This window comes from Ornithorhynchus anatinus, chromosome 1, assembly GCF_004115215.2.
Source record: "Ornithorhynchus anatinus isolate Pmale09 chromosome 1, mOrnAna1.pri.v4, whole genome shotgun sequence".
NCBI lineage: Eukaryota > Metazoa > Chordata > Mammalia > Monotremata > Ornithorhynchidae > Ornithorhynchus > Ornithorhynchus anatinus.
Window position 1 is genome coordinate 88,261,760 of NC_041728.1, and position 72,089 is coordinate 88,333,848.

General features: G+C 42.8%; 1 protein-coding gene across 1 annotated transcript; it reads left to right on the forward strand.

The window, feature by feature from the left end:
• The first annotated feature begins 24,884 nt into the window (after positions 1-24,884).
• TRIB2 (tribbles pseudokinase 2) lies at positions 24,885-58,904 on the forward strand. The gene is made up of 4 exons (XM_001511163.5): positions 24,885-24,979; positions 26,625-27,759; positions 32,588-32,880; positions 56,436-58,904. The coding sequence occupies exons 2-4, from the start codon at positions 27,490-27,492 to the stop codon at positions 56,902-56,904; spliced, it is 1,032 nt and encodes a 343-aa protein (XP_001511213.1). The 5' UTR covers positions 24,885-24,979; positions 26,625-27,489; the 3' UTR covers positions 56,905-58,904.
• The last annotated feature ends 13,185 nt before the right edge of the window (positions 58,905-72,089 follow it).

Genomic DNA, 72,089 nt, shown 5'->3' on the forward strand with positions numbered 1-72,089 from the left:
ATTACATTTTAAGGGCAAGATTCATAATCATATAGTATGAGCCACAGGAATTTATATTGAGCTTAGAGTGACTCCCAATTGGCATTCAAAATAAATTAAAAAAACTCCAGAGTATAAGCTTTTGGCATCTCCACCAATTGTCCCCTATTACTTAATTTGCCCACATCCACTAATTCTCTCTGGCCCATATTCAACATGGAGGAATTTAGCATTTCCCTTTCTTCAAACCAAAATTGTATTTCACATCCAAGTCACATCAGTTTCTACTAAATATGATTCATATATGATAAAACAGCATGTTTGCCCTGCTATATTTTTGCATTAGTCATTGTCTCTCTAGGGTTTAATTATAAACATTTCTGACAAATTTTTTCAAAGAAACTTGTAACGGGAAATGTTAAAAGAAAACTCCCTTCAATCCAACCTTATGGCTCAGTTCTAGGACAGGCTTCAAAATCTTTATGACAAAATAGTTCTTAGGGGAACAAATGATCAAAAAGGTTAGGAAGGATGAAATGAGGGCAATTTTGTAAGTCTGCATACTGTAGGTCCAAGATTATTCAGTACTCGTACTTTCAGGGTATGCAAGGTCAACCTGGTCTGGATCCAAGAGAAGCAGCTTGACCTAGTGAAAATGAGCACAGGACTGTGAGTCAAAGGACCTGGGTTCTAATCCCTGCTGTGCCACATTCCTGCTGCGTGACCTTGGGCTAGCCACTTAATTTCTCTGTGTCTTAGTTTCCTTATTGGCAAAGTGGAATTCAATAGGGATTCTCCTTCCTATTTAACCTCTGAATCCCATGTGAGACTTGATTACCTTGTATCTATCCCAGCGCTTGATACAGTGATGACGTACAGCAAGTACTTAGCAAAACCCACTATTGTTATGATAATAATACTAATAAGCCTACAAATCAACCCATAAGGCTAATATATTATTCTTTCTATAATCGAAACTTGGAATGGGTGGGATTTTACCACATTGTATAAATACTCATCTTGTGAAAGAAATATGGTGTGTAAGGTTTCTAGGAAAGCTTAAGTGTTATCATTCCCTGCAAGCAGTAAGAAATAACCTTTATCCCTTAGGCACCTTTCTATATGGAAATCAAACTATTTCTAAAGCTAATATGTGAGAAATACTACTGAGCCTTTATTGACCAAGTGATCAATAGCTGCTCTACTATTAATACCATTTATATTATGCAGCCACCAGACCTGAGCTTAGTATTCAGAACCTAATGAAATTTAAACCACAACCTTAATGCACTCATTTTACCATCTTCAGCTGCAGTATGAGGAATATGAAAGCATTATCTTTTAGTTTTGAAACTTCTGATCTATAACAAATTTGCAGGAATTATTTTGTTAGATATGCTAACTGAAAATGTCAATAGGCTATAATTCAGAAAGATGAGAATCAGACCAATACATATATTAGATATTCTACTATAAGTTAGGAGTTGACATACCTGCAAAGGATATAATAATCAAGAAATGACTGATGGGTAAGTGGCAATGTGTACTTGTAGATTTCAGAGAAGAGGTGAGGCCTTGATGTTTTCTGCAGGTGCAAAATTAGATTTTGTAGGCTTCTATATCTCCCAATCAATCCCAAATCTACTGTATTCTCCAAAGTGCTCTGTACAGTGCTCTTCACACAGTAAGCATTCAATAAATCACCACCATCATCAATGGTATTTATTGAGCTCTTACTTTCATTCATTCATTCAATCATATTTATTGACCTCTTACTATGTACAGAGCACTATACCAAGCACTTGTGAAAGTACAGTACACTATAATGCAGAGCACCATACTAATTGCTTGGGAGAGTACAGTACCATAGAGTTAATAATAATAATAATGTTGGTATTTGTTAAGCACTTACTATGTGCAGAGCACTGTTCTAAGCACTGGGGTAGACATAGGGGAATCAGGTTGTGCCACATGGGGCTCACAGTCTTAATCCTCATTTTACAGATGAGGTAAATGAGACCCAGAGAAGTTGTGACTTGCCCACAGTCACACAGCTGACAAGTGGCAGAGCAGGGATTAGAACTCATGACCTCTGACTCCAAAGCCCGTGCTTTTTCCACTGAGCCACGCTGCTTCTCTTGGTTGGCAAGCCCGCAACAAGCTTGTAATCTAGAGTGGGAGATATCCTAATATTGATTGATTACTTCTAATTTACCTATCCATCGCACATATTTATTCTACAGTCGATTAATATGAGGGCTGTTACTCTTGTACTCAAGTACTGTTGTTACTTGTACTCTTTTGTAATGAGACCTATCAGATGTGTACAATTAAATGTATTCCTCCTTTCAATTCTTACAAAAAGTATTTGACATGATTGTCTTCCCCTGACCTAAAGAATCCCACTGAAATTTGTGGTATCTGCTGAAGTGTTTTATTCTTAAGGTAAAATATCCTCCCAGACCAAGAGGCATGTGAGAGGAATTCACAGATGTTTGACCCATTTAAAAATATTCACCTTTATCAGTTGAGCTCACTGTGGGAGGGATTGTCACTGTTCAATGTCGTATTGTACTTTCCCAAGCACTTAGTACAGTGGTCTGCACATAGTATGCACTTAATAAATATGATTGAATGAATGAATCAGTTTCCCACTCATACTAACAATGAGCATTTGATCATGGATAACTCATAATGGGGTTTGAAGTACCCACCTAAATATGAAAATACCATCAATAACTAATAATAATAATAGCAATGGTGTTTATTTATTATTAATAATTAATATTCATTAATAATAATGGCAAGCACTGTTCTAAGCACTAGGGTAGATACAAGTTAATCAGGCTGTCCCACGTGGGGCTCACAGTCTTAATCCCCAATTTTACAGATGAAGTAACTGAGGCACAGAGAAGTTAAGTGATTTGCCCAAAGTCACACAGCTGACAAGTCAACCTCTGACTCCTGAGCTGATGCTCTTTCCACTAATCCATGCTGCTTCTCATAATAAAATCCAAAGAAACATCTGTCATCGGCTGCCGTGGTTTTAACTGAAGATCTGTGGCAGCTATTCCTTTGGTCTATTTCAGAAACTTCTAGATTAAATAAAGCTTCTTTTCTTATAAAATGTTTGCTGGTTGTGCTACTAAGACCATAAAATGGCTGGATAAATCCTAAAATCAGTGGATTACCTCTGGTGTATATTTAGACTGCTGAATTTTTCATCAGAACAATTCCGTAAAATGAGTTTTCATTGGTATTTTTAGAACACGGTTACCGAAAACTTCCTGGGGAGATACTGTGTGGTCTTTGTACTGTCCTTTTATCCCTGCAAGGGATAAGTACAATCTATTCTTTTGGATTAATTTACTCAGTGTGGATCTCACTTTCCAAGATGTTGATAGCTGTTTCATCAGTAACCCACAGGGCCGCTAATATGAATGAACTGAGTCATTCGAGCTGGGTTTCATTAATTTCCAGGCAAGATATTTTTTCTTTATCATGAGTTTCAGTCATCTAGAGTTTCCCAGCTGGAACTGCACTTGCCCACACACACATTCACTTTAAAGATTTCATCTGCGTCTCAATTTGTAGCTCTGCCCACTCTTCACCTATTTTTGAGAGCTACTGATCTAGTTATGTGATGAATGCAAGTTTATGCCATATGTACTTGCCATACGCACTTTGCCCAAGAGCTTAATTTAATTATCAGGATGCAGCTATATTGCTAACATACTTCTGCTATGGACATCGAGTGTTCAGACTGTCATACCGAATAATAGGCTCCAAACTAATCTCCCACGTAAGCTTCATTAAAGCATATGGTGATTATTCTCATGGAATAATATTTTGTAATCTGACAAACAAGAACTGAGTCATGTCTTAACCATCTTGCTCAAATATTGTTTTATATACCAACACCAATATATATGTTTTTGCAAAGAGCTTCCTGCTGCAACTACTGTCAACCAAAAAAGAGACTTCAGCTAGCGTGTCAAAACTGAATAGGAACAACAGTAGCCCAGTCTCACTGGATAAAGTCAGAATCTCATTAAGTGATATTGAGGTTTTATCATTTGTTTCTTGTGTACATGTGTCTTGACGCGTGAAGTCACTTTCTCTAGGATCTAGGTAAATCCCTGGAAGTAAGGGATAAAGCTCTCCATTTCCCAACAAACATCTTTCTGGTTTTCCATAGTATGCTTCACCTAAAGCATAGCAGGTCAGTTTCATTATGACTGCATTTCAGTTAATAGCATTTCTAAGTAATTTGGCCTTAAAATACTCTCTAGCCATAAAGTCCTGGACAATCATACCAAAAAATCAAAATTCACCTGAAATATACATATCACTGGGCAAATCACATTGTTCAGGGCTACCACAATGAACCCATTTGGTCCCTCCACTGGGGTGAAATGATTTGTGGAAGACATATTGAGAAGCAGAGTTTCGAGAAATGGAAAGGAGATAAGTTGGTGGTTCAACACAGGGTATGAACCTGTAAAGAACTATCATAATGAAAGACAGGAAGAAGAGAGTAGCACTGGGAAACTTTTCAAAGTTTCATTGAATCCAACTCAAATCCTAGGATGAGTGGTGGTATCTCTCTTCTCACGCCCGGCTTCCTTCACTCTCCAATGTTCTTTTCCAGGGCAAGGAAGTCCTTCTGCTTCATTTCAACTGACATAAATCTTGCTGCTAGGATACTGTTTTGCTAACAGATATAATTTAAACCTCTGGTCCCTGGGCAATATTATGCCTATTTTAATGTTTCTGATATTTTTCTTTATCTATTAGGCTGCATAAACAACACTTAGTACAATGATCTGCCTACAGTAAGCTCTCAATAAATACCATCGAAAGATTGAAAAAAAGGGGTTTTGACACACTCCTAGACCTCATCTGAGGGTTCGGATTAATTTTCCATAATCACCTCTTCCTTTAAATGAACTTTACAGAGGAAAAGCAGTGGTAAAAAAAAGGAAAGCAAAAGAGAAAAATTAATTATGAAAAATGAAGGAAGGGTTGGAAAAATAAGCCTGGTTTCAAAACTCCCTTTCCCTCTATTCAAAAGCACCTTCAGGGTGCTAAACCACCTTTCAATTATCATACTTAATTTTATTAAAAGAATATTCTGATTTAAAAAAAAAAACAGATTTGTCTCAAGTATGGTTTAAAATATTTCTGCTTCACTAAACCTATCTTATAGTTCCTGCACCAGAAGATTCCTTTTTCAGCTTCCTGCTGCCCTGAATATTAGTTCTTAATTAGTTCTAAGAAAACCTTTCTCTACTCTTTCTTCCTGTTCTGGTTTACTAGTTTTTGCTTGGCCCCAGTCCTTATATTATTGGCAGGAAAAATTTAACTTTAATGCGGGTCAGAAGTAGAACGTCAAACCTCTTGAACTTGGCCAACTTCTCCGGTTAGATCTCATCTGCCGCATACGGCTATAAAGCTTAACAATTCAATGAACAAGGTGGAGTAAGGAGCAGACACTGCTATCACCTCCTTGCTGCACCAAAGCCTTGCGGAAACATCAGGAAAACAATGGAATGAACAAGTGAATTTTGTATAGTGCAGATAGGAATAATAATAATGGTGGTATTGTAGAACTAAGCACTGTTCTACACACTGGGGTAGATACAAGGAGATCAGGTTGTTCCACGTAGGTCTCACAGATGCAAGGCAGATGCTTCAGTGGAGAACCTAATGTATCATTTCCATTTAAGAAGCGGTGGGTTTATATTCTACGTAATGATAATAGTGGTATTTGTTAAGCACTTACTATATGCCAAATAATGTACTAATTTCTGGGCTAGAAACAAGATCATCAGGACCCACATGGGGCTCACAGTCTAAATAGGATGGAGAACTACCATTGCATCCCCATTTCCCAGATGAGAGAACTGAGGGACTCATTTGTATATATTTTTATTATCCTCTTTATTTTGTTAATGAGGTATACATCCCCTTGATTCTATTCATTGTGATTATGTTGTCTTGTTTTTGTCCATCTGTCTCCCCCAATTAGACTGTAAGCCCGTCACTGAGCAGGGATTGTCTCTATCTGTTGCCAAATTGTATGTTCCGAGCACTTAGTACAGTGCTCTGCACATAGTAAGCACTCAATAAATACCATTGAATGAATGAATGAAAGTTAAGTTGCCCAAAATGGTGGAGATGTTTTAGAATCCTGGTCCTCTGACACCTGTGCCCAGCCTCTTACCGCTAGGCCATGCTGCTTCCAATATGTTCAGAGTCTAAAATTCCTGAATTATGAATCATAAAAACTAAGATTTGGGTGGGGGGACCTCAGGGCTCAGTTGCAGACCGATGTCTGTAGAAAGATGAATGTCAGCCCTCCCCGATAGCCATTTTCTGATATTTTCTTACAAAGGGGTAGAACTCCCACAACCTATCTGTAACTCTTCAGATATTTTACCTCCCTGAAAGCTAAGAATTCCTTGCTATATTTAACTCCAATATATAATTTAAGGTATCCCTTAAGCTCTTTTCCTCTGGTTCATTTCTTAATTAGACATGGAGAACCACTAATACCCAACTTGCCTCCTCTAGACTCTAAGCTTCTTATGGGCAGGGAATGTGATGACCAACTCTTCTATTGCACCTAGTACAGTATTCTGCATACAGTAAGCATTCAATAAATATGATTGATTGATTGATTGATTGATTGATAATCAGGATTCTCAACATACTCTGCTTTACTCTGCCCCCATAAAGACCATTTGTCAGAAAAAAGGTCGAATTGTCAAGTCTCATAATAGTCAGTAGTGTTTATTGAGCACTTATTGTGTACATCACACTGTACTAAGCACTTGGGAGAGTACAATACAACAGAATTGGTAGACAAGTTCCCTGGCCACAATGAGCTTAGACAAAAATTGGGTTTTCTTCATTTGGTTGCTTGGGTCAGTGGAAAGAGCTCGGATTTGGGAGTGAGAGGTCATGGGTTCTAATCCCACCTCTGTCACTTGTCAGCTATGTGACCTTGAGCAAGTCACTTAACTTCTCTGTGCCTCAGTTACCTCATCTGTGAAATGGGGATGAAGACTGTAAACTCTACGTGGGACAAGCTGATTACCTTGTATCTACCTCAGCACTTGGAACAGTGCTTGGCACATAGTAAGCACTTACAAATACCAACATCATTATTATTATTATTTTGGATTGTACTTAGAATATCAAAATCAATTGTCCATTTTCTACTGAGTTTTTCATTGCACTTTATTGTTCAAAAGAAACAAAGAATAGGGCTTGGGGACAGATCTTCGTGCTAATACTTTATGGTTGATTATCATCATGTATCTTTGTTAAACTGTCATCTGTATTTAGACATACATACATGGCCATTTATTTGACAAGGTAGCCACCCATTTACCAGAGGGCAGGATATGAACAAAACATTGTAAAATAATAATATCTCCATGTTGTCTTTCTGTTTGGATGGGTTTAAATGTCTTTCAATTATCATTGTTGCCATAATTTATTCATCTAATTGAATCACACTAAAAATGACTTGTAAATCAAACTTGACATGATTCTTGAAAATATTTCTCTCTCATAGAAAGTAGAATTCTCTTATATCCTCAGGAGAGCACAATAGAGTAATTAGATTTTTTTTTTCAGTTTGAATTTTCCTTATAGCAAGAACATTTCCTAGAATGTACATAGTCTCAAATTTTCTGTACTATAGTTGTTTTTTTAAAAAAAATTATGAACAACAAGAGAGATCCCCCATTTTATATAGCTCACAAATCATCTCTACTAGGTCACATCATCATGAAAATATTTTCTTTAATATTTGATATCACTTAAGAAACTCTTGGCAAATCATTTCCTCTAAAAAGAGGCAGAGGTTTTTTAAAATACCATCTTAAACCCCTTTTTTCTTATCCAGAAGGCTTTTTTTTTCAAATCTGAGATGATGGTCAAAGAACAATGTAGATCTTAAAAATCATTTTTTTAATATGAAAGAAAATAAACACTTGCAAAGGGAGTAATAAGTAATAAGTAATAAGACATAAATTTCATACTGAGTCTATCTCATTAAATTTGCAGTGAATCCATCTTTCCCCCTATTTATCTCCACTCTCCTTTCATTATACCCCAAAATAACATCATTATTATTATACCCCACATGCTTCACTCCTACCTAACCAGTCTACTCACTGTGCCTAGTTCTCCTTTGTTTTTATGGTGTTTGTTAAGCTCTTACTGTGCAGCAGGCACTGTTCTCAGTGCTGAGGTGGATACAAGGTAATTGAGTTTGACATAGTCCCGACACACAGTCTTAATCCCCATTTTACAGATGAGGTAACTGAGGCACAGAGAAGTTAAGTGATTTGCCCAAGGTCCCACAGAAGACAGTAATAATAATAACTGTGGTATTTTTAAGCACTTACAGTGCCAAGCACTGTTCTAAGTGCTGGGATAGATACTAGGTAATGAGGTTATCCTACGTGGGGCTCACAGTCTTCATCCCCATTTTACAGATGAGGTAACTGAGGCACAGAGAAGTTAAATGGCTTGCCCAAGGTCACAGAGCAGACAAGTGGCAGAGCCAGGTTTAGGACCCAGGTCATTCTGATTCCCAGGCCCGTGCTCTATTCATTAGGCCACACTGCTTCTCCTCTGTCTCACTGCCCATCTCTTGCTCACACTCACCCTTTTCTCTGGAACTCCCTCCTTCTTCACATCCAGTAGACCACTGCTCTCCAGTCTTTCAGGCCTTTATGAAATCACATGTCTTTCAGAAGGTCATCACTGTTTAATCTCTCACTTCCTCATTCTATTTACACCCTTCCTGCCACTTGAGCACTTCTAGGTCATCTACTCCCAAATCCATTTAAATGTCTGACTTCCCCTACAGGCAGCCCTATCTGCTCCTTGAAGGCAGGCATCACATTTTACCAACTCTATTGCATGGTACTTTCCCAAACACTTGATACAACTGCTCTACACACTAAAAGCACTCAGTAAATAGCACTGACTGATACTCACACCCACTCTTATTGCACTTATGTACCTTTCTTTATACTCTCCTTTCCCTGTACTTGTAATTTATACTAGTGTCTGTCTCCCAGGTAGATTATAAACTCCTTGTGGGGATGGATCTTGTTTCCTACCTCTTTTGTTCTCACCAAGCACTTAGTAATGATAATAATAATAATGATGATGGCATTTGTTAAGCACTTACTATGTGCAAAGCACTGTTCTAAGCGCTGGGGTGATTAGGTTGTCCCATGTGGGGCTCACGGTCTTCATCTCCATTTTACAGATGAGGTAACTGAGGCACAGAGAAGTTAAGGGACTTGTCCAAAGTCACAGAGCTGACAAGCAGCAGAGCTGGGATTTGAACCCATGACGTCTGACTCTCAAGCCCCTGCTCTTTCCACTGAGTCACATTGCTTCTCACAGTACACTGCTCTGCTCGGAGTAGGTGCTCAGTAAGTACTACTGATTGATGGACTAATTCATCTCATATTAAATTTTACAGATAGTCTTTTTTCTCCCTTAAACAGTTACTTCCCTGGTTCAAGTATTCATCAATGCCCAGCTTGACTGCTGTACTAGCCTTCTGTCTGGTCTCCCTGACTCTGTTTTCTCACTTCTCCAGTCTACACTTGACTCTCTTGGTCAGATCACTATTCTAAAACATCATTCTGCACTTGTCTCTCCATTCCTTTAAAACCTCCATTGGTTTCCCAATCATCTTCACATCAAAATAAATTTCTGATTATTTTAAGGCAGGCCACTGATTCTTTTCTCTTCCTCCTTGACAGTCCCTGTTCCAACTCGCCTCATTCTTTTGCCTTCTTCTTAGGGTATGAGCCTTTTTTCCTGCCTGGAACTTTCTCCTCTTCCAAATCTTCCAGCCCACCCCTCTCCTCATTTTCAAAGTCCTTCTTAATTCCTACCTCCTCCAAGAAGCTTTTCTCCATTGTTTTCTTCTTTTTCCCAGGTCACCTCTCCCCACTATTTTCTCAGCACTTTTTCTTCTGTGGATCTATTCTTTTTCCACTTTAACCTCATATGAACCTGGCACCATTTCCTCCCTAACTACACTCTCCTGCTCCCAATATCTTCTATTAAATAATCTAACTTTACCACATTCTTTTCATTTAGGCAATTTTTGAGAATATCTGTCATACCACAGCTTCTCTTTTCATTTTCTTGTCATAAGCGGCATTTATAGTAGATTTAAAGCAACTAAGGCATTTAGCTGTTCCATATTTAAATAGTACTCTTGTCACATTCACAGCTTGTACCTGTTTTTTAATTCCTACCTGAGAGCATGTTGCATATCATCACTTGTAATCGACTCAGTCCTCACAAACCGCAAGACTGTAAGTTCCTTAAGAGTAGGGATAATGTCTTCAAACAATTTGTACTCCGCCAAGTGCTTAGTACAGTGTTCCTCATACAACAGGGAGTCATTAAGCAGTATTGATGATGGCACAACTAATTATTTGTACATAACACCATTTATAAATGAGCAAGGAAGACTCTTTCACACCCTATGGTGCTGGTGCTTCAAAAACTTTCTCTATTCCTCTAGAATTTTCCCTCTTAAAAGCATACTGTCTTACAGATATTTGCTACCATTTACCAAACTTTTCCTATGAATTAGTTCAGAGCTTGTAAGAGGGTCCTATTTTGCACCAAGGTTAAGTGGACTCAAGTAGCCATTTTACTGCACAATTTATTTTTCTAACTTTATCTTTATGGAAAGAAAAAAATGCATATAACCCTTTATGTACCCCTTTGTTTTTCACAACCAAACCAGAAAGAACTCTATCAGTCTATTACTAGATGTGTCCTGAGAGTTACATTTAGTGCACTAGCTTTAAAACCTCACTTACCAACAGAAGGGGATTTTTGCTGTGGGAAGGAATAAGGACAAGACAAAAGAAAGGAGGTGTTGGGAATATTGGCCGAAATCTGGGATGGTATCCTAAAAAAGAGTTAAGATCAGTTACATGCCAGCCATTTTAGTAAACAAATCATAATTATTATTATTTTGGTATTTTTTTAGTGCTTTCCACTGGCCAAGCACTGGGGTAGCTCCAGTATAAGCAGATTAGGAAGAATTCTTATTCCACATGGGGCTCCCACTATGAGTAGGAGGAAACACAGGTAACTATTCCCATTTTATCGATCAGGAAATTGAAATACAGAGAAGTTAAGGTCACACAGCAGGCAAGTGACAGGGCTGGGATTAGAATAATAATAATAATGTTGTTATTTGTTAAGCACTTACTATGTGTCGAGCACTGTTCTAAGGACTGGGATAGATACAAGCTAATCAGGTTGTCCCACGTGAGGCTCACAGTCTTAATCCCCATTTTACAGATGAGGCTGCTGAGGAATCAAGAAATTAAGTGGCATGCCCAAAGTCACACAGCTGACAGGTGGCAGAGCAGGGATTAGAACCCACAACCTCTGACTCCTAAGCCCGTGCTCTTAACCCTGGTCTCCTGACTCCCACGCCACAGTTTTTTCACCCTCCAGTTTTGTCTTCAAACCACTTACTGTGCACAGAGCAATGTAATAAGCACTTAGGAGAGTACATTTCAACAGAGTTGATAGACCAGTTCCCTGCCCACAGTGAAATTACAGTCTACAAGGGGAACTCTGTTCTCCTCCATCCTCATCCCAGAGATCCCTAAAGTTCCAAATCATGACTCCCCTCACCACTGTCCTTCCAAAGCCTGCTCCAGCAATGACCTCTACTGCCCAGGAACGTCCTGACACCACGGACCTTGCCACCTTGGGGCAGAGCCACTGAGTCACAGGCTCAAGGCCAACCTTGCTCCTCCAGGTCCGCTGATCTCACTCACACTGGCCTGAGCAGGAGCTGTAGTGGTGGAGGAGGAAGTAGGAGAAGAGACCCTACTGTCCTCCTTCTGGTAATAACAGTAGCAATAGTATTTATCAAGTGCTGATTGTGTGCAGAACACTGCACTGAATGCTGGGAAAGAGTACACAGGTGGGAATTAGACACGGACCCTGTCACTTTAAGGGTTCACAATCTATGAATATTGGTGGGGGGAAGGGACTGGAGTCAGACACATCAGGAACAATGAAACAATAAAACAGCATAAAAGACAAGAACAAATAAACAATAAAAATTAATGTGAAAGTTAATAAGGAGCTGTGGTTAGAGGAATGGAATTTCAGTCTCCTTGTGATTTAGAGTCCACCGTATACCTGTAGCCACAGCAAGGTCTATTGTAGTCACTAGCCTTTGAAGGTATAAGAGGCCTCCTGCTGAAGGTGCTGTTCTTTTAGACAGCATGCTAGGGGCAGAGGGTTCACTCGGCCATGATGGGGGCTTCAAGAGCACATAGGGAGACAAAGCTGTAGCTACCGGATGCTTCATTCAGCTGCGGAGAAGAGGGGCCGAGAAGGTTCAGCAGTGGCTGGGAAAGCACAGTAGGGTGACATTTAAGCTACGGCATGTTTCGCTCAACCAAGGTGAAGAGGGGCAGTGACTTTTTTCCCTGGCCCTGAAGGCACAGAGCAAGCCAGAGGAAGGAAGTACAGAGGGAGCAGATAACTGAAGAGGTTGCAATTACCAGATGTGTCATTCATGTCCAGAAGCCTGCAGAACCAAGGATGACTGAATGAGGATAGATGGGGCAAAAGTACTTTTCTGGCAAATTAGAACTAGCAGACATTTTTAAAATGGTGGGGATTAGAAAAGAAGTGACTTTCAGCTTGGGTGCTAAATCTCAAGGATCAGAGTCCCCTTTAAATAGTTCCTGACTGGACTCTTTTCACTTCAACATCATCCTGAGCGCCACCATTTCCATGAATCTTCTCTTCCCCTAGAGAGGAATGAAACTAATAATCAGAAAAGGGAATTCCCTGGAGCTGAGGTAGGCTTTCTTACATAACAGTTTCTTTTCTTTCCCTTCCTGCATTGCTCCATGTAACTCTGCTGCTTTATAAAAGGAAAATCTGGATGATCTCTCAAAAGGGATTTCCCTTAGATGAGCTGGATTATTCAGCCTGTCCTCCAGCTATAGGTCAGGTTGTCTTAAAGGGCCAAGTTTCCACTCTACCATGTGCATGTTATCTTGGATAGGATGACAAGGGAGAGTTGATTCTCTCAGTAAAGTCATGGAACCCTTGTGCTGTGCAAAGTTCTTTGAATCTCATCCCAAACGATGGAACTGCTGGAGAATTTTCATAGTGGACAGAGGTTTACCAAGGTTTAGGCCTTTTCAGATGGCAAATGAACTAATCTTAAACAGATAGTCATGAAATATCTCCACAGAATAATAATAATGATTATGATATTTGTTAAGAGCTATGTGCCAGGCACTGTTCTAAGCAGTAGGGACTGGGGTGGGGGTGGGGGGATACAAGGCAATCAGGTTGTCCCACGTGGGGCTCACAGTTTTTAATTCCCATTTTACAAATGAGGTAACTGAGGCATAGAGAAATTAAGTGACTTGCCCAAAGTCACAAAGTGGGCAAGTGGAGGAACTGAGATTAGAACCCATGACCTCTGACTCTCAAACCCATGCTTTTTCCCCTGAGCCATGCTGCTTCTCTAGACAAACTTTTCATATGAATCAGTTCAGAGCTTGTAAGAAGGTCCTATTTTGCACCATGATTAAGTGGACTCAAGTGGCCATTTTACTGAAAGATTTATTTTTCTAACTTTATCTTAATAGAAAGAAAAAAATGTGTATAACCCTTATGTTCCCCCTTTTTTTTCCACAACCAAACCAAAAAGAACTTACTATTTTAACCTTTGTGCTCCTTAGCATCCTGTTCCTTTCTACTCAATTAATGAATTGTACAAACTGAGCCCTTACAGTGTGCAGAGCATTATACTAAGTGCTTAGGAGATTACAATGATAACAGAGTTCGAAGACATGTTCCCTGCCCACAAAGATCTTACTCTTATAGAAATTTAAAATGCCACAGCCACACTGCTTTCCATTTCCATTGCCCCTCCTCAATTCCTTTCACTGGTTTACACATATCCTTCAAATTAAGCTCTCGATTCCTTTTTCAAACCCCAGACCACTCTGGCTAATTTCTTCTCTCGCATCTTCCTATTTCCTTGCAGCTATTGGGATTCGGCCCAGCCTGACGTTAGGGTGCTTAAGTGAACACGGAATGACTCATGCTTATAGATCTAGCCTAGGGAAACACTGCAGCTGCTCATCTAAGTAGAATCACTCCCTCCTTCAACAATAGGGATTGCTTTAATACTTTGATGTAATTCAGGGATTTCTCATAATGAATAATTCCCATAGGCTCTATGGTCAGAAGAAGCAACGAGCAACTTTGGAAATCCCAGAGAAAATGTTTGGCTTATTACTGACCTACTATTCTTTTTCTCTGTTCTAGTCAAGAGCAACTTCCTATTGCGCTGTCATTCCATATCTTACTGCTGTGTTATTACTTTTTTCCTGAGACCCTCATTAAGAATGCTACAATCTTCTACAACTTAGTAGGCTTTCTTCACATTCTTTCCTGCAAGGCCCACTCTCCTCATCACTCTCAGGTTGGATTTTTAAAAAATGATTTTTTTAAATTGAAAACTTTAAAAAAATATAAATTAGGTTTTTGTATTTCTCTACTATATATAGCAAAGATTTCTTTAAAAAAAATGAGCTCTATAAAATAGCTTTCATTTAAAATATGCTAAAACTTTGAAAAATTCACCCTGGAACAAAGCATGGTAGTTTTTTTTGGTTTTGCTTTGTTTTATGCTTTTTTTCTATTTGCTTCCATTTGGAAATTTGTTTGAAAGCATTTTATGGGAACTTCAGGGTCCTCCTAAGGCACAGAGGTTGCCCAGAGTCAGCTACTGAGCTTTATTCATTCATTCATTTAATCATATTTACTGAGCACTTACTGTATGCAGAGCACTGTACTAAGCACTTGGGAGAGGACAATAAGCAGACACTTTCCCTGCCCACAAGGAGCTTAGAGTCTGGGGGTGGGGGGCACACAGACATAAATACAAATAAATAAAATTAGAGATATGTAAATAAAGTGCTGGGCGACTTGCGGGGTGATGGGGAGAGCAAAGGGGACAAGTCAGGGTGACGCAGAAGGGAGTGGAAGATGGAAAGTTGGGGCTTAGTCTGGGAAGGCCTCTTGGTGGAGATGTGTTTTCAATAAGGCTTTGAATGGGGGGAGAATAATTGTCTGGAGGATTTGAGGAAGGAGGGCATTCCAGGCCAGGAGCAGGAGTTGGGCTAGGGGTCATCTTTGACTTTTAATTTACTCTCCCATGTCCCTAGAACAGTGTGCTGCACAAAGTGGGCACATATTAAAGTTATTACACAGCAATGATAAATGGGTCTAAAAACAATCCTTTAGCACAACAAGCCAATAGGATGAAATGTGAATCAATAAAAAGAACAGAACAACCTCCTATCCCCACCACTACTGAACTTAGAAAACTGCTGATAAGGCTTCTCTTAAGGAAAAATCACTAACCATCAGGAGAATCAATTCATTCATTCATTCATTCATTCATTCATTCATTCGTATTTATTGAGTGTTTACTGTGTGCAGAGCACCATAATAATAATGATGGTATTTGTTAAGTGCTTACTATGTGAAAAGCACTGTTCTAAGCCCTGGGGGTGGGGGGGATACAAAGTGATTGGGTTGTCCCACGTGGGGCTCACTGTCTTTATCCCCATTTTACAGATGAGGGAACCGAGACACCGAGAAGTTGAGTGACTTGCCCAAAGTCCCACAGCTGACAAGTAGCGGAACTGGGATTAGCACCCAAGACCTCCGATTCCCAAGCCTGTGCTCTTTCCACTGAGCCATGCTGCTTCTAAGCACTTGAGAAAGTACAATGCAACAATAAACAGTGACATTCTCTGTCCACAAGAAGCTTACATAAAGTTGACCAGATAATTACTCCTCTTGTACTGGGTGGCTTAAGCAAAATTAAATTGATAGAAATAACTAATTTGTGGATTCAGAAGTGAACTTCTTACTCAAAATGTTTATAGTGATAAAATAACAATCTGGAACAAATCAAAATTAATGCTTCAGGGTAATTAGTGGAAAGAGTCCGGGCTTGGGAGTCAGAGATCATGGGTTCTAATCCTGGTTCCACTACTTGTCAGCTGTGGGACTTTGGGCAAGTCACTTTATTTCTCTGTGCCTCAGTTACCTCATCTATAAAATGGGGATTAAGACTATGAGCCCCTCTTGGGACAACCTGATCAACTTGCATCCCCCCCCAAGTGCTTAGAACAGTGCTTTGCACATAGTAAGCACTTACCAAATACCATCATTATTATTTATTATTAATTAAAGTTAATTTTATTGACATTTGCAACAAGAGAATATTAGGTATAATGAAAGGGTATTACCATTTAAAGCTTTGTTTGAAATCTGTAGTCCAGCGAGAACTGGGCAGATGCTGTTATGACAATGACTCTATTAGGAGTGTTGAACAGGTGTTGAATGAAGAAATGAAAATATTTGGGTACTGAAAAGTTCAGCATAGGTACATAAGGCGTTAGTGCAAGTTGCTTCATGAAAATTATAAATTTGAATTATAAAGGCCTGATTTCATGAAATCTGAAAACAAAACCTCAAAGGATAACGCGGCAAATTCAGGATAGTTTGATCACATATTTGTCTACCATGGCTAACGATATTGATTTTGGTCAGGATTTACTCATGTTGTAACAGAAATAATATGTCCGAAGGTTGGAAACGGTGACAAAATCTCAGAGAAGTGAAAAACAGATCACTATCAATTTAAGTAACTTCAGTGGCTAATCTTTATAGAACATTCAATGAACAAATTACTGTAGGTGTTTCAAACAGCAAAGCCTCTATCGATAGATCAATGGTATTTATTGAACATTTGCTGTGTGCAGAGAGCTGTACTCTATCAAATCAATGGCAATTCTTATAAAGCAGGGAATACTTCTGAGTGCTCATTACTCTATGGTTCTGTTTATGACAGGAAATCCAATAATACTGTGTATGGCCTCATAATAAAATATGAGGATGAATATCATATCCTAGAGTTCTGGTGCCAAGTGTGTGGATGGGTCAGTAAAACTACAAACAATACTGGAAAAATCGATCAAGTGAATGTTCAACCGATGGTCTACACTAACCTACCTTAAAGTGCTCCGTAAGGATGGAAGTCCAGGGTATTGGTGATTCACTCATCAAAACAGCAGTAGAATTCAATGATATGTCGAGTATTGACATAGCCGTATTTGGTAATGCATTACTCAGTATGAATGATGAAGGGTTTATAAAAGGTGCTCCCAAATGGCCTACCTCATTCATTCAAAACAAGCTCATCACTCATCACATTTCATTCCCTGAGGAGATTTAATCTTGTGGTGTTATAAGAAATTAAAAATGAACAAATTGTTAGACTATGCGGAATTGCACTACAGTCAATTTACCCTTGGTGGGAGGTATGATTTCAAAATATGCAAAGAAGATTTCCTCTTGGAAATGGACAAGAGAATTGCAGAGAAAGAAGGGTTATGCTGCATTTCTCAAAAGGCAAAAGGGGCTGCCTCACTATATTTCACAGGTGCAAAAGGATTTTCTGGGTGGAGCCAAGCTCTCAGAATCCTTTTGGAAATGCTCAAGCAGCACCAAAATCTCTTCCTCCTTCCGATTCTTCTTTGGTAGCTTTCCTGGTGGTTTTCTCCTCCAGGTTTGGCCTCAGGACATGCTGTGAGTCTTCTTTATAATATTATCAATCCTTTGGGAAAGGTTTTTCATAGAAAAAGGTAACTTTCTTTTTTAATGGTACTTGTTAAAAACTTACTACGTCAGGCATGTAGATACAAACTAATCAAGTTGGACACAGTCCATGTCCCACATAGGACTCACAATCCTAATCACCATTTTACAGATGAAGTAACTGAGGCTTAGAGAAGTTAAGTGACTTGCCCAAGGTCCTACAGCAGACAGTGGAGGAGCAGGAGTCTCAATGGACTATAGATTTCAAACAAAGCTTCAAATAGTAATACCCTTTCACTATACCTGTTGTTCTCTTGTTGCAGATGTCGATAAAATTAACTTTAATTAATAATAAATAATAATAATGGTATTTGTTAAGCGCTTACTATGTGCGAAGAACTGTTCTAAGCTCAGGGGGGGATACAAGGTGATCAGATTGTCCCATGTGGGGCTCACAATTTTAATCCCCGTTTTACAGATGAGGTAACTGAGGCACAGAGAAATGAAGTGACTTGCCCAGGTCCACTGACTTCCAGGATGGTGCTTTTTTCCCACTAAATCACACTTCTTTCCATTTTCTGGTTGTGGCTTACATATTATTTTTTCCTTTGGCATGATTTCTTCAAATATATCCCTTCTGAGTAAGGTAATATTTATTGGCGATTTTGGAAATTTGGTTGGAAATTCTCTCTCAGACATTTCCACACTGTATCTTTTAACTTTTCAAAAGACTTCTGCAGAGTTCCTATTTAGATCCTAGCAAGATTCCACATCTTTATTTTTTTGGAATGCCTTGATTAGTATAGGGACTCTCTTTTTGTTCTTCAATTGGAGTATTATATCAAGAAGGCCTTTGTTCCAAGGATCAGGGTAGCCTAATAGATAGACCATGGGCCTGTGAGTCAGAGGGACCTGGGTTCTTAACCCAGATTTGCCACTTATCTGTTGTGTGACTTTGGGCAAGTCACTAAACTTCTCTAAGCTTTGATTATGTCATCTGTAAAGTGGAGATCATGTACACTAATTCTATAGTACTCTCCCAAGTGCTTTATTCAGTGCTCTGAAAGAGAAAAATGCTCATTCTCAGTCTCTTCAGTGGGTTCCTCCTCCACCTCCCATCCCCTAGCTGTGGGAATCCATCAAGGTTCAGGTCTGGGTCGCCTTCTATTCTCCAGCTACACCCATTCGCTCCCATGGCTTCAACTACCACATCCACACGAATGATTCCCAGATTTACATTTCCATCCCTGATCTCTCTCTCCTTCTCTGCAATCTCACATTTACTCCTACCTTCAAAGACATCTCTGCTTGCCATCACCTCCAATTTCATATGTCCAAAAGAGAACTCCTAATCTTCCCATCTAAACCCTGTCCTTCTCCTGATTTTCCCATCTCCGTAGGCAGCACCACCATCCTTCCTGTCACACGAGCCCACGATCCTGACATTATCCTAGACTTATCTCTCTCATTGGACCCACATATTTAATCTATCACTAAATTCTGTTGGTTCATAGGGAAGCAGTATGGCTCAGTGGAAAGAGCAGAGGCTTGGGAATCAGAGAAAATGGGTTCTAATCCCAGCTCCACCATTTGTCAGCTGTGTGACTTAAGTAAGTCTCTTAACTTCTCTGTGCCTCAGTTACCTCTATCTGTAAAATGGGGGTTAAGACTGTGAGCCCCAAGTGGTACAATCTGATCAATTTGTAGCCCCCCAGGTCTTAGAACAGTGCTTGGCACTTAGTATGCGCTTAACAAATGCCATTATCATCATCAAGGAAGAAAGTGACAGTTTGTTCCTAATGAGCTTGCTCATCTCCCACCCTCTCCCCCAACCTCCCACAGCACCACCCGGGAGACAGAGTGAGGCACAGCAGAAGAGGCTCCTCGGGCTGCTAGATGAGTGGTATTTTCAGCTCGGACAATGAACCGTGGCAGCAGGGGAGCTGTGCCACCCAAAAGAGAGTTCACAGAAGGCCTGGCAGGCTAGTTGTGCCACAATCGGATAAACCACGGCTGTGTCCATTTATCTTATCCTGCCTTAATTACTGTATCAGCCTCCTTGCTGATCTCCCTGCCTCCTATCTCTCTTCACTCCAGTTCATACTTCATCTTACTGCCCAGATCATTTTTCTACAAAAATGTTCAGCCAATGTTTCCCCACTCCCTAAGAACCTTCGGTGGTTGCTCATCCACCTATGCATAAAAGAGAAACTCCTTACCTTTGGCTTTAAACCATTCAATCAGCTTGCCCCCTCCTACCTCACCTCACTGCTCTCTTACTACAACCCACTTTTCTCCTCTAATGCCAACCTACTTGCTGTACTTTGATCTTGTCTATCTTGCTGCCGACCTCTCACCCATGTCCTGCCTCTTGGCCTGGAGCTCTCTCCTCTTCAAATCCAACAATTAGTTTTCCCACCTTCAAAGCCATATTGAAGGCATACTTCCTTTAAAAGGCCTTTCTTGACTAAGCCTTCATTTCCTTTTCTCCCACTCCCTTCTGCGTCTCCTTGATTTCCTCCCTTTAATCCCCACCCACCTCAGTCCCACAGCATTTAGTACATATTTGTAATTTATTTATTTATATTTATGTCTTTCTTCCCTCTAGACGGTAAGCTTGTTGACAGAAAATACGTTTACCATCTCTGTTATACAGTCATAATGTACTCTCTCAAGTCCTAGTATAGTGGTCTGCACATAGTAAGAGCTCAAAAATTACAATTGCTTGATTCACTGATTGAACTAAAACATCCCAGGCTGTTGAGGAGCTATTCCTTTCTTTTTCACTCAATAATTCCTTTTTTTTTAAATGGTATTTGCTAAATGCTATGTACAGGCACCTTACTAAACACTGGGGTAGATACGAACTAATCAGAGTGGACACGGTCCATGTTCCACATGGTGCTCAAAGTCTTAAAATCCATTTTACAGATGAGGTAACTGAGGCATAGAGAATAATGATAATAATAATAATTATGGTATTTATTAAGCACAAACTATGTGCCAAGCACTGTTCTCAGTGCAGGGGTAGATACAAGGTAATCTGGTTGTCCTACGTGGGGCTCATAATCTTAATCCCCATTCTACAGATGAGATAACCTAGGCAAAGGGAAGTTAAGTGGCTTGTCCAAGGCTACACAGCAGTCAAGTGGCGGAACCAGGATTAGAACCCACGACCTCTGACTCCCAAGCCCGTACTCTTTCCACCAAGCCACAAGAAATTAAGTGACTTGCCCACGGTCACACAGCAGGTGGAATGGGATTAGAACCCAGGTCCTTCTGACTCCCAGGCCCAAGCTCTACTCCTTTTTATCAGACACATCTCCTTGGCCTCAAACTGTCCTTAGGGTTCTCTCTCCAAGGACAAGTTTCATGGGCAGGGTCTTGGGGAGAGTCTGAAATGTAGTACAGATTTTTCTAGGGTTCATAAACGTCTGTCTGACGTCATGAAAACGTGACGCTGTTTTCTTGCACAGTTCTCCCTCTGGTTTGGAATTCCCCCTTCATATGTGACAAACCACCTCGCTCCCCATCTTAAAAATCTTTCTAAAATCACATTTTCTCCAGAGGCCTTACCCGTCTAAGCCCTGCCTCCTGTGATGCCTATCCATGTGAATCCGTACCTCATAAGCACTTCGATATTCATCAATCTCAGTGCCGCAGAGCACTTAAAAATTACGGTAGGTGTTAAACTCTTACTATGTGCCAACCACTGTCTTAATTGATGGAGTAGATACTCCATCAGTCCTTGGCTTGCAGTCTAGGTAGGAGGGAGTAGGATTTAATCCCCATTCTACAGATAAGGAAAGTGAGGGACAGAGAAATAAGTGAATGGCATCAGGTCACACAGCAGACAAGTGTCAGAGCCACTCTCAGGCTTGTGCTCTTTACACTAGGCCACACTTGCTTCCCTATGTTCATAATCCAGCTGTAATTTATTTTAATGCCTGCTACTTCCTCTAGACTGTAAATTTGTTGTGGGTAGGGAATGTGTCTGTTTATAGTTATACTGTTCTCTCCCCCAAGCGCTTAGTACAGTGCACTTAATGTTCAACAAATATGATTGACTGACTTGTGGACAAGGTTTATGTCTACCTACTCGACCACACTGTACTCTACCAAGTGCTTAACACAGTGCCCTGCAGCTAGTAAGTGCTCATTAAATGCCATCGATTGCCTGAAAGTGCACGCAGGTGTGCAAATGAGACACACAGACAATGTTCACTGATGCACACCCACACCTTTTGCACACCTATGTGGTTGCCAGGATAGCCTCTCAGGGGGTGGAAGTCTCATTTTAAATGTGTGAACAATGTCTACTGGGGTAGGGTTGAAGGATATATATTTGTCTCACTAAAAGTGATGAGGTACCACCCAGAAAGATGGCTGAGATCTAGGCTTTTAAACAAAGTGGATGATTTAAACTGGAGGGTTGGGAAAGGGTTGGCTGCTGAGAATGTCAAGGACACATTGCTGGATTGGGCCCTTTACCACTGGGAAGGGAGGTTCCTAAACTGGTAGGAGGCATGAATGGATTGGGAAGATCAGGAATAAATTAAGTAGGGAATATTTTAAATAAATGATCCAGTGCATTTTGGCCCATCTGTGTGGTACACTGGAGTTCACTGGTATGGATCTACTAGTCTTTACCCTACCTTTCAGCCACCTCCCTCCCCAAACTGAAGCCCTTGTTATTTCCCAGATTGATTACTGTAATAGCTTCTTTGCAAATCTCCCCCCTTTTTAAATTTCTCTCCCTTCAGATTTCTCTCTGCATTAAAACAAACAAAAAAAATCCTACGCAGATTTTCAACTCTTGGACAGCTGATTTCTTCTGAGCAATCTGCTCTCTTCTCCCCCCACCCTCAGCCTTACACTCAACATTTCTCTATGGCTAACCTTTTGACATCTCAATCTTACCCAGCACACACACTCTTCTCTCAATGTGCCACTATCCCCAGCTCTACTCCACCAAACCAATGCCCTCTTGACCTTATGAACTCTTCTCAAGATCCAACCCCTCCAGAGGGTTTCTCCAACTGATCCCCCTCTTCTTGGTAGGGACTTCCTCAGGATTCATGTTTACAGCCGTTTATTCATTCCATTTATTTGACCGCTGCAGGCCACTGTTTGATTTTGTCATTTGTATCTGTAGTCATCCCTTGCACTCCTTTTTTACTCTACTTGTCTACCTCCATTTGATTTTAAGCCCTTTGAGGGTAGTAGGGAGTAGGTCTTTTATTCCTATTGTAGGTTCCAAGTATCACCTACAGTGATCTAGGCAGAGAAACTCTCCACTGAGCTCTGGTGCCCATTGTGTAGTACTTTATGTTTGCAATGAATGAGTTTTCACTGTGGGAATTGTGAATCAGCACTGTTTGAAGGAAGGGAAGTGGGAGGGCAGCAGGAGACAGGGTGGTGGGGAAGAGGTAGAAAATAACTGGAGGGAGGTGGGGCGGTCTGGTTCCATCCAAGAACACTTAGGTATTGCGATCTTTTTTTTTTCTTGTTACAGAAATAAGTAGTCAGGTCGAGGTGATGTGGTATTTCTCCTTTTCCTACAGGCCAGCTTCTGGTTGCTTGTATCCCCTTAGGGTCTCTCGGGGAAGAAAGACACCATGGGCAAGGACTGTCTCCATCTGTTGTCAAATTGTACATTCCAAGCGCTTAGTACAGTGCTCTGCACATAGTAAGCGCTCAATAAACACTATGGAATGAATGAGCTGTTGGAGCCTGCCTGCAAGTATGTCAGCCTGCATGCATGTATTCATTCATTCCATAGTACTTATTGAGTGCTTACTATGTGCAGAGCACTGTACTAAGCGCTTGGAATGTACAATTCAGCAACAGATAGAGACGATCCCTGCCAGCCTGCCTGCATGCAGTCGTTTGGAGGGACCAGCTTCCTCCCCTGGCCTCTGTCCTCCCAAAGTCACACACATTTTTTCTTTCCTCCCACATCCAGCCACATTTTCCTAATCTCTGCAGCTTTTTCAGCACTATACGTCCCGTCCCCCCCCCCCCCTAAAAATAATAAAAAATGATTTCTTCCTCCAAACATTAGGGCTCGGTGGGGCAGCCTCCGAGTGCTTTTCTCACCTTTCCTTTCTTCCCTCCTCTCCTGCCCGCACCCAGAGGCAACTGCGGATATTGTTGTTGCCGGAGGCTGTCTTTGCATTTTACAAGATGATATAATAATGATGGTATTTGTTAAGTATAAGCGGATCACCCCGATGGGGGGACGGACGACGACACGGGAAAGGAAAGGGACATGCCTTTATTTAATCATATTTCTTGAGCGCCGACTGGGTGCAGAGCACTGTCCTAAGCGCTGGGGAAAGTATATTTCAGCCACAAAGGGGCAATCCCTGCCCTCCACGACCTCACAAACTCGCGCCACCGCTGGGAACCGCTCGGAGGGGAGATTTTTCAGGCTTTTCTATTTTTATCCTTTTTAAAATAACCTCATTCTCCCGCCCGGTGCCGGGGAGGGGATTTTTAAATGGGTGATTCAAGCCGGCCCGGCAACCCTAACTCCCCTCCTTGCACCGGGAAGCCTCGGCTGCAAATATCCTAGCCCCACATTGGCTGGGGGGGCGGGGGGGGGAAACAAAAAACCGGATTTCTTCATTGAGAAAAAAACATGAAAAAAGACCTGGAAGTCATGCAACCCCGCGGAGATAAAACGAAAGCGAGTTGAATTGAGGGCGAGCTCGAGGTGCAACGGTGCAGGAGCTGGGGGGGGGGGGAGGATTGCAAAGGCTCGGTGCACAGCCATCCTCCAAAAAGGGGCTCCCCGCGCCCTTCTGCACGTAAAAGAAGCGTTTCAAGAGGGAAAAAAGCGATTTCAAAGGAAAGAAACCAATGCACAAAGGACTTGTCAGGCTGCACAAAGCGGTCGGCGGAAGGATACGTCGCCGCTGCCCCCGAACGAGCCGGGGGAGGGAGCGGAGCGACGGGCGGACCTCCAGCCGGACTCGCTGCCGCTCGGCAGGGGGCGGGGCCGGCCGGCGGAGCCGATGATCGACGGGCCGTCCGGCCAATGGAGGGGCCGCCTCGGCCGAGGGGGCGGGGCCCCATCCTCCGCCAGCCAATCGGCGGGCGCCGAGCGGGAGCTCCCCGGAGCTGCGGGGGAGGGAGCCGGGCCCGGTGCAGGCAGCGTTTCGCAGAGGGTGGAAATGTGGTGGTGACATTGAGTAGTGAGACATTTAGCCAACACATGCACACACACATACACACGCACACACAGACTCCCGGCCACGTAAGTAACTATTAATACCCTCGCGGGGAGAGGTGAGGTCGGGCTGCTGAGGAATTGCAGCAATTTTCCTTTTTTTAAAAAAATTTCCCCTTCTTCACCTTTGGAAGGATTTTAGCCATTTCCTCCTCCTTTTTTTTTTTTAAGCCTTTTTTTTTTTTGGCCTGCGCGGGTGGCGTTCTGCAAGGAGAGCCCCAGCTCCAAAACCTGCACAGAAAAGGACCGGAGTTTGCAGGGGGTCTCATTTTGTTTTATTTTCTCCCCACTGCACAGAAAGGATCAGAGTGTGCAGGGGGGGGGGTCTCATTTTATTTTCTCCCCACTGCACAGAAAGGATCTGAGTGTGCAGGGGGGTCTCATTTTATTTTATTTTCTCCCCACTAGACAGAAAGGGTCAGAGTTGGCAGGGTGGCTCGTTTTATTTTTCCCCCCACTGCACAGAAAGGATCCGAGTTTGCAGGGGGTCTTATTTTTTCCCCCGCTGGACAGAAGGGATTAGAGAGTTTGCAGGGTGGCTCATTTTATTACTTGTTTTCCGCTGGACAGAAGGGATCAGAGAGTTTGCAGGGTGTCTCATTTTATTTTCTCCCCACTGCACGGAAAGGAGCAGAGTTTGCAGGGGGTCTCATTTTATTTTACTTTCTCCCCACTGCACAGAAAGGATCAGAGTGTGCAGGGGGTCTCATTTTATTTTATTTTCTCCCCACTACACAGAAAGGATCAGAGAGTGCAGGGGGTCTCATTTTATTTTACTTTCTCCCCACTGCACAGAAAGGATCAGAGTGTGCAGGGGGTCGCATTTTATTTTCTCCCCACTGCACAGAAAGGGTCAGAGGGTGCAGGGGGTCTCATTTTATTTTATTTTCTCCCCACTGCACAGAAAGGATCAGAGTTGGCAGGGTCGCATTTTATTTTTTCCCCATTGCACAGAAAGGAGCAGAGTTTGCAGGGTGTCTCATTTTAGCGTTTTTCTTCCGCTGGACAGAAAGGGTCAGAGTTTGAGGGTGTCCTATTTTATTTTTTTTTCCCGCTGGACAGAAAGAGTTAGAGTTTGCAGAGTGTCCTATTTTATTTTTTTCCCGCTGGACAGAAAGAGAGTTTGCAGAGCGTCTTATTTTATTATTTTTTTCCACTGGACAGAGAGTTTGCAGAGCGTCTTATTTTATTATTTTTTTCCACTGGACAGAGAGTTTGCAGGGTCTCTCATTTTATTCTTCTTTTTGCTGCTACACAGAGTCAGAGTTTGCAGGGTGTCTCATTTTATTTTTTCTCCTGCTGGACAGAAAGGGTCAGCGTTTGCAGGGTGTCTCATTTTATTATTATTATTTTGCTGGACAGAAAGGGTCAGAGTTTGCGGGGTCTCATTTTATTATTTTTTTTTTTGCTGGACAGAAAGGGTCAGAGTTGGCAGGGTGTCTGATTATTATCTTTTTTTTTTTTTTTTGCTGGACAGAAAGGGTCAGAGTTGGCAGGGTGTCTTCTTATTTTTGCTGGACAGAAAGGGTCAGAGTTTGCAGGGTGCCTTATTTTTATTTCATTTTCCTTGCATCCCTCCCGTCTGAGCTGGTCCCGTGGAAGACCGACCCTCCCACCCCTTCCCCAACTGATCCTCCCTTGTCCTTGATTGCACTTCTCCTTTCATTGCAAGGCAAAGAAGAGGGAGGGCCCGCCTGCACCAGGATGATCATTTGGTGACCAATTTGGCGACTGTTCCCCGTGGCCGAAAAGGAGGTGTGGGGCCCACGGTCTCGGCCAGCTCTTTCCACTCTTTTGGGGGGGAGGCACCGGCTCCAAGTTCAATGCGCCCTCGTTTTTCCTTGAATTCGGGGCCCGCTCTGGCTATCAGCAAAAAGCTTCCGACGCCATCTACAGTTAAAACCTAGGCAACTTGATCCCCTTTCATTTCCCAAAAGAAGAAGGAGGAGGAAGAGGGGGGAGAGAGGGAATTTGGAGGAGCGTTTGCCAAGCTCCAGTCTTGGGGTGTTGTGCCTTTTTTGCTGTTGTTGCTGTGCTGGAGGTTGCGCCCGGCCTTGAAGTTGCTGCGCCCTCCTGCCGGTCCCTCTTCGATTTCTCCTCCTGATCGATGCCTTCCTGACCCCCCTGGGGGTCGCACCTTGAGCAAATCCAAGGTGGCAGCTGCCCCCACCCCTGAAATCAGCTACTTTTTTTTTGGAAGGGGGGGGTGTGCTTGGTTTTTTTTGGGGGGGGGAGCATCTGCAGCTCCCAAGAGAGCCTGAAACCCGCCGGCTGCTTTGGAAGAGACAAAAGGACCCCAGGACCGGCTCCTCTGCTCCTCAACTGCACACGGGACCCTGATAAAGTCTAAAACGGTTTTTTGGAGGGGAGAGGTCGATACTGCCCTCCATCCCCCACCTTCCCTCCCCCCCCTTTTTTTTTTTTGTTTCATCCCTAAGACAAAGGCAAGTGGACTCTCCGGTGACTGCCCTCCTCCCCTCTTTGGGCTCCTTCTGTCTCTTTTTCAATTTGCTTTTCCATCGAGCCCCTCCACCCTCATGAACATACAGAGGTCCACCCCCATCACCATAGGGCGATATGGGAGGCCGCGGAACAAAACGCAGGATTTCGAGGAGCTGTCGTCCGTCAGGCCGTCGGAGCCCAGCCCGAGTTTCAGCCCCAACCTCGGCTCTCCCAGCCCGCCCGAGACCCCCAACTTGTCGCATTGCGTTTCTTGCATCGGGAAATACTTATTGTTGGAGCCTCTTGAGGGAGACCACGTTTTCCGAGCCGTACATCTGCACAGCGGAGAGGAGCTGGTGTGCAAGGTAAAGCCTCCCTGCCCCTCTTACCTGTCTGCCCTCCCCCCTCCCCCCCTGGTTTTTCTTTAATTGCATGAAAAAGCAAATCAAATCATGCCCCCCGACCCTGTGGGACGAGGTGCGGATGTGCAAGGTAAAAGCCCTCCCCTCTTACCTGTGTGTCCCCCTGGTTTTAATTGCACGAAAAAGAAAATCAGATCGTGCCCCCCGAGCCTGTCGGACGAGGTGCAGCTGTGCAAAGTCAAAGACCTCTCTTTCCCTCTTACCTGTGTGTTCCCCCTGGTTTTCCTTTAATTGCACGGAAAAGAAAATAAAATCATGCCCCCCGACCCTGTCGGACGAGGTGCAGATGTGCAAGGTAAAAGCCTTCCCTTCCCCTCTTAACTGTGTGTCTCCTTAGTTTTTTTTTTTAATTGCACGAAAAAGAAAATAAAATCATGCCCCCCCAGCCTGTCGGACGAGGTGCAGATGTGCAAGGTTAAAGCCCTCCCTTCCCTTCTTACCTGTGTGTCCCCCTGGTTTTGTTTAATTGCACAAAAAAGAAAATAATGCCCCCCCCAGCCTGTCGGACGAGGTGCAGATGTGCAAGGTTAAAGCCCTCCCTTCCCCTCTTGTATGTCCCCCTGGTTTTGTTTAATTGCACAAAAAAGAAAATAAAATAATGCCCCCCAGCCTGTCGGACGAGGTGCAGATGTGCAAGGTAAAAGCCCTCCCTTCCCCTCTTACCTGTGTGTCTTCTTAGTGTTTTTTTAATTGCACGAAAGAGAAAATAAAATAATGCCCCCCAGCCTGTCGGACGAGGTGCAGATGTGCAAGGTAAAAGCCCTCCCTTCCCCTTTTACCTGTGTGTCTTCTAAGTGTTTTTTTTTTTAATTGCACGAAAGAGAAAATAAAATAATGCCCCCCCAGCCTGTCGGACGAGGTGCAGATGTGCAAGGTTAAAGCCCTCCCTTCCCCTCTTACCTTTGTGTCCCCCTGGTTTTTTTTTATTTAATTGCAAGAGAAAGGAAATAAAAATAATGCCCCCCGACCCTGTCGGACGCGGTGCAGATGTGCAAGGTAAAAGTCCTCTCTTTCCCTCTTCCCTGCGTCCCCCCTGGTTTTCCTTTAATTGCACGAAAAAGAAAATAATACCTCCCCCCCGAGCCCGTCGGACGAGGTGCAGATCGTGTACTGTGTCTCAGATATTGGCGAGGAAAGGGGAAGACTTGAGAAGTTTTTCAGACTCAGTTCAGTGGTATTTATTGAGCGCTTACTGTGTGCAGAGCACTGTACTAAGCGCTGGACAAAGGGGGCTGGTTGTAAGGGAGGAGGTGCAGACAAGGGGGGGTCCCCCCCGGGTGTGGAAAACCAGGGTAGGGCCCATGCATCGATTGTCCCTGCAGAACCTTTCTATTTCTCCTAGAATTAGGTGCTGTGCTAAGCGCTTGGCACTGTACACTCACCCCCCAAATGTAGGGAGGGCTCTCCTAGTTTTGAAATCGGTGATGACTTGGGGCTTTCTGCAGCCATTGTTCTTCGCAACGTGGTGCAGGTGTCGGAGCTTTGTTTGAAAGTGCTTTGAAGGGAAAAATAAAGATATCCGGCTAAACTTTGAGGCTCCCCCCCCAACACACACACACACCCACCCTCCTCTGTGGAAACAGTTTGCAAATAGCATCCTCGCCTCTTGCACAATTTTGCAAGAATAAAGCACCAACACCTACGTTTTGAGAAACACTGACAAAACACATAATGCCCCATGCCCTCTGTAGCTCCCTTCCCCTCCCAACACACTTTCCTCATCTCTCCTTTCTCTCTCCACCCCTTTTTCCTTTCCTTGAAAAGGTGAGAGGACATCAGCGTTGGAAATGTACCAAATGATGCGGCTCTGCCACAGGGTGTAACTGCACTTCAGTTTCAGGGCACATATTTTCATTCTGATCCTGAACAATGACCGATCTTTAAAACAAAACAAAACCAAAATAGTCTATACTGCAGAAAATCAAAGATTTTGACGGAATATGCTCAGCATAGAATTCCTCATAGTTGCTCTAGCCCGTTTAATCCCTTGAAGAGTGAATTACCACCCAAGAATTACCCAGATGTCAAGATTGCACTGTCATCCAGTGCAAAAATCCTCCTTTTTTAGGGTAGGATTTGGGGGAAGGGGGATAGTGTTGCTGCCGCACTGTGAGATCAGGAACCTAAAAAGGATAGGTGAACATGAGCACATTGCCAATTCAAGCAGTGGATCAAAATGCTATGATAATCCTGTTTGTTGTTTTGGGGGGAAAGGGGGGGACGGCTTGCTTATAATTCACAAGATGCAGTGAAGTAACTACTATATTGCTTGATTTTTTTTTTTTTTTTTGCTGGTGGTTGCTGTGAAGATTTAATTCAGAGACTACAATCTGTGTTTTGGGGACTTCTGTGCTCTAACCTGAATAAAAAATAAGTTTTTTTTTCAGTTGCATTTATATTATATCTGTTCTATCTCTTGGTAAATTAATCCTCTACAAAGATGAGAATCAGATAGTGGAGCATGTTAACCCAAATTCAGGATATTTAGTATGCTGGAATGAATACCCTCAAGTCCCGCAACATTGCACAATAGGACAGTCATTCCTTGAAATGAATGGATTCTGCAGAACTGCTACTCTACATGAAATACGTACAATTACATGGCAGTGAGTGATTTCACTCCCTTTGCCCAACTTCTTTCCCACATTACAATCTTTAATGGAATGGAATTCTTTTATGGCAAAAAGCCTGGCAGCAGATTCTGCATGAGAGTTTTATTTTCTTTGACTTTTACCTCTAGGTTTTAAACTAGATTATTCAGGCATTTGTCCTTTTTTTCTTTTCCCTCTTCAGGGCATAGTCAGTTTAGTACAAACATATGCACTGCTGTTTGCAGACATGATCTTTGGCCTAAAAATATACTTGATTCACTGGTTTGTAATTGCTCACACTGCATCAATCCTTCACCAATTAAAGTGTTCTTTCAAGTGTGGATAAGTACAGTATCATTGTTCCTATTTGACAGAAGTCATCCTTCTTAAGACAGAGCAAATTTTATTATCCTTCCTTCTTACCAAAGGTAATCTGAACCACTTCTTATGCAAGCGTAGGCACAAGGAGTACACATGGAGGCTCATGCCCAAATTCTGTTAGGCTGAACTCTTCTAATTCTACAGAGGCATACCGTTAACTCACTTCTAGGTTCTGTAGAATTTATGCTTTGAACTCATTTGGTGCCTCTCAATTGTAAGAGTGTCACCTTAAACTAGAAAATGTTGCAAGCCAATCGCGAAGAATCTCTACACAAACTGTAGGTAGTAGCATTTGCCTTGTAAGGTGTTGGTTGGGTTTTCATTTTAAACGAAGCCTATGGATTTGATGTCAGAAAGGCCTATGGTAGGAATCATATAACCCAATTCGACAAGTCCCGAAATGCATCTTTTCAAGAGGACTTTCAATGTCATCTAGAGGAGAAAAGGAGCAACTACCTTTTGAATGTTCAGATCGGAATAATTTAGTGTCTTTTCAGAAGGTACTTTAGCACTCCTAATTTCCCAAGGAGCTGTTACAGAGTCTAACCCCTCAACTGAGCAGTTTAAAAGAAACTTACAACTAAGTTAATTCAATGAAGTCCATATTTGAAAGTAAAAGTGTTTTAATTGCCATCATAAATGCAATTATTTCCTCTAATAAAACTAAAATGAGCTTGGCGGTTGCTCCTTGTGGAAATTATAAGGACCTGTCTGAAATGCCGCTTTATGTCCACCATCTTGGAACAGATCCTGTCTGTGGAAGGGTGTGGCTGCATTTCTGCAGTGGTCATCGTTTTGTTTTCATCTATAAACTTCCTGTCAAATTAATGGTGAGGTTCAATTTAAAGTTTTCCAGACGTCCAGTATCCCACCATTAGGAGGCTTATCCCAGGATGTAGGACCTCCTTAGGGCTTGAAAATGGAACCTTTGGCTTTGTGCCTCCAAACGAACCATAAGATTTAAACACCACCCCACACTCCTTTGCATATTACTTACAGTTAAGGCATAAAATTAGTGCTCTGAAAATTTGTGGCTTACCTTTGTGTCTATGGCTTGAATTCTGAGTGCTAGAGTTGACTCACCTCTGCCACATTCCATTTCGTATTCCACAGGACCCCCAGTCTTGTAGGTCACTATTATTAAGTCACTAGTAGGTAATGCCATGAAAAGTGTCCTTGGGGGTGGTTCACCCGAAAGCATTGGTTCATTCATTCTTAAATTCTGCATTACAGTAGCAAGTGATTTGTATATTTACAAGAGACTTAACACATCATGGTTCATTCACAATTTCCTTACCAAAGCCAAAGAAATTGTGCCCTTGCTGTTTGCATAGAGAAAGAGGAAAGAAAACTGGATTTTGAGACGTCAACCAGCTGGCCAATGAAATTGCTTTAATGTGCTCTGTACATTTTAACTCACATAAATAACGTATATTTATGGATCTTTCCTAGCCTTGGTGATTTCCAAACTGAACAGGCACAGGTTCACTGTAGCATTCAATCCTCTATGTGCCGTAAAATTGAATACCACTTGAGTGAGCTGTGTCCCTGGCTAACATTTCTTGAAGCTTCTCAGTTAATCGAATGTCCTCCTCTGTAGATGGAATGACCTTTCCCGAGCCTCTTTTAGGCCTTACTTCAAAGATCACACGATTGTCTCTTGGGTTATAAAATACTGGAGCTTAGCCACTGATTTTTTAATTCATCTGAAACCGCTGTATCACAGCCTCAGTCAAGTATTGTGAATGAATTTACTCGCAGACCCCTAACCCTTGGTTTTGCTCTGGATATTTCTCCAGGTCTTTGATGTCGGCTGCTATCAGGAGTCATTGGCACCTTGCTTTTGTCTACCGGCACACAACAATATTAACCAAATTACTGAAATCATTCTTGGGGAGACAAAAGCCTACGTTTTCTTCGAAAGGAGCTATGGGGACATGCATTCATTTGTACGTACCTGCAAAAAGCTTAAAGAAGAGGAGGCAGCCAAACTCTTCTACCAAATAGCTTCGGCTGTTGCACATTGTCACGACGGCGGACTCGTTCTGCGGGATCTCAAGCTGCGGAAGTTCATCTTCAAGGATGAAGAGAGGTAGGGCTTTTCATCCAATTCCTACTCGAGGTGATATCTGGGGTGTCCCACGGTGACGCTATGAATGAAGGGTGGAAATTTCTGTTTTTACAGCCTCGTTGGGGTGTGTGGGATGGAGCCATGGATTAAGGGGGAGAGTGGGACAGTCATATAACGTGCTGCGATACTTAAGTAGCATCAGAGAAGGTAATAATTGAACTCTATCAGAATTTAATTAAATGTCTGAAGGTAGTAGAGAGCCAAAATAATTTGCAAGACACTTAGGCTTGGGCAACGCATTGTAGTTGTCACTGCAAGTATGTAAGTGGTGCTATTTTAGGAATGAGGGGGAGGCATTTTTAAAGTTCTAGATCTTTATCTAAATGCTAAAATCCTCAAATGCTTCTTTTGGTCTTGGTAAATGAATGCAGGCCCCAAATTTAGTGATTGTTCCTCTTCCAACTCAATCTGAATTAAAGCCTTTTCCAATCAGCCGTTTGCTTTGAGGATACTCTCCTGATTCATTTTTAGTGCTGGCAGTCAAGCATGCAAAGATTCCAGACTTGGATTTTTCTCATGGATTGAGGTCTTTGAGCCTGGAGGGGACATGACTAGGCCATGAGAGACTTGGTTCTATCTGCTGGCTCCACTCTTTGATTTATTTAGGAATTAAGATGAGTGTTTTCTAAAACCTTAGCTGTGCAAACTCCCCTCCCTCCCCACTTCCACTCCCTCCCTCACCCCCCACCCCCAGTCTCACTGCTGCAATTTCCTCAGCCTCTAAACCTGAAATGTGGTGGAAAGTCAATGCCAAGGAAAGGGTTTGGGACTGTAGTTGAAAAGGACATTATCAATTCTTGCTAAGTTACATGTCTAGTACAGTTCTTATACACTGGTTTGGGAGAATGTCTTTTTCAAGTGCAGAGCAATTCCTCCCAAATTCCCTGTTCTGTAAGATAAGGAGTGAGGAGGGAGAGTAGAGGTATGAGCTGACCATTAGTCCTGGTGACTGCCACCAAGAGAAATCTTGCGTTGAGATATTGCATAAGTTTATTCTAATTAATAGCAGAAGAAAAGGGGACCTCTAAATGTTGGACCCCAAATTTCTGGGCCACCTCTCTGGCTGGTCTTTTGCCAACCTGGTGGCTTCCTCTTTTTTTTCTGTTTACTTTGAGTAGGCACCTTCCATCCCAAATTATTCTGAGCCTTCTGCTCTCTTCTTTTGTGCGCATGCGTGCGCACATATGTACACCCACTGGAAGAGCTCATCATTTCCCAAAGTTTGTTACATTGCAGCTCTGATATCTCACTCTCTATATCCAGTCCTATATGTTTTTTTTCTGTTTGAACTTGATGTGTGTGTGGCTCCTAGAACCTAGTAGGTCTACTAATGAGCTCATTCCACCATCCAGAACCTCAACTATAGCCCCCCCCATTCCTGACTTCTCTACTTCTGTAAACACCATTACCCAATCCACCAGGCATATAGCCTTGGAGCCAAGTTAGACTCCTTTGACCTCAGCAGGTGCATCAGTAAAATTTCTCAGCTTTGCCCCTTCCTTCCCATCTTTTAGCCCTGGCCCTACTCAAAGCCCTAGCCGTTTCACACTCCAATAACTCATCAGCCCCCTTTTTGGACTCTGCTTCTTGCCCTCAGTTCATCCCACACACTGCCCTTTATCTTTTTTTTTTCCAGAATCATAAAGGGCCACCCAGTGGGTATTAGTATTAAAACACATCTGACCATCAGATGCTCCCAGAGGTGTTCCTTTGCTCATTTCCAATTAGAATTCGTGCATGCTATGTCTGACCAAACCAAACTTTTGACTCTCCAGGCATCCAACATGCTCAACATGCCTACTTCCATACAGCGTGGGCAGTATTCTCTCAATCTAAAATAAACCATCTTTCTCCTCCTCCTCTTCCTCTTCATCAAACCCTATCTCTTTCCTTCATCATCAGGGATCAAGCACCTGAGCACCAAGAGCACTGCATTTAGTGGCCATGTCCATATGGGGCAAGCCCTGGAATTACCAGGTTCTTAAATAAACAATCTTAAAATGAAAGGGTGGAGCCACTATTGAGCATCCCATTCAATCAGTCGATCAGTCGTATTCATTGACTTTAAAATAATTAAATAATTACTAATATTTATTTATGTAAATGCTGTGGGATTAGGGGTGGGGCGAATATCAAATATCCAAAGGTCACGGATTGAGGTATGTAGATGACGAAAGAGGGGAAAAAGGCCATGGGAAAAGAGGGCTTAATTGGGGAAGGCCTCTTGGAGGAGATGTGTCCTCACTCACTTGACGTGGCAGTTCTTGGTGGCACTTGGTTTGTGGCTGCGTGGTCCAGCTTACCTTATCGTGGGCAGAGAATGTGTTATATTGTGCTGTACTCTCCTGAGCTCCTAGTATAATGCCCTGCACATGGTAAGTGCTCAATAAATACAACTGTTGGATTGATTGATTTTTTTTTTCCTGGTCTTTGCAGTTGCGAACGGGCAGTGACTGCAACCTTCATCTGTGACGCACCAGTGAGAAAGGACAAGGGGACTTGGTTAGGAAAACCAAGTATTTTGTGTGTCTTGAGACCTTCTCAAAGGACTGGGGTTAGGCAACAAAAAAATGGGACTCTCAGTAGAAGTGGAATGTCCAGTAACCCTAGACAGAGTTCAGCACAGATTGGAGGGATCTGTGGCTTTGTGGTGCCAGATAATAGTATAATAACTGTGGTATTTTATTAAGCACTTACTATAGCTCAAGTACTGTAGTGGGTCAAATTGAAGATGATCAGGTCAGACAGAGCTCATTTAGGGCTCACAATTTTACGGGGAGGGAGAACAGGCATCTTCTCCCCATTTTACAGATTAGGAAACTTAAGCAAAGAGAAGTGCTCACCTAGGCAGGCAAGTGACGGAGCTGGGATTAGAACTCAGGTGTTCTGACTCCTAGGTCCAAAGTTTTTCCACCAGACCATGCTGCTCCCAAGTGGATGTGACTCTAACCTGCCATATTTGGAATATTAGGCTAGAGATTTTCAGTCCGAGTTGAGACCAGGAGGGATGAAAAACTTTAACCTGGCATAGCCCAAATACTTCAACAGTGAGATTGGGTTCCTCCTAATTCATGGGAATTCTGATGGTGACATTTCCTTCCTGAGTGATGATGGCCTTGTGCTTTTTCCTTTCCCCCTACCCTGCCATGGCCTGCCTCTGACTTGTAGGCTGCCGTAAAGCCATGGTGGCAGATGTGGAAGGAGGATTAGATTAGCGGCTGGAAAACCTGAAATGTTCCTTGTCATCGTCATCATCATCATCGGTATTTGGGTCCCTTCTTTGTGCAGAACATTGTACTAAGAGCTTGGGAGAATATACCAGAAGCCAAAGACATGATGGTCCCTGCCCTTATTATAAGTTTTATGACCGGATAGAAGGGACAGACAAATATCAATTCTTTATGAATAGTGGGAGGAGCAGGAAGAGGAAGGTTAAAACAGATAATAGGGCAGATATGTCAGGATGAGATAGCTGAATAAATAATGGCATATCCATAAAATTTGAGTATGGGTATAATACTCAAGTGCAGAAGGTAGTTGTTGGGTTGACACTACTTGGAGTGCTAGTAATTAATCCAAGAAAGCTCTTCCGAGGTAGATTTTTAGAATTTAGTAAACGTGATGGTGAAGCTTCTTAGGCAGGTTAGATGGTGAGGTTAATACCTCACCAGGGAAGCAGCGTGGTTCAGTGGAAAGAGCCTGGGCTTGGGAGTCAGAGGTCATGGGTTTGAATCCCGGCTCTGCCACTTGTCAGCTGTGTGACTGTGGGCAAGTCACTTCACTTCTCTGTGCCTCAGTTACCTCATCTGTAAAATGGGGATTAACTGTGAGCCTCACGTGGGACAACCTGATTATCCTGTATCTCCCCCAGCGCTTAGAACAGTGCTCTGCACATAGTAAGCGCTTAACAAATACCAACATTATTATTATCAGATAGTTCCAAAAAGTCTGATCTTGTTTGTTCAACAGAATCCTTGCTAACATTAAATCAGTGCTTAATTTCTGTTTTACCTCACACAGATTGAGACCCAAATCAGATTTTATTTTTAAAAAATAAAGTAAACTCACTTGTCCCATGAAGACACATCTAACATAACATACTTCAGTAAAGAAGAAGTGTAGGCTAATGAAAGAGCACAGTCAAGGGAATCAGAGAGCTCTTAAATCCCAGCTCTGCCAGTTGCTTGCTATGTGACCTTGGGCAAATCACTTAACTTCTCTGGGCCTCAGTTCTTCTACTGTACAAGGGGATTAAATCTTACTCCCTCCTACTTAGACTCTGAGCCACATGTAGGATAAGGACTGTATCCAAGTTGATAAACTTGTAATCTGCCCCAGCTCTTAAATGCTTGACACATTGGAAACACTTAACAAATACCATAAAAATAAAAAGCTGTTGCCAGTCTAGCTTACTTTCATCATTTTTTTTCCTTATTTTCATTTCTAACATATGGAATGAGTTCCCAGAGTTTCTACTGTGCACTCTAAAGTATTTTTCCTGCATCAAGTGTCAAATATAGGTGAAATCTTAACATAGTGAGGAAGGGGCCACTTTAAAAATGCGGGAACAAAGGGATTGTCAGTTTGATCAAGCTGGGGAGGGAGGCTAGGTAGGAGTGAGAGCTGTTTGATGGTACCCTCACTAGTGAGAGAGGAAATGTAGCTTTAGTTCTCATCTCACAATTGCTGTTCCCTACAATGCGACAGTCACAGCCTGAACTATTTGTTTGCCTTGACCTTCCTAGCCCCTTCCCCACCCCATTCCCCGAAGTTTCTCTGATTCTTCTGTTGCAATCCAACCGTTTCCCTTGGATGGCCTTCTCTGACCCCAAGCCTGAAAGACCAGATGAGAGGTCAAGCTGGCTCAGAGGATGGTTAGTGAGTGAGAGGGAGGGAGGGTAGGTAGAGGGGAGAGAGATAGAGAAAGAGAGACAGAGACAGTAATCCCAATTTGTTTTTTGCAGAGTGTAACAGGGCAGGATGAGTAAAACAGGTGTCTCAAGCACAGTTAAGGGGAAAACAGGATAATGCTGAAGGTTGACACCTTTTCCTGCATAAATGACCATTACGATAACTGTTGGCCTTGGTACTATGGTATATATATGAAATTATGAAATATTGGATGATCATCTTTTCAGATCACCATTACACTAATATGCTAGGTCTTTAAACATAATATATATTTTACTGATACTTTCTCTAGTGAGAATTCAAGTATGTCAGCAGTCCATTCAAAAGAGTTAGTGTGCGAAGTTAGTCCTTAAGAAATAGGAGAGTTTACTAACACAGAGATTCATTCAATAGTATTTATTGAGTGCTTACTATGTGCAGAGCACTGTACTAATCGCTTGGAATGTACAATTCAGCAACAGATAGCAACAATCCCTGCCCAATGACGGGCTTAGATTCTGCAAGCTCAGTTGGATTCCTTGCCTTCTAAGCTACTTCTCTAATTAGGAGCATTTTTCAGGATGGTGTTTCGTTAGGTAGCCAGGTCTTACCTTTTTTTTTTTTGGTGCCCAAATAATGGAAATTGGGGTTCTTTTGTTACTCGGCCTTGCAGCCAGGCTCTTCCTCCTGGCTTTTCCCTTCCTCCACACCATCCTCTAAGAAGAGAAGCTGTGTGGCCTAATGGGTAGAGCAGAGGCCTACAGGCCTGGGAGTAAGAAGGACCTGGGTTCTAATCCTGACTCCACCACTTGTCTGCTTTGTGAAATTGGGGAAGTTACTTCACTGCTCTGTGCCTCAGTTACCTCTTCTGTAAAATGGGGATTAAGACTGTGAACCCCACATAGGACAGGGACTGTGTTCAACCTGATTTGCTAGTATGTACCCCAATGCTTAGTACAGTGCCTGGCACACTGTAAGTGCTTAATAAACACCACAATAATAATCATTAGCTAGTAGAGTCCAAGTTGGTGTAAAGGCAGTGCAAGAGTTACCCAGGTTACAGTCTTCTCACAATATGTACAACCCAGAGATTAAGCCAGTATTGTTCGTTCCTCCTCGATCTTCCAGTCCTGCACTACATTTAAGATCCTTGATTGCATGGATCGTCTCTACCAACTCCATTGTAGTCTCCTCTCCCAAGCATTTACTACAGTGCTCTGCACAGGAAATGCTATTGATTGATAAACTGAGGTAAATAAATTCCTCCCTGCTGTCTCCCTCCAGTTGACATTAAGCAATTAAAAATGAGTGGATCCCAGAGGAAGTTCTGTCCACAGTTTGTTTCAGAATTTCAAGGTGTTGAAGAGGCCCCTGAGCAGATAATTAAATAAGTTGTCAAATAAGTTGTCCAACTGAGGCAACTTAATTTAGAAATGGATGATAAAGATGTTGATGAGTTAATTTGCATCTGATTCAAAAGCAGTGCTGTCCAGTGAGGAGTGCCTCAAACTTCAATCACAATAACTCAATGGATAATTGAACAATTCTGAAATAGAGAAGACCCTGTGATCTCTCCACCCTTAGCTAAAGTTTGGAGATTATGAAATTTTGCATTAAGTTTCAAGAAAGGTGAAGTCATTAAAATGACTAAAATCCTGGTGGAGAGAGTTCAAAGATGTGCGGAGATGTTCAGAAGGGGACACTTATGAAGAAAAGAATACTATATCATTCAAGAACTTGGACAACTTCTTCATTAAATGTGAAAAATTAGTCATCCCTCCGTCATCAGAATAAGCATCTATTTCTGCAGCCTTCTGCAAAAGCTCATAAGAATATTACATCTCTAGACTGTAAGCATGTTGTGGACAGGGGAAGTATCTACCAAATTATATTATGTTCTCCCAAGCACTTAATACAGTGCTGGGCACACAGTGAGCACCCAATAAATATAATTGATTGATTGATTGACCACATTTGGTTAAGATGTTGATGTGCCTGAATTACTTTAACAAGATTAAGCAATAATTTGGCGGTATTTAACATTCCAGCCTACAACACGTGAAGGAATTTCATTATTTTTCCAGAGGTTCTGGAATGGATTCTAATTATGTCAGGGAAAATGTACCTTATGATACATCCATTAATATAATAATGTAACCACATTTTCAAGAAATATAGCCCCATTATGGTGTGTGTTTATATTCAGGAACTCTAGGTTTCTGGAATGTTCTGCTCAGAATGTTTCTGTATCCGCTCTTCCTGCCTCCTGGTATTTATCCTCTAAATATTCTTCATTTTCCATAGCTACACTGTCCTTCACAATCCTTTATTCTGGATTCTGGCATATCGGCATCCAGAATTGAAGGGCGAACAGTCTCAGGGAGCAGTGGCATGGGAGGCTCCCGCCCCTCCAAATATGCCAGACCACCTCTCTTTTCACCTTCCAACCTTTTTTAAGGTCACATCTTCTCCAAGAGGCCTTCTCCAATTAAGCCCTTTTCTCCCTAGTTCTCTCTCCTTCTGTGTCGTCTGTGCACTTTGATCTGTGATCTTTGGACATTTGAAATTTCCCCACCCCATAGCACTTATTTATATATCCTTAAATTATATATTACGTATTTATTCACTTTAGTGTCTGTCTCCCTTCTAAACTGTAAGCTCATTATGGGCAGGGAGCGTGGTTTGCTGATTCTGTTATATTGTACTCTCCCAAGCTTCTTAGTGCAGTAAGTTCTCAGTAAATATGATTGATTGAGGTCAGGAAGAGTTGCTGGGCTCCCCTCAGCCTCCTTTCCTGATGGATCTCCTGTCTTTTCATTTCTAAGCTTCCCCTATGCCAGCTTTCTCAAGTCACCTTTCCCATCACCTTCTCCATGGTAGCTGCAGTTCCCTTCCCCAAGCCCTTTTCAACCACTTTTCAGTCATTTGACGAGGACCTTTGGCTAATAAATCTCTATAGCAATTTCAAAAGACCACCCTCTGATGTACAGGTATCAAGATCCCAGTACTTTAAGATATTGACCCTGTTTCTGATTTTTGAGGGGGAGAGAGTGAAGCAATAGTGACAAGATAAACACGTGCCAGGAAAATGGTGAATAGAAAGTGGTTCTCTATCTCTAGGTTCTTTGTATTTTTTGTATGAATTGAGTTCTCTATACTGTTTCTCCTTAATAATTTTCCCCTAAAATACAGTAGACTTTGTATCCCTATTAGAACACGAACCTGACTATAATTGTAAAAACCAGCAAACTGCTCTTAGGCACAAGAGAGTCTGACCTCACTGATTGGGTCAGGCACTTCTGTCTAGCGTGACAGGCCTGACAACTGAATAGAGTTGAGCTGTTTCTACCATTCAGTAGTATTTATTGAGTGCTTACTATGTGCAGAGCACTGTACTAACACTTTGAATGTACAATTCGGCATATGGTACTCTCCGAAGCGCTTAGTACAGTGGTCTGCACACAGCATTCATTGAATGCAGTTGATTGATTATGGAACAGCGAGCATGTGTTTTCTTTCTGGTGTCCTCTCCCACAGGCTTCATTCGGGGCTTTGCAATATACCATTCATTGGTTTTTATTTTTGAGTGCTTACTATGTGCAGAGCATTAAGCACTTGGGAGAGTACAGTCAGTAGAGTTAGCAAACACGTGCCCTCCACACTACGAGAGTTTACAATCTAGAGGGGGAGACAGACATTTTAGTCACTCAGTTACTACCCCTGATGATCAGATAAAGAGGAGAGGTATTACAGTGTGTGCTCTAGGATGTGTGGGTGAAGTGAGGAAGAGTGAAGAGGCAGAGATTGTCTCATTTTGCTGCATTTTTCACTGCTCCCCAAGCTCTCCTGCTATCCAAAGAGTCTCAAATAATGTGTTACTTAGATTATGAATTACTTGAGGACAGAGTCTGTGCCTGCTACTTCTGTTTTGTGGTTTTAAGAGCTTAGTACAGAGGACTGTAAACCATAGGCTTAATAAATACTGAGAGTGATGATTCAGTTGCCAATATCCCCTTCCCTCTGCCCCCTCTGTTACTCCTGTGCTTGCCTAAAAAAATATCACATAAGGCTTTTCAAGCCATCCACCCCATGAGGTACTGAAGAGTCACCACTTTAAATGGAAGCTACCTCTGAGCAACAGTATCTCCTAATCCCCTTGAATGTTGGTAGAGCCAGTCCTATTGCAATTAAAAGTGAAGTCCAATCAAGCTAATTAGTGTTGTTGAGGAAATTCATTTATTTCCCAAACTTGCTTTAAAATCTTGTTGGTATACCAGATGTCTCTTGCATTTATAGTTTTTCTAGTAAATATGAGAAATTGGGTGCAGATGGGAGTTAGCAGGATAAATTTAGCTAACCACTAAGTTATGTGACAAAAATCACCAACATAAAAGGTACCTCCATCATCTCAGTGCCACTCTATTGTTCAGAGGGCCTGTATTATTTTTGCATTTTAGGAATCACTTCACTAGTCAGAGCCCAAGGATCTGTGCTTTAGGGTGACCTGATTCAATTCTTCCACCTCCTGGTGAAAAGACCCAGTCTGTGAAACAGTGTTTGGAAAACTGTTGTTGGCAGAATATTTAGTGGTTACCATTAGTCCCCATTTTAATTAGTGCTTTCTCTCAGCTCTTGTCAAAGGTTATTGCAGTCAGCTGATTTACTTATGGTGTTAGTGACCCTTTAACCTTGCTTAGAATGCAAAATGAATAAACAAGTTTTTGGAAAGAGTAAGAGAACTAACTAAAGAGTTTTACATGAGAAAAGAGGCAACATAATCAGGTCTGCATTAAAATAGAAGCTAACACATGCACATGCAGAGCCAAGTTTCCTTTATGCAGTCCCAAGTATTTTCTCCACTGTTGAAGTTTGAACTAGATGAAAAGGTATATTAGTTTGGAAAATATAGAGTGGATTTGAATTAACTTACTTGAGGAAGATTATTCAATCACTGTTTTCTAAAATAATTCCATTTTTATTGTATGATATAACCAAAGAGGAGAAACAGTGAGGCCTAGTAAAAAAGCACAGGTTTGGGAGTCGGGATCTGAGTTCTAATTCCTGCTCTGCCACTTGTCTGCAGTGTGAGCTTGGACAAGCCAGTTAATTTCTTTGAGCCTTGGTTCCCTCATCTGTAAAATGGGGATGAAGACTGTGAGCCCCTTGTGGGACAGGGACTGTGTCCAACCTGATTACTTAGAACAGTGCTTGACACATAGTAAGCACTCATCAAGTTCTGTTATCATTATTATTATTATTATTATTATCAAATATTTGTAACTGAAAGCTCAGCAGTAGATGAAGTGTTTTTTTTATAAGTTCCATTTGCAACCAAAATTAATTGAATCTGGTAATTGTGCACTCATTGGAAATTTTTCTCCAAATTTATTTTTCTTTTGTTTTCTTCTGCTTATAGTCAGATCATCTGTTGCATGGGGGTTTCGTTATTGATTAACCAAATGAAAAAAAGCCTTGAGTTCTATTATGCATGCCTTGATGGATGCTATATACCTCTATCAGTAGTACTTTTGAAAGCCGAAGTACCGTAGTAAGAACCAAGAACCAACAAGATTTTTTGTGTCAGACTGAATATGAGGGGTTGAAAGAGGAGAAGAAAAGGATTAAACCAAGGTCTCAAGCAAGGATAAAACCAAGGCCTGAGAGTTGGGGAAGGTCATACAGCTGTCAATATTGATGAGAAAGCTAGATGGAGGGCAGGATATTGGAGGGAAGATGAGGAGTTCAGTTTTGGGCATGGTAATCTTGAGATGCAAGTGGGTCATCCATGGAGAGGTGTCCTGCGATCAGGAGGAGATGTAAGTTTGCCAAGAAGGAGAGAGGACAGGGTAATGAGGAAGAAGGGAGAGTTATCTATACAGAGGTAGAAGTTGAAGCTTTCAGACTGGATGAGCTCTCTAAGGGAGGGGGTATCAATAGGAAAAAAGAAGGGGACTGAGCCCTGAGGGACACCTACAGTTAGAAAGTGGGAGGCAGAGACAGCAAAGATAACTGAGAAGGATCAGCTGGAGAAGTAGGGGAAGTACCAGGAAAGAACTGTGTTAGAAAAAAGCTTTCTTCCAATATTACTATCTTTGTCGGAAGCACATTCTGAAACCTGCTTTGAACGAGATCTGATTGTATTTCTCTCCAGACTCCTAAATCCACTCTGTCCATATCAGTCTACTATCATGTAGCTTCTTGAAACTTAGTCCTGATAAGGGCTTGACCCTATATACCCCTGCTTCTAGGGTTTTCAAGGTTGCCCAGAATCTTGAGTAACAAAGTTGGTAACATGTCTACCACCTCTGTTGCATTGTACTCTCCTTCAAGTGCTTGGAACAGTATTCTGCACACAGCAAGTGCTTAATAAATAGCATTAATTGATTAATCACAATGGCTTCTGGAAAATGTATAAGATTGGTTCCCTAATTTTTTTTTTAATAGTATGTGTTAAGGACTTATTACTTTCCAAGCACTGAACTAAGTAACTAAGTGCTGGTTAGATAATAGATAATCACAGTCCGGGTCTTACATTGGGCTCCCAATCTTAAGTCCCACTTTACAGATGTGGTAACTGAGGCGCACAGAAGTTCATTCAGTAGTATTTATTGAGCGCTTACTATGTGCAGAGCACTCTACTAAGTGCTTAAAGTGGCTGGCCCAAGGTTTACTATCATTTACTCAAATTATAATTGAGTAAATGGCCTAATATGATCTCTTCACAAAATATTTCTACAGTATGTTGTTTTGATCCCTATTCTCTATCTACTCTTTAAAATCCCTGTACATGGTTTTAACTGAAATGAAAATAAAAATCAGAAAAAAGTTGATATTATAAATTTTAGCTTGACTGTTAAAAAGCTTTATTAATTAAATTAATAAAATTGGCAACTCTGCTATCATTTATAATAATGATAATGATGGTATTTAAGTGCTTACTATGGGTAAGCCTTGGGGTATGTACAAGATAATCAAGTTGGACACGTCCTGGTTCTATACTGGGGTCACAGTCAAGTGGGAGGGAGAACAGGTATTGAATCCTCATTTTACAGATGAGGAAACTGAGGCACAGAGAAGTTAAGTGACTTTTCCAAGATCACACTGAAGGCAAGTAGCTGATGTGGAGAGGAGCAGCGTGGCCTATGAATCGGAAGGATCTGGGTTCTAATCCCATCTTTGCCACTTGTCTGCTGCATAAACTTGGGGAAGTCACTTCACTTCTCTCTGCCTCAGTTGCTGCATCAGTAAAATGAGGATTAAGACTGAGCCGTGTGTGAGACAAGGCACTGTGTCCAACCTGATCAACTTTTATATGCCCCAGTACTTAGAACAGTGCCTGGCACATAGTAAGTGCTTAACAACTGTCATTTTAAAAAAAGGGCAAAACTGAGATTAAAACCCAGGTCCCCTGACTCCATGGCCCATACTCTCTCTGCTAGGCCACAGTGCTTCTGAAGAAACCTAAACTTTCCCAACTGTCAGTGAACTAAGATCCTGCCTGCTACTTGGGCTCAAAATCCTGATATATCCCTGAAGCACTAACATTGCATGTGTTATATAATGAGGTCCCAAAATGGAAGCCTGGTCCTCACTCAGACCTTATACTAGCTCCCATTCCTGACTTCCTCAAGGTGCTGTGGAAAACCCAAGAGAAGTCTGATGGCTTTCTTCTTTGCAAACACATTTGAGCAGGAGCCAAGCCCTGGGGTTGGGGCCACGAGCTTCCAGTGCCGGTGGAGAGGAGGCTCTGTCCCACTCCAGCCAGACGCCATCAGAAATGCTGTTGCCGCTGCTTCTTGGCCTCAGTGACATCCAGGATTGGGCTGGCGTTTGGAATGGTACTGGCGGATCTCTTCGATCTCCTGCTCCATTCATGGCATTGAGGGCTTCTTCTGGAGCTCTTCCACGCTCCAACTTTTTTGAGAAATGCACAATCCCCATGGTATTTTCCAATATGTGTCCTCTGCTAGCTGGTTTGCTTTATTATTCTGTACTGGAATCTCTCTATATCTCTGTAGAATGCTGGGTTTCAACATTAGAAGTGAACCACAATCAGTTGAGGAAAGATACTTTTGTCTACGGAATGTGAGTTTCTTCTTCCCTTGGAATGAAGAGTGCTGGGTATAGAGTGGCAGATCTCCCCTTTCTTATTTTGGACTTTGTTAATGTGCATTTAAATGGTAGCAAGGCACCAACTGAATCCTGAATGACTGCATAACTGTAGTAATTGCTTAGTGTTTTGCATTTAAAGTTTGTTCAATGCTTTATTTCATACCTAGAGTTCTGGAATGTTGGTAATTGCGTTCATTTACTCCATCAGGCTGACATAAGATGCCTGAATTTTAAACCAAGTTTAGTGTGGTACATATGTCATTTTGCATATTTATTGCCCAAATTAATTTGTATTGCTGCACAATAAAGAAGCAGCGTGGCTCAGTGGAAGGAGCACGGGCTTGGGAGTCAGAGGTCATGAGTTCGAATCCCGGATCTGCCACTTGTCAGCTGTGTAACTGTGGGCAAGTCACTTAACTTCTCTGTGCTTCAGTTACCTCATCTGTCAAATGGGGATTAATTGTGAGCCTCACATGGGACAACCTGATTACCCCGTATCTACCCCAGCCCTTAGAACAGTGCTCGGCACATAGCGCTTAACAAATGCCAACAAATGCCAACATCAACACAAACTATTTCAGTCTCTTAATGCATTTCACTACTTGAGTTTCAAACCACACAATCACTCAGTATAAGATTACAAACATTTACTTTCTTCATTGTTCTTCCTTTATGTGAGCTTCATCTTAGTGTTACCTTTTCATAACTGATTTCATGTTGGCTAGTTGGATGGAGAATTCTTCATTCTTAGCTCATTCTTTCATAAAGATGTGTTACTGCCTTCCATTTCAGCATTTCTCCCTAAATATTTTCCAACCAAAGGAATCTATCTTGCTGACTCCTATTTATTTCTTAATCTTATTAATGCTTAAATCCCTCTCTGGGCCCTCATAAAAAGAATTCAGACAAAGTGTATGAGGTTATGCTATACTCGTGAGTAACCAATCCTGTGCTTAATTCGCTCTGAGTCACCAACACAGTGTGATAGGGGGAGCATAGTCACCTTCTTATGCTGGTTTTATCAAATAATAGAATGCTTGTAAGCTAATCATATACCTCTGCTCTGTAGAGAAAGTTGAACACTTCATCTCAAAGAAGAGGAGTCTAGAACTTAAACCACATTTCCATTAGTACAGGTTTATACTTTTGGATCCTTCACAACTCAAATTATAAAGGACCTAGGGCCAATGCATGAATGGAACAAAAATTCAGTTGGGGGAGGTGGTGTAAAATGAACATCTCTGCAAGTGAACTAGTTTTGCGTTAATTATGAATCATCTGTGTAGGTACATTCAGCAAAATGCCTACTTAAAAATATACTCCAGTGAAAAGTTAATTATGTACATCATGTTGAATGTAAAGTTTTATGTGACTGACATTTTCAAACTCTTGGCACTTGTTTGTGGCAAAGTATAATTTCGTTTGTGAAATTCTTTCCTAGTCATAAATTGGGGGGTAAGGGAGTGGGAGATTTTATTCACTTTATACTGTATTCATTCTTCCTTAGTTAATTATTTGAAACAAGTGCACCCTTCATTCAGAACCTCTTATTACATGATAATTTTGTTCTTAATTTGTGATCAAAGTAAAAATTAGCAGTTGGGATGGATTTGTCTAGTGAAACCCACTTGAGGATGGAGTGGGGTCTGGGTTGCCTGGTCAAGAAATGGGCATCATTATCTGCATGCTAAACTGGACAAGAAGTCGAGATGGACACGGTTAGAGTACCAAGAGTCCAGAGTACAACTACACCTGTGAGAAGTCTCAGCAGCCAGTTTTCAACCTCGACCCTGAAACTAAGCATGGAGGGGGCAGATATGGAGCATTGCAGGAGATTGGTGGTGCCCTGCATCAGGTCCGACCCACTGGATTTGTCTTAGTGTCGGCCCAGTGAGACTCTCCCAAGCACTTAGACCAGTGCTCTGTACACAGTAAGTGCCTAATAAATATGATCGATTGACAGCATTCAGGATTCTACTACCCAATGCCTAACAGTAGAGCTCTGTCAGTAATTCAGTAAATGTGTAGGTGCCTAAACTGGAGGAGATTCTGGCCGTGAGTATGGTAGTGTAGTGGCTTGTACAGTCACCTTCACTAGGTAACTGCGCGCTCTTCATTTTGATTTGTATAGGATAGATCAAGAGTGAGTGTGGTACTAAATGTTTCCCACACCAGAGCAGGTAGCTCAGTCAGGACAGACTAACATTATGTGAGCCTGGGGATGACCTAGGGAATTGTGGACCTATAAAACAGTGACCTGAACTTCCAGAGGAGCTTCAGAACCCATCTCCTGGCTTGTCGGGGCTGGGATTCTTCCAGGGCTAATTTGGGCCTACTGACCATTGCCACAAACCATTGAGGAAAACAGCTGCTTTGGGGGCTTGCTGGTAGAGGTTCCTCTTATACAGGCATTTCTGAAAAGGAGACTTCTGGTTTAGCCCTCCTTTTATTATTTAAGCCGGAGAAATATTCTAACTTGGGGCTGGATCAGTCACTCCCAAAGAATATTGTTGCCTTGTACACAGGGGTGTCACCACTTTTCAGTAGAGAAAGGTCCATGTCATTGTCAAGGGGAAAGAGGTGTGGAATGGGGACAAGATGTGTCATCTGGCCTTCAGGCTGAGGATGCCAGTTTTCTACCTATGATCTTTGTGTTTTTTCTGTCTTGTTTTCTATAAAATCGTCACTGATTCCTTCTGCGGTATGTCAAGTATATGCTAGAGTAATACTGGCTATTTCTATAACACATACTTCCTTGGAACCAGCAAGTAAACCAGTCATTGCTTGAGTTTCTTTAAATGCATGGTATTACCAAAAAAGCCCGGTCTCTCGTTCAGCCCTTCAACACTAACCGTGCATTCTGCACACACAGATCTGCTGACCAGGCACACTGACCTAGAACTAAGAATGGGTTTAAATTCCAGTGATTTTGTTGTTATGGAAATTCTGTTTGCCTTGAACAGAGTAGGTTTTCTGCTGCAGTCAGAATTCAGAGTTTCGGTGGCCCCGGTGTTAAAAGGCAGAGTAGTAATTTGTCAGTAATCCTGCAGTTCTGCAGAAAGAAATAATGTGAAGCACTACCAAAAAAAAACAGGCTATATGATAATGGAGCAGTTTGCCGGTAGCGGATGCTACATTGAAGAATGTTCTGGAAGAGGTTTAATTGATCAGGTTTTGTTAGGATACTAAAGAGCAAAGTCTGAATGCAGTCAAGCAGTGAATGGTATATTGATAAGAAATTCAGAGTGGTATTGTTTTTCATGGGTTTCCCTGTCTGTTTCTATGGAGACAGAGACGCATTTCCCGTCTGAGTGCCACTGCTGCCCTCTGATTGCACTTCTGTGGTTTCATTCACCAGTAATGGGAAAGCATTCATAAGCAGAATAGCTTCCCCTTTTTTAAATAGCTGTGATTCAGGGTTTGTGCGTGTGTGTAGGTTTTTTTTTTTTTAAACAGACTAATGCAGTGTTTTTATCAATGATCTAATAGGTGTATAATACTTTTCCATGTGCTTATTCAGACCCCATATTAAAAAATGAAATTACATAACTACTAAGCCATGACAAAGGACTCTGTGACAGTACAGAATCTGCAGTAATGTCGTCATCTAGTTAGCAGCCTTGTACATTGGAACACCCATGTAGTTCACCACTGAATTTAGGGTATAGCTTTAAATTTGGTGTAATGTAATTTTTTGATGGAAAAATTTAACAGATTAGAAAAAGCTCTTTGGTAAGCAAACTCACCATCTGAAACAATAAACAGTATAATCAGTACACCTCCAAATTACCATAAAAGCATTTTTGGATGGCAGGTTGGTTTTCATATACTTTCCATGGTTTGAATCCTGAATGCTTTATAATGGAAAAGAAGGACTGGGGATTTAATGTTGGTATTTGTTAAGCGCTTACTATGTGCAGAGCACTGTTCTAAGCGCTGGGGTAAACACAGGGGAATCAGGTTGTCCCACGTGGGGCTCACAGTCTTCATCCCCATTTTACAGATGAGGGAACTGAGGCACAGAGAAGTTAAGTGACTTGCCCACAGTCACACAGCCGACAAGTGGCAGAGCTGGGATTTGAACTCATGAGCCCTGACTCCAAAGCCCGTGCTCTTTCCACTGCGCCATGCTGCTTCAAAGCGGAGTTCTTAGTCCGGATCTCTACTATAGAAGTAATTCATTTCTGGGCTCCAGCACTTAGACAGTGTTCTGAAGTCAGTAGACACTAACTTAAAAAAAACTGTTGACTAGCCGGCTTCCAGGCTCATAATTCACTTTCTCCTACCTGTGCTTATCTGATCTGCTGAAATGAATTGTTCGATAGCATATTTGAGAAATGTATGAACTGACTTAATGTTGGGTAGAGGAGGAGTTTCCAGATTTTAGTTTTAGCTTTCAACTTTACGCTGTCACTTGTTCTCAGGTATTAACTCAGCCTGAAGTTAATGGCCAAATAGTTGGGCTAGTTTTGAAATATTATTGCATTATTATTATTATCATCATTATTATTATTTTGCAGGAAGATCCTAGCTCTGGGGATTAGGAGAACTGGGTTCTAGGCCCAACTACTTTGCCTGCTGGGTTTATGCCAATATGGTGAAGGTTTCTGACAGAGGAATCACCTAGGGTGAACTAAGAAATGAACAGACTCAACAGGAATCTTGAAAAATAACTGGTTTTGCACAAGGTAAAGACAGCAGTGGCCTCTGAGGCAACTGTCCTCTGGGCAACCGCAACTCAGTATTAACATTATGCCATGGTAGCTTCAGCCATAAATGGATGTTGCACACTAAGATAAAAAAAGGACCCTTTCATGAGCTTTTTGCAGTGTGCATCACTCCTCCCCGCCTGTTTGCTCGTGGCACTCCATACCCCAGTGAGAACGTGACTGCAGGAAAGGAATTTTGCAAGTGGCACCGTGCAAACCACAAGTACCCTAGTAAATGCCTTGGTGAAGATTCTTGGCCCTGAAGTCTCAGAACAGACATCCATCGTTCCTCAAAGGAGAATCCATCTCCTGTATATTGAGCTATTCTCTTAACCATTTTGCAATGTAAATCTCAAAGTAAACTTAGTGGCCAGTATGGAATTTGAAGTCTCTGTTCTAAATTAGGCATTGGCCACTCCCTGCACGCCCACCAGAGAGGAATATGCCAGGCATTGATGATTGTGCCAGTGACTGTGCTGCTCCTTCAGCTATTTGCAACTTGCTTTTTCCACTTTGAGGTTTGGCCATTGGCTCCCAGAGTCCACTTGGCAGACCTAGTCTTCCTCACACTCTTCCCACCTCTTCCTGGGCATGAATGTGGATTTCTGGGGCTGTGACCCAAACCCAAAACAAGAGCAGCTGGGTCCCAGGCTGGGTACTGAGAAGAGAGTCAGCGGTAGGGCTGAGAATGGATCTGTGAGGTTGGGTACCCCTCCAACTCCCAGGGGGAGCGGGCGAGGGTGGTGGGGGCTTGGGCGGGGAGGTGGCACAACTTGCCTTCTGTGACTCAGGAACTGAATCAGACGTGGAAGCAGCATCTGTATCACTGGCCTTTGTCTTCTACTGGGACACACCCCTTTCCCTTCCCTGAAAACTCCCTAATGGTTCAGAGGAGCAACTTGTTAGGAGGATATTCGTTCCTTCTCCCTGCAAGAGTTCAACATTCTCATGCATCTCAGAGTTCAAGTCCCATCTGACTCCATGTGGAAAAATCTACTTGCTGGAAGTTACAGTCGTATTGGGTTATTTTGAGAGGCTTTTTTGTACAAGCCTATGATGTTCTGAATCGACTCTTCCATTGCTCTTGCAGCCAGTAGTCATTTTATTGGGTATTTAAGAGGATAATGTGGAGTAGACATTTATGGGGCACACCTTCTGAAAGGGTTCTTCTTTCTGGTTTAGAGACAGTGTTCAGATAAAACAAAGCATCCCTGCTGTAGCAGTAGATTCCCAATCTTCCCATAAATGAGATGACAGGTGTTTACATTTTCAAGGCTTATTCATTCAACAGGTTCAACACAAAGAGCAAGTGCTCCACCCCCCATCCCCGCCCCCCCCCCCCCCAATGACAGATTGCAGTGGAAAAAGTGGTTAATGGAAAACTCCTGCTCAGTTACATTGGTTAAACAAATATCTTAGAATGGGGTAGAGTGGAATCTATATCCCTCCCCAGTTGAGTAAAAAGCTAGTTGCAGAAACATGCCTCCTTTTAGTGTTTGAGCCCTGCAGCTTTATTCATGGATGAGTAAACAATCCCCCAATTTTTTTGTGGTACCTGTCAAGTGCTTATTAAGAGCCAGGCACTGTTCTAAGGCTAATCTGGTTGGATGTGATCCATGAGATCCATGTCCCACGTGGGGCTCATTCCCCGTTTTACACATGAGGGAAGTGAAGCACAGAAAAGTTGAGCAGTTTCTCTAAGGTCTCATAACAGACAAGTGTCAGAGCTGGGATTAGATTCCAGGTCCTGACTCCCAGGCCTCTGCCCTATCCACTAGACCACGCTGCCTCCCAACTATCACATTCATCATTCATAACCTGCCTAAAATTGGTTTTCTTGTTAGCACAAAATCCCCTGTCTGAAAACCTTTGGTAAATAGACTTATGGATATTCTGTTACTTCTTTAAAGGCTGAAGGGTGATGGTCTGTATTGCAGTATTCGCTAATATGATGCCCCATAAAAAAACAAAAACAGTCACCTCTGTCTTACTTCTCTGAACTCTTTTTCTTAGAATGGAATCTTATCTCTTTTTCTGTCCAACAAGGTGCACATGTTTGAAGTGAGCTGCTTGTATTTTTCCCTAGTGCTTTTTTTCCCCAAAGATGTGGGGAGGTAAGTAGCAGCAGAGATTATCTGCATTTTGCAGATCAGGGAAGCAGCTGATCTAACCTGGGAGTCAGAGGCCATGGGTTCTAATCTCTGCTCTGTCACTTGTCTGCTGTGTGACCATGGGCAGGTCATCTATTAAACTGTGAGCCTGTCATTGGGCAGGGATTGTCTCTATCTGTTGCCGTAGTGTGCATTCCAAGCGCTTAGTACAGGGCTCTGCACATAGTAAGCGCTCAGTAAATACTACAGAATGAATGAATTTAACTTCTCTCTGCCTCAGTTATCTCATCAGTAAAATGGGGATTAAGAATGTGAGCCCCAAGTGAGACGTGGATTTTGTCCAACCTGATTTGCTTGTATCTACCCCAGCATATAATACAGTGCCTGGCATGTAGTAAGCAACTAACAAATTCCATAAAAGAGAAAACAGCTCAGTTTTCCCGCCTTAGACTGCGTCTTTTCAAGATTACACAGCAGTCCCCAATGGCAACGCTAGAACTAGTACCCAATCTCCTTATTCCCAAATCCATTTTCTTTCCCTAGACCCCACTGCCTCCTGTTGCTGTAACAACTCCAGGTTTTGTCCAGAGCCCTGACTTCTCTGATCTTATAAATAATTCACAGAATTCCACTTGAACCAAGGGGGGCCAGGAAGCTTAGCAACCCCGCCCCGTTTCCTCCTCCTTGTTTCTTTTCTTGAAATCTGCTTCCTCCTTTCTCCTGCTTCTTTCTTTGGCCTTTGCCAGTGTCCGGCCTAGGGAAGAAACCCAGTCTTCCTGTTGTTCCCTTCTGCAGCCTAACTCTATGCGTGCACACATGTTCTGCACATTCACATTCATTGATGCAAATGGCAGCCAACTAGAATGACCCAGGATGATTTCACTTTGCAGTTGGCTTCCACTGCTGCTCTTGGGAACATTTGGTTTGCTACTGGCGGATTGTCTTCTCTCCAAGGACAGGAAAGGGGAAATTGAGACGTGCCTGTGAGGTGGAACTGCAGTGTGCATGGAATGTATCCCAGCACGTGGTTCAGTACTCAGAGCAAAGTAAGCACTTAACAAGTAAAGTGATTATTGTTATTGTCAGGTTATGAAGTCAGGGGAGGACTGTCCCCGCTTCTCGAGGATTCAGTGACTTTTCACAGATTTTGGGTTACAAAAGGTACTCGTTACGTCCTCTTTAGCATGAACAGGGTAAAATTGCTGGAATATCGGGAAAGACCCATGAATAAGATGTTTAGTGTGTTATTTGGCTAAAGTTTTCGTGAGAAGAGGTGTAGCCTAGTGAAGTGAGCAAGGGTCTCTAATCCTGGCTGTCACTTGTCTGCTGTGTGACCCGGGACAAATCACATAACTTCTCTGTGCCTCAGTTACCTCATCTGTAAAATGGGAATTAAGACTCTGAACATACACCCCTGCAATTAGAACTGTGCTTGGCATGTAGTAGGTATTTAACAAATACTATACATGTGCATATGTAAATATGGATTTTGAGCAAGATGTTTTGTGTTTTATCAAAGGATAGGGAAAGGAGAGATTTGTTTTTAATCCATAACAACTTGATTTTTTTATAGGTTTTAGAGCTACACTTTTATTCACTGTTAGGTCAATTTATTGAGAACTGTTCTGTGTTAGTTTTAGTGAAAAGGTTATCCCCGAGTTACCTAAATTAGTAGGGTTTATAGGTGCTGTGGAAAAATTAAGCCCTTAGATAATCCAAACCCCTTGTTTTAGTTTATATTTAATCCAAACCCCTTGTTTTAGTTTATATTTAATTATATGTGTATACATATTACAAGAAATAACATATATGTATATATATGTGTGTGTACATATATATATATATATATATATAGTTACAAGAAAAAGTGGCACAATTGGCTTGATTTGAGTTTCATAATAATAATAATTCTGGTGTTTCTTAAGCAGTTACTATATGCCAGATGCCTTCTAGGTTCTGAGTTAGGTACAAAATAATCAGGTTGGATACAATCCCTGTCCCTCAGGGGCTCAGAGTCTGAGAATGGGAGACCATTTTATAGATGAGGAAACTGGGGCATCAGAGAAGTTAAGTGACCTGCCTGTAGTCACCCAGGAAGCAAGCGGCAGAGCCGGGATTGAAACCCAGGTCTTCTGAAGAAGCAGCATGGCTTAGTGGCAAGAGCACAGGCTTGGGAGTCAGAGGTCATGGGTTCTAACCCTGCCTCTGCCACTTTTCAGCTGTCTGAGTTTGGGTAAGTCACTTAACTTCTATGTGCCTCAGTTACCTCATTTGTAAAATGGAGTTTATGACTGTGAGCCTCACGTCGGACACCCTGATTACCAGCACTTAGAATAGTGCTTGGCAGACCGTTAGCACTTAACAAATACCATTATTATTATTATTCTGACTCTTAGACCCCTCCTATTTCTGCTAGGCCATGTGCTGTTTCCTTTACATTTCATTTCTTTTCCCTTGCCCAACACCTTTAGGAGAAAGCATCAGTGAGCAGTAAAATAGCCAGAAGGAGAAAGGGCAAGTTGGAGAGGGGGCTATCTCAAACAGAAGCTCCTTACCACTGGGTTTAAAGTTCTCCATCCAGTTTGCCAACCTTACATATATGCTCTCTTCCATCTCAGCGCATACCCTTTAGCCCTCCCAAGCAGATCTTCTAAGTGTAGCTCACTCAAGACTCTCCCACCTCTAGCCACTTGCTTTCACCATTCACCCCACACCTGGGACTCCCTACCCTTGAAATCTGTTCAGACCACAGCTCTCTCTCCAACTTCAAAGCCCATATAAGAATGGACCTCCTCTAAGGAACCCATTCCCAAGTACTTTGAAATACATCATCCAAAAGCTAACCTTGGTATTTTATGTTGGCGTGCCTCCTCAGCTCTTCAGTAAATACCTGTATTTAGACTGCTGTTTTCGTTTGTGGCTGTCTCCCCCTTCAGAATGTAAGCAACTTGAGAGCAGAGTCAGTGCCTTTTACTTCTATCCTGCGTTGCCAGACACTTCTCTGCATTTAATAGGTGTTCGATAAATCCCATTTATTGACTCTTACTTCCCTCCTTCCATCACTGTTTTGAACCTTGATTTTTTCCATATTGGTTTGATTCTGAAAATGATCAAAGAGAGTCCTTTGCTTCATACTAATACATTTTTTTAATAGACCAAACCAAACTGCAAACTCTTTTGAAGAGCAATGCTTCTCTGTCTTGGTTTGCTAAGTTTGTTTTCCCAGGAAAACATTTGGGACCATTTGGAAGTTTGGGTTTTGTTTAGCAACTTTGTTTTCTCCAGCATCCACAGTGAGTAGCAGAGGGAGACAAGGAGAGCTTAATCAGTCCTATTTATTGAGTCCCTGCCGTATGCAGAGAACTGCACTAAGCAATTGGGAGAGGCAAAAGATGTGGGAGACAGGGTCCCCGCCATAAGGTCCTTAAAGTCTAACAGTGTGGAGGGACTAGAGCATTGATGCAGTGTTGAAATGATAATAACTGTGGTATTTGTTAAGCACTTACTATAAGCCAGGTACTGTACTAAACGCTGGGGTGGACAGAAGCAAATCAGGCAGGACACATGTATCGCTGTACGTGGTCTGTTCACCATGGTGTCGTAGAAAGACATTTCAGATCAGAAAAGATGGAGTTTCCCAATCCACTTGTGGGACCGTGCCTGACACTTTTCCCTTCCGTTTGCTTTCTTGCAGGACCAGAGTAAAGCTAGAAAGCCTGGAAGACGCATACATCTTACGAGGGGATGACGACTCCCTTTCAGATAAGCATGGCTGTCCAGCCTACGTGAGTCCAGAGATATTGAACACAAATGGCAGCTACTCTGGCAAGGCAGCGGACGTGTGGAGCCTGGGAGTCATGCTTTATACCATGTTGGTCGGACGTTATCCTTTTCATGACATTGAGCCTAGTTCTCTCTTCAGCAAGATCCGCCGAGGGCAGTTTAACATTCCGGAGACTCTATCCCCCAAGGCAAAATGCCTCATCCGTAGCATCCTACGACGGGAGCCCTCAGAGCGGCTGACTTCACAGGAAATTCTGGACCATCCTTGGTTTTCTACAGATTTTAACGTATGTAATTCAGGATTTGGTGCTAAGGAAGTATCTGATCAGCTGGTGCCTGATGTCAATATGGAAGAAGACTTGGACCCATTCTTTAACTGAGCACACAGAGACTTGGTGTTCAGAAGGTACATGAGCTGGAAATGGCCATGTGAAGGGTTCCTTCCTGACCCATTAACTACATCCTGCATCGGCCTAGCTTGGTAGCAAGAGAGACACTTCAAAAGCTCCTCGGTTCAAGAAGGAATAGCCACGGGGAGCTGATATAACAAATGTAGCATGGGGGAACAGAGATTGGGGCTGGGGGGAGGGACTCTGCTATCAGGTTAGATTGATTGGAGCAAAGGCAGCGAGAAGCCAAGGACACTGCACACGCCAATTCTAGTGCAGCTTTTATCACTCCTGTTTCCGTTTCATCCAAAAGAGTCACAGATCTCAACAAAATAGAAACTTTTTGCCTCAAACACACATCTTGGCATCGCACTGTTAGTATTTAACTTCTGCCATTATTCAGGGAAGGTACAATTGGCCAAGTATTTCTTTTTTTTTTCTTTAAACAAAGCAGTCTGTCAAATCACTAAGAGGATTCGTTCAACAAATTAGGTGCACATCAGACTGACCTGAAAAGTGGGTGCTAAAAATAAAATGAAACGAAACTTCAGTTCATGTCTCTTGATAACTATTTTCAACTCATATCTTCTAAATAAACTACTTAATATTCTAGTCAGGAAACGACATTTTAATGCTTTGTTCCCATAAGGGAAAGGATCTGTCATTTAACAAGCTGTTCTGTTTTGTGTCAAATGGTTTGTAGCAGGAAGCTATTAGAACTCAAACTTCCAGATGCATTATTACTATGATAGTAAAAAAGGAAAAATATATATAACTTTTTTCTTTTTTTTTTTTTAAGAATAGGTCTGAAATACTGGCTTCCATGTTTGCCACGCTGCACGAAATGACCAGAGGGGGCACAGTGCTCTTGGCGTATTCCTTTTTAAAATTGTCCGGTTTCCACACAACGTCTTTTGTTTTAAAATAGATTGTTCCATATGCAAAAGTAGGGCAGCTCTTCTAATTTCCCTTCAAAGGGAATTTTTTTTTTTTAATTTTGATGCCCCATCTTATCCTGTAAGGCTACCCTGGTTTTGTAGGTCCTCAGTGAGACAAGCTAGAAGGTGTTGATAAGCTGAAAACTCGTATAATTATTACAAAATAAATACAGCTATTTCTCCCAACACAGACAGTAATATGCACCTTTGTATTGTCAAGAATTATTCTATTTATTAAGGAAAATGTCACAATAGTGATGTATTAAGCCAGTACTTCAATTACGGGTTGACTTGGGATGACATGTTACATGCTGTAGTTAACACATTTTTCTGTTTGGGTTTTTCTGTCCCTGAAATAACTTTTTATTTGGCTTTTCTAGATAGCTTTATTTGATTTAGACTGGCAAATGTTTTTATTACTGCTTTTCTATTGCTGTATGATATTGAAATCTCTTGGCATAAATATTTGTGTTTCCAGTACCTCAGTTGTTCTGATTATACTGCCTGTATATGTTTTGTGAATTGGTCATGTTTTTTGGGTAGGTAACATGTGGACTCTGTAGTATGTAAATGTTACTTGAATTTGTGCTTAATTATAGTATGTGGCATGTGCGTAAAGATACTTGGCATTTGACGTATGGATGCTATTTGCCTGCCTGGCAGGAAATATAATGGTCACACTCGCAAGAGGTTGGTTCACAGTTCTTTATCAAGAGACAAAGCTGCAGCTGATCGGCCCTTGGTTCAATTTTGGTTACTGAGACTAAAAGGAATAATTTTTTTTTTTTACACTCTGAAGATGGTGCTGTGTAGAGATGGATTTTTTTTCTTCCTTTCCCATTCCTCCTTCCCTTTCTTCCCCTCTCCCCCCGCCCCCAACTACCCCCTTTCTTCCCCCCAGGCTCCAAACCCAGATTTTTTAAGTACCTTGTAGGAGGAAAGATTGGTGATGTGCATGGTGGGGTTTTACTGCCTCTGGTGCTTTGTCATGTATTTGGTTTAATGTTTTTGTCCTAATCTCTTCAATAAATAAAATTGTGCATATTTAACTAACTTTTTAGTTGTCAGAACATTTTTTCCACATCTGTATTCGGGAAAATATTCCTCAACACCAAATGCTTTCCTTTGTGAAACGGAAAGTGTCACATTATCAAAACAACTTTGTCGTAAGGCCATCCTTAGGATGAGCCAGTTGGTTTGATATCAGATGCTGGGTGAAAGAAAGCAGGAAGGTCGTTGTGGGCAGGGAATGTGTCTGTTCTTGCACTGTACTCTCACAAATGCTTAGTACAGTGTTTTGCACCCAGTAAGTGCTCAGTAAGTGATTGAATGAAAAGATTCTCAGAATACTGGTAGCAGAAGACTTCCTTTTAACTTCCTCAAAGACATTCTGTCCCCCACTAGTTGACATCAGGGGTCTGGATGGTCTTAAGTTTTTTAACCTAATCTTTTTGTTTTTATGGTATTTGTGAAGCACTCTGTACCAGGCACTGTACTAAACACTAGGGTAAAGACAGGCTATTCCAAGTGGACACAGTCCATGTCCCACCTGGGGCTCTGTCTTAATCCCCATTTGATAGATGAGATAACTGAGGCAAAGAGAAATCGAGTGACTTATCCAAGGTCACACAGCAGACGTGCCAGAGTGTGCTTAGAACCCAGTTCCTTCTGATTCCCAGACCATGCAGCTTTTAATTCACTGGGCCATACTGCTTCTAATCTGGTCTGCCATCTTCCCCTCTTAATCAATCAATGAATGGTATTTGTTGTGCTTACTCTGTGTAGAGCACTGTAATGAGCACTTGGGAGAGTACAATTCAACAGAAATGGTAGACAAGTTCCGTGCCCAAAAGGAGTTTACAGTCTAGATGGGGAAACAGGATAAATGATGGTTATGTCATGAATGCTGAGGGCCTGAGGGTGGGGTGAAAAATCAAGTGCTTAAAAGCAACAGGTCCACGTGCATAGGCAGAGTAGAAGGAAGAGGAAGTAGGGAGAATGAAGCCTTAGTCAAGGAAGCCTTCTTGGAGGAGATAGGATTTTAGGAGGACTTTTATGGTGGGATGGGTGATGGTCTTGACAGAAGTGAAGGGAGAGGGAGTTTGCCTGAAGAGAATACACAGGAAGATGTGATCTGCCAGGGGAAAGGTCCAAGAGGCATCTGCAGGGGCGGCCCCAGGGGCGCAAGTTAGTGTGGATGTTCCATGAGGGCTTGGCACTGCCGATGCTGCCAGGGAGATAGGCACTGGGCTGGGCTAGCTCTGGATGATTTCACCAGGGGAGATGGTACAAAATGACTGATCTGTAGAAGAGGCGACAGAAGAAATGGATAAGTAGGTGAGTCAGGGCCGAACACACCTGAGGTGGGAAAGTTGACATGGACGGGAGGGCTATGGGAGGTTTTGTGTGTTTAAGCCTAGTGGAAGTGATGCAAGAGTGCTCGGATGGTGGTTGAATGGGGAAGGGAATCAATCATTGGTACCGATTAAGTGCTTATGTTGTGTTGAGCAGAATCCAGTACATCAGAGTTGGTAGACTTTATTCCCTGCCCTCAAGGAACTTACACTCTAGAGGAACGTAAATCTGATTAACAGAGGGAAGGAGTGGGCTCTCAGCTTGCGCAGAATCCAACACAACAGAATTGGCTTCCCTGCCCACAAGGAGCTAGTTCTTTGTGGTCAGGGAGCTTGTCTATGAGTTCTGTTGAATTGCATGCTCTAAGTGCTCAGCACAGTGCTTAGCACAGAATAGGCATGGCATAGAAGATAGAGCACAGGCCTGGGAGTCAGAAGGTTATGGGTTGTAATCTCACCTCCACCACTTGTCTGCTGTGTGATCTTAGGCAAGTCACTTCTCTGGGCCTCAGTTCCCTCATAATGTAAAATGAGGATTGAGACTGTGAGCCCCATGTGGAATAGGGACCGTGCCCGAATCCAATTTCCTTGTATCCACCCCAGCGCTTAGTACAGTTCCTGGAACATAGTAAGTGCTTAACAAATACCATAATCATCATCATCAACAATGAATATCACTGATTGATAGGGGAAGACCAGAAGAAAAGAGCAATTAATCCCAGGAAGGCCTTCCAGAGGAGCTGGATGGCAGAAGGATTTTAACGATGGATTGAGGAGGTTCAGCTGGAGGCAAAGGGGGAAGATTTCCAGGCTGCGGAAGGGCACAAACCTTTTATCCTTCCTAAAAATCCTATCTCCTACAAGAAGCCTTCCTTGACTAAGCCTTCATTTCCCCTACTTTCTCTGCCTTCTGCATTGCCTTTGCATGTGGATCTGTCCCTGGCTAAGCACTTGACATTCACCCCAGCCTCAGTACCCAAGCACTTTTGTCCATATCCATAATTTATTTTAATGTCCAACTTACCATCTAGCTCTTTATGGGAAAAGAACATGTCTACCAACTCTGTTGGGTTGAATTCTGCTTGAACCAAGGGTCGCTCCCTCCTGTCCACCAGGCCGAAGACCAGGCCCAATCATCAAAGAGTTAAGGATAGGGCATGTGAGGAAACAAAGGAAATGGGGCTCTTAGCTGGGAGACAGGAGGTGGAGTTTTAATAGCAGCCGGTGGGCTGGGAGAGGTTTGGACACTTTTGTCAAATGAGGGATTGCCCCACAGGGAAATGTTCGCAGGCACAGGCTTGAACAGATGACCTTTGGGGGGGTCCACTTGGCTCTAGCATTTTGTCATTCTCAGGATGCAGTGAGCTCTGAGGACAGGGTTAGTGCCTTCTTTGTTATCCTTGCCCAAGTGGTTGGTCCAGTGCCTGCACAGAGTCTGGACTGAGTGTCCACTATTGATCGATCAGGTCAAGGCCCTAGCCCCTCCCTGAGCTTTGCCTCTAAGTCTCGTTGAAAGTGTCCATCTTGGGCTCTTCCAGCGCGCGGGTCAAACCCAGGCCCCCAGGTAAGCTCAGCTGGAGGGGGCAGTGGACGGGGGGCTGTGTGCCCGGCCGGTGGCCATGGTGGAGGTGCAACTGGAGATGCAATGCCAGGACCACCGAATAATGATAAATAAAATAATAATTGTGTTTGTTAAGCACTTACTATACTAAACGCTGGGGTGGATACAACCAAAGCAGGTTGGACACAGTCCCTGTCCCTCATGGGGCTCACAGTCTCAATCCCGATTTTACAGATGAGATAACTGAGGGAGAGAGAAGTGACTTGCCAAGGTCACACAGCAGAGGTGTGGCGGAACCAGGATTAGAACCCATGAACCTCTTACTCCCAGGCCTGTGCTCTATCCACCACACCGTGCTGCTTCTCTTCAGACCCTGCTGTCGGCATTCAGCATCTACACTGTGGTGCCAGTGGTAGTTTATCTGCCCTCCCTGCTCATCATCACCTGCATCCTGTCCATCATGGAGGCCGTCAGCAACATCCACAACCTAGACTCCTTGGGCGAGTGCCCCCACGGGTGCATGCGCCCCTACATTCAACCTGCCTGGTGCTTCTCCACCATCCTCCGCTTCCTCCTCCTCGCTGAGGTGGTCCATCCATTCTGGATCAAGTTCATGCCAGTCAACGCCGGGGACCAGGGCCCAGGCCAGCTGGGGGCCCGCACTGGTCTCCACCATCATCACCACTTGGATCTCCTATGTCCTTCGCTCCTTGCAGTTTTGGAGGTAGCAGTGTATCTCAGTGGCAAGATCCTGGGCTTGGGAGTCAGAGGTCACGGGTTCTAATCCCAGCTCCGCCGCTTGTCAGGAGTATGACCTTGGGCAAGTCACTTCACTTCTCTGTGCCTCAGTTCCCTCATCTGTAAAATGGGGATGAAGACTGTGAGCCCTACAAGGGACAACCTGATTATCTTGTATCTATCCCAGCACTTAGAAAAGTGCTTGGCACATAGTAAAGTGCTTAACAGATAACATTATCATTATTATCATCATTATGACACTGGTGGGGCTCATCTTCATTGAGTTCATCATCCACTTCTACCACTCGCTGTTACGGCACAAGACCACGAGGCACAGCCTCGAGATTGAGGAGCTGCACAAGCTCAGGGTGCAGCGGGATGGCCATGACCGTGGCCCATCGGTGCCATGAGTGGAATAATCCTGGTCTGCCTAGGTCACACGTGCCTTTTGGACACCTAATTGCCTCACCACGAGGGAAGGCCCTGGCCACGGCCAAAACTTACCTTGGCTCCTGAGCCCCTGACCTCATACTGTACTAATATAGAGAAAGCAGCATGGCATAGTGGATAGAGCACAGGCTTGGAAATCAGAAGGCCATGGGTTCTAATCCCAGGTCTGCACTTGTCTGCTGGGTGATCTTGGACAAGTCACTTCACTTCTCTGGGCCTAAATTACCTCATCTGTAAAATGAGGATTGATACTATGAGCTCCACATGGGACAGGGACTATGTTCAATCCAATTTTCTTGTATCCACCCCAGTGCTTAGTACAGTGCCTGGCACACAGTATTATTATTATCATTATCATAATTATTAATAATGAATAATAGTAATGATAAAAATAAATGTCATTGTTAATATTATTAAGGGAAGCAGCATGGCTTAGTGGCTAAAGCATGGGCTTGGGAGTCAGAAAATGAGCCCGTCACTGGGCAGGAATTGTCTCTATCTGTTGCCGAATTGTACATTCCAAGCACTTAGTACAGTGCTCTGCACATAGTAAGCCCTCAATAAATACTATTGAATGAGAAGATCCTGGGTTCTAATCCCTGTTCCACCACTTGTCTGCTGTGTGACCTTGGGCAAATCACTTAACTTTCATTCATTCAATAGTTTTATTGAGTGCTTACTATGTGCAGAGCACTGTACTAAGCGCTTGGAATGAACAAGTCGGCAACAGATAGAGACAGTCCCCGCCATTTGACGGGCTTACAGTCTAATCGGGGGAGACGGACAGACAAGAACAATGGCAATAAATAGAGTAAAGGGGAAGAACATCTCGTAAAAACAAAGGCAACTAAATAGAATCAAGGCGATGTACATTTCATTAACAAAATAAATAGGGTAATAAATATATACAGTTGAGTGGACGAGTACAGTGCTGAGGAGATGGGAAGGGAGAGGGGGAGGAGCAGAGGGAAAGGGGGGGAAAAGAGGGTTAAGCTGCGGAGAGGTGAAGGGGGGGTGGTAGAGGGAGTAGAGGGAGAAGAGGAGCTCAGTCTGGGAAGGCCTCTTGGAGGAGGTGTTTTAAGTAGGGTTTTGAAGAGGGGAAGAGAATCAGTTTGGAGGAGGTGAGGAGGGAGGGTGTTCCAGGACCGCGGGAGGACGTGGCCCAGGGGTCGACGGTGGGATAGGCGAGACCGAGGGACGGTGAGGAGGTGGGCGGCAGAGGAGCGGAGCGTGCGGGGTGGGTGGTAGAAAGAGAGAAGGGAGGAGAGGTAGGAAGGGGCAAGGTGATGTAGAGCCTTGAAGCCTAGAGTGAGGAGTTTTTGTTTGGAGCGGAGGTTGATAGGCAACCACTGGAGGTGTTTAAGAAGGGGAGTGACATGCCCAGATCGTTTCTGCAGGAAGATGAGCCAGGCAGCGAAGTGAAGATAGACTGGAGCGGGCCAAGAGAGGAGGAAGGGAGATCAGAAAGAAGGCTGACACAGTAGTCTAGCCAGGATATAACGAGAGCCCGTAGCAGTAAGGTAGCTGTTTGGGTGGAGAGGAAAGGGCAGATCTTGGCGATATTGTAAAGGTGAAATCGGCAGGTCTCGGTAACAGATAGGATGTGTGGGGTGAACGAGAGAGACGAGTCAAGGATGACACCGAGATTGCGGGCCTGAGAGACGGGAAGGATGGTCGTGCCATCCACGGTGATAGAGAAGTCTGGAAGAGGACCGGGTTAGGGAGGGAAGATGAGGAGCTCAGTTTTGGTCATGAGCTCAATTTTGGTCATGGTCTATTTGGTCTATTTAATCTCTCACCTACCCACTCTATTGCCCCCTCACTTCTGTGTCACTAAGCACTTGATTGTTCAATCTCTGACCCCACCAACATCATAATTATGTTAACTCTGTTGCTTCCCCCTACATCTGATTTTAGAGTCTATCTCCCCTGCTGGATTGTAATCTCGTTGAGGGAGGAGATCATATTTACTCTATAGTACTCTCCCAAACACTTAGTACAGGGACCTGCACACAGAAGGCGCTCAATAATTACTATTGAGTGATTAGTCATAGAAGGATAATTTATTATTGAACTTTTTATGGACTAAGTCAATCATATTTGTACTTTCCAAGTGCTTAGTACAGTGCTCTGCACACAGTAAGCGCTCAATAAATACGATTGAATGAATTTATTGAGGGCTTACTGTGTGCAGAGCACTATATTAAGTGTTTTAGAGAGTACAATATAACAGAGTTGGTAGGCATGTTTCCTGCCCAGATGTTTCCCATCTCCAAATGGCATATGTTCAAATGGAGGCCCTGACAGGCTGAGAAAAATTTCTATGGGTTTACCTTGTTGAAACCAAAAGCCAGAACACATTTTCTGACTATCAAACCAATGCCTTGTCCTAAATACCTTAGTGCACACCTCACTGAAAAGCAAAATATACATAGGGCTGCCATGTGTGTGTCTTATATTGCATTTGGGCATGTGAAGGAGAAAGGAACAGAGTGTTTCCCTATTGGGGATGGGTTAGGGTTTGGCCCTGAGTGTATTTATTGAGAGCAGACTCCTCGCAAACTTACCAAGAGCGCTATTGGTGGGGTTCTTTTTCTGTGAGGGCTAAGAACTGAAAAAATTCCAGCACCCTTTTCAGGGAAATTTGGCACCTTTTCACTCCCCCATTTATGCCTCGCGAAATAGAGTTTGCCCAGAAAACAAGAGTTCCCCATGCAAGCCCCAGTGACAAAGATTGAGTCTTGCCAACTTCCGCTGGCCTCCTCCCTTTAGGGTTTTATGTAGAGCTGGTACTGGCTGGTTTCTTCCCCTCTCTTGTCTGACATGAGCAAGTGCTGTTAAGCAGCGCATTTTCTCATGCTCTTCACGGGGGCTCAGAAATCAATTCAGTGAGCAAATCTGTTTCATATGGTTTCCGAAACCCAATTTCTGAACAATCTGAGTGTTGTGACAACCGAGATAGCACGCCCAGAAGAATCTGTTTGACTTCTACTAAGCATGTGAAGAAATTGGGTGCTATGCAAATCCTAGAGATTATCACAATCCTGCCTACACGATGCTTCCCATCTAAAATTGAACTGTGCAAACCTATATGTGAAAACCTCCCTATTGTCTCCTAAGACAATATAAATATTTAATCTCCTGAAATAATAAAAGGCCCCAGCATAGCATTTTTGTCTCATACAGTTAACACTGTAGAAACATATTCTGTATGAAGGACACTCCTTGAACTCAGTTTCTTGCCCTTTAAATAGATGCCACAATCAAGCAATCCATGGCATTTTTTGAGCACTTACTGTATGAAGCGCCCTGGACTAAGTTCTTGGGAAAGTACAATAAAATAGAGTTGGTGATAGCAATCCCTGCCAAAAAGGAATTTGCAGTCTACAGGGGAAGACAGACATTAAAATAAACTGCAGATTGGGGAAGTAATAGAGAATAGGACATGTACGTAAGTCTGTGGGGCTGGGGTGAGTGTCCAAGTACTTAAGGGGTACACAGCCAAGTGCACAGTCGGCACGGAGAAGAGGGTGGGGAAGGGAAATGAGGGCTTAGTCAGGGAAGGCTGCTGGGGCATAGTCTGAGTCCAATCCACAGCTGGCCTTTTGGAAGAGTCAACATGGACTGTAAAATGCCTTCTTAATTCTAGTCATGCTCTTTTTGAAAAAGAAAGTAATAGTAAATGTATTACATCTGCTAGCTCAATAAAATGTTGTTACAGCTCAGAATTTGGGAGGTGCCTATTTAGATATTTTAAGAATTTGTTCCTTGTGAAATAAAATCCATCTTTAGAGATGTCTCTGGTGGGGGAAAGGGAGAAAAGAGTCACCATTTATAGGAGAACCAACTCCCCAGTATAATAGTTTTAGGTCTCCTTCTATTCTCCATTTACTTCCACTCCCATTCTTTTTTTTTTTTTTTATGGCATTTGTTAATCGCTTAATATGTGCCTGCCACTGTTCTACGTGCTGGGGCAGATACGAGCTAATCAGTTAGGACACAGTCCATGTCCCACATAGGGCTCACAGTCTTAACCCTCATTTTACAGAAGAGGCAACTGAGACACTGAGAAATTAAGTGACTTGCCCAAGGTCACACAGCAGACAAGTGGAGGGCCCAGGATTAGAACCCAGGCCCTTCCATCTCCCAGGTCCCTTCTCTATCCATTAGGCTACTTCATTAGAGAAGCAGAATGGCGTAGTGGATAGAGCATGGGCCTGGGAATCGGAAGGTCATGGGTTCTAAACCCAGCTCCACCACTTATCTGCTGTGTGACCTTGGACAAGTCATTTAACTTCTCTGTGCCTCAGTTACCTCATCTGTAAAATGATGTAAAATGTAAAGTAAAATTACCTTGTATCTACCCCAGCCCTTAGGACGGTGCTTGACATATAGTAAGCACTTAATAAACGCAGTAATTTTATTATTATTATTCACTTCCATGGCTTCAACAACCAACTCTATGCAGTTGATTCCCAAATCTACATCTCCAGCCCTGAACTCGCTCCCGATCTGCAGACATGCATTTCCTTCTGCCTTCAGGACATCTCTACCTTAATGTCCCACTGACACCTCAAACTAAACATATCCAAAACTGAACTCCTTGTCTTACCACCCAAGCCCTGTCCTGTCCTATAGACATCACGTGCATCTACCTATAGACAACATGTTATCCACTGTAGACAATACACTATCCACCCTATCTCACAAGCCCAAAACTTTGGCATTATCCTCAACTCATTTGTATCGAAAACACATATTCAATCTATTGCCAACCCTTGTTAGGTCACCCTTCACAACGTTACTAAAATCTGCCCTTTCCTCTCCATCCAAACATCTAGTAAAATTATCCAAGCTCTTATCATATCCCTCTCTGACTACTGCATCCACCTCCTCATTGGCCTCCCTACCTTTTGTCTCTCCCCACTCCAGTCCATACTTCACTCTGCTGCTTGGATCGTTTTTCTAAAAAAAAGTTCAGTACGTGTCCATCCACCTCCACATCAAACAGAAAATCCTTATCATCGGCTTTAAAGTACTCAATCAGTTTGGTCCCTACAACCTTACTTCACTGATCCCCTGTAGTGGGGTTCATGGAAAAACTTTGCTATGATCTGAAGGCATAAGATGGCAAAGAGGGCCTGAAGAGTCCTCAGGTCCAGACGGAGGCCTTTTTTAGTTGCCTTAACTATGGCCCCCAGATTCTGTACAATGGTGCTGCAAACTATCAAACAGAACCAGCATATTCATGGGAAGAAGGTGCCAGATAAAGAATAACCGCATCCTTGCACCAGGTGCAGAATATCCCAACTTCAGGAATGTAGTTCTTATCTCACGAAGAGGGGGGTTATACATCATAGAGCAAGGACAAACCAGAACATCTGGATTGTGGCAAAACACTGGACTTGGTCAGGAAGATACTTCACAAGGCTTCAACAGGCCTATAGACCCTCCCTCTTTGTTGTGTATGCAAAGTTCACATCCGAACCACCCTTTTGAGTAAACCAGCACGGCTTATAAAAATGCACTGCTTACCCCTTAATAAAATAATAAATATGGGACTTGTTAACTGCATGCTCTGTGCCAAGTAAGGTTCTTAACGCTTTTGTACATACAAGTTAATCAGGTCGAACACAGTCCCTGTCTCACATGGGGCTCATACTCTTATCCCCATTTTATAGTTGAGGCAACTGAGGCACAGAGAAATGAAGTGACATGCCTCAGGTTACACAGCAGACACGTGGCTGAGCGGGGATTAGAACCCAAGTCCTTCTGACTCCCAGGCCCATGCTCTGTCTACTAAGCCATACTGCTTCTCTATTACCCCTTGGTATTGAGACTCGCCACCGACCTTTTGGTGCCATGTCTCCCCCCGTTGCCATTTGGCAGATCCTTTGGGTCTCCCTCTGCTGAATGGAACATAGTATCTACTCTTCCTACTTCTGAATAAATAAGCTAAGTACCTCCCTGGTATCAGCTTGGCGTGGTTGCTCTATCTCTCAGGTACTGCTCTTAAAACGTACTTGCCCCACCCCTTCCTTTCTTCCCTTAACTGCCATCTTCAATTATTCACCCTCCAATGGCTTCTTCCCCACTGCTTTCAAACATACCCATACTTTTCCTATCCTAAAAACACTCTCCCTTGACCCCACGGCTCCCTCCAGTTATCGCCCTATCTCCCTATCATTCCCTCCAAACTCCTTGAGCGAGCTGTCTACACCCACCCACTGTCTACACCCACTTCCTCTCCTCCAGTCCTCTCCTTGACCCCCTCCAATCTGGCTTCAGTTCCTTTCACTCCACAGAAACTGTGCTTTCTCAAAGGTCACCAATGATCTCCTTCTTGCCAAATCCAATGACCTCTACTCCATCCTAATCCTCCTTGATCTCCTAGCTGCCTTCAGCACTGTGGACCACACCCTTCTCCTGGAAACATTATCCAACCTTGGCCTCATTGATTCCGTCCTATCCTGATCCTCCCCATTTCTCTCTGGCCATTCATTCATTCATTCCTATTTGCAGGCTCCTACTCTGCCTCCTCTTCTAAACTGTGGGAGTCCCTCAAGACTCAGTTCTGGGTCCCCTTCTATTCTCCATCTACAACCACTGCCTTGGAGGACTCATTCACTCCCATGGCTTCAACTACCACCTCTATTAGAGATGTTACCCCAAATCTACATCTCCAGCCCCGATTTCTCTCCCTCTCTCCAGTCTCACATCTTCTCCTGCCTTCAAGACATCTCTACTTGGATGTCCTCCCATCACCTCAAACTTAACATGCCCAAAACAGAGCTCCTAATCTTCCCACCCAAAGTCTGTCCTCCCCTTGACTTTCCCATCACTGTAGATGGCCCCACTACCCTTCCGATCTCACAAGCCTATAATCTTGGTGTTACCCTTGACTCATCTCTGTCATTCAACCCACATATTCAATCTGTCACCAAATTCTGTCGATCCCTCTACTATACAATCCTGCATTGTACTCTCTCAAGCACTTAGTACAGTGCTATGCACAGTATAAGCATTCAGGAAATACCATTGAATGATAGAGGAGAATTAGGATAGAGTATGACCCATTAGATTTGGCATGAAGGAGGTCATGAGTGGCTTTGGAAATTGTGATGCCAATGGAAGGCAGAAGTTGGTAGTGCAGTGTGCTGCGGTGTTTGGCACAGAGTAAATGTTGAATGAATGCTTTTGGTTGATTGATTCCTCAAATTGCATTCATTCTCCTCTCACCATACTCATATTGGGACTTTCCGGTCAGAATTTTGGAGTCAGTATGGCCTTTCACAGGCTTACTTCATATTTTGGTATAAACAGTTTGACCTAATTCTGAGCCATGTGCAGGCTGATTCTTTCACTACCCCTAATTACATGAAAATGTGCCTGTTGAATAAAGACGGCTCATTTGCAGTGTATTATATTAAACATTTAAGTATGCCTGCTGCTGAGTGAACAAAGCTTTTGGCATTCTGAAACAAACATCTCTAATGTAATTCAGGATATACTAGCTCTTATGGAATGAGCTTTGAACTTGATGGTAGCCAGATCTTAACCCATTATTTATGCTTCCCATTATTTATGCTTCAGAAGGTCCAGAGCTTGAGCAGCCTGTTAAGTAACACTGGTGGAAATTATCAGGATTCCCAATAAACCTGCCAATCTTCTCTCTGCATGGATGCCAGACTCAGAAACATGGGTAAAACTGGTGATGGGGAATGGGAGAGGGTATCATGATAATGGTAATAATGGTTCTTGTTAAGCATTTACTATGTCCCCAGCACTGTTCTAAACACTAGGGTGGATACAAATTAATCAGGTTGGCCACAAGGCTTAATGAATAGAGCATGGGCCTGGGAATCAGAAGGTCATGGGTTCTAATCCCAGGTCTGCCACTCGTCTGTTGTGTGATCTTGGATGAGTTGCTTCACTTCTCTGGGCCTCAGTTATCTCATCTGTATAATGGAGGTTGAGACTGCAAGCCCCACATGGGACAGGGACTGTGTCCAACTCGATTTGTTTGTACCCACCCCAGTGTTTAGTACAGTGCCTGGAACATAGTAAGCACTTAACAAGAACCACCATTATCATTATCATCTTCAAACAAGAAAAAAAAAACAGAAAAACATTGCTTGCAAACATTTGATTTAACCCACTGAATATTCCGTTTCTATCATCATCATTAATGGTATTTGTTGAGTGTTTTCTGTGTACAATGCAGAATTGATAGACACATTCCCTGCCCACAATGAGTTTACAGGCCAAATATAATTTATAGCTATGTACATAAGTGCTGTGGGACTGAAGGTTAGGCAAATAGATGTCCAAAGGTCACAGATCCAAGTGCATATGCGTCACAGAAGGGAGAGGGAGCAGGGGATAAAGGATTTAAGTGGGGAAGGCCTCATACCAAAAAATGGTTTGATTTTTACACAGCACAAAGTAATTCTTTCAGTTAACCTTGCATCATCCCTTTGAAGTAGAGAAGCAGCATGGCCTAGTGGCAAGAACACCGACTTGGGAGTTAGAGGATGTGGGCTCTAATTAGGCCATTGTCTGCTGTGTGACCTTGGGCAAGTCACTTAAATTCTCTGTGCCTCAGTTTCCTCATCTGTAAAATGGGGATTAATAATGGTGGTATTTAAGCACTTACTATATGCAAAGCACTGTTCTAAGCACTGGAGGATGCAAGGTGATCAGCTTGTCCCACGTGGAGCTCACTGTTTTAATCCCCATTTTACAGATGAGGTAACCGAGGCACCGAGAAGTGAAGTGACTGGCCCAAAGTCGCACAGCTGGCAAGCGGTGGAGCTGGGATTCGAACCCTTGACCTCTGATTCCCAAACCCGGGCTCTTTCCACTGAGCCACGCTGATTCTCTATAATAATAATAATGGTGATATTTGGCAGCAAATTTGGTTCTAATCCCAGCTCTACCACTTGTCAGCTGTGTGACTGTGGGCAAGTCACTTAACTTTTCTGTGCCTCAGTTACCTCATCTGTAAAATGGAGATTAAAACCTGTGAACCACATGTGGGACAACCTAATCACCCTATACCTACCCCAGCGCTTAGAACAGTGCTCTGCACATAGTAAGCGCTAAACAAATACCAACATTATCAGAGAAGCAGCG

Excerpts from the sequence above, each read along its gene's own strand:
- TRIB2 (XM_001511163.5), top strand. The coding sequence starts at position 27,490 with ATGAACATACAGAGGTCCACCCCCATCACCATAGGGCGATATGGGAGG. Across the intron at positions 27,760-32,587 it reads GAGAGGAGCTGGTGTGCAAG|GTCTTTGATGTCGGCTGCTA; the intron begins GTAAAGCCTCCC and ends ATATTTCTCCAG. Across the intron at positions 32,881-56,435 it reads ATCTTCAAGGATGAAGAGAG|GACCAGAGTAAAGCTAGAAA; the intron begins GTAGGGCTTTTC and ends GCTTTCTTGCAG.